At 36.8% G+C, this 67719-nt stretch overlaps 2 protein-coding genes and 1 long non-coding RNA gene across 7 annotated transcripts; 2 read left to right on the top strand and 1 right to left on the bottom strand.

Moving 5' to 3' along the window:
• Positions 1-27310: 27310 nt before the first annotated feature.
• LOC110625588 (fasciclin-like arabinogalactan protein 14) lies at positions 27311-28090 on the top strand (the record flags this gene model as incomplete). Its single annotated transcript, XM_021771224.1, has 1 exon — positions 27311-28090. A coding segment is annotated over one exon (780 nt), but the record flags the coding sequence as incomplete, so codon positions are not given.
• Positions 28091-32888: 4798 nt separating this feature from the next.
• LOC110626541 lies at positions 32889-41934 on the top strand. Of its 5 annotated transcripts, none has more exons than XM_043961771.1 (3): positions 32889-37980; positions 40378-40921; positions 41094-41934. In XM_043961771.1, the coding sequence occupies exon 1, from the start codon at positions 33708-33710 to the stop codon at positions 34767-34769; it is 1062 nt and encodes a 353-aa protein (XP_043817706.1). In that variant the 5' UTR covers positions 32889-33707; the 3' UTR covers positions 34770-37980; positions 40378-40921; positions 41094-41934. The 5 variants fall into 5 exon arrangements, with proteins under 5 accessions (XP_043817706.1, XP_043817708.1, XP_043817705.1 ...); XM_043961773.1 differs by having other exon boundaries at positions 40378-40429; positions 40562-41934; XM_043961770.1 differs by having other exon boundaries at positions 32889-36050; positions 37377-37980; positions 40378-41934.
• On the bottom strand, positions 40422-42681 carry LOC110626540. The gene is made up of 2 exons (XR_002489739.2): positions 42314-42681; positions 40422-40886 (listed from the first exon to the last, which is right to left on the bottom strand). It is a non-coding gene; the product is annotated as an uncharacterized LOC110626540 (long non-coding RNA).
• Positions 42682-67719: the final 25038 nt, after the last annotated feature.

The raw sequence follows: 67719 nt of genomic DNA on the forward strand, positions 1-67719 counted from the left end.
AGTTTTGAAGAGCTTAAGAAGAGGTTGACTTCAGCACCAGTTTTAGCTCTGCCATCTGGTGACGAAGACTTTACAGTCTTTTGTGATGCGTCCCGTGTGGGACTGGGTTGTGTACTGATGCAGAATGAGAGGGTGATTGCTTATGCTTCTAGGCAGCTGAAGAAGCATGAGTTGAATTACCCCACACATGACCTTGAGATAGCAGCAGTAATCTTTGCACTCAAGATGTGGAGGCACTACCTCTATGGGGTAAAATGTGAGATCTTTACAGATCATAAGAGCCTGCAGTACATCCTGAGTCAAAGAGATTTGAATTTGAGACAGAGGAGATGGGTAGAGCTGCTGAGTGACTATGATTGCAAGATTCAGTATCATCCGGGTAAGGCAAATGTTGTGGCAGACGCCTTAAGCCGGAAATCACTCGGCAGTTTATCCCACATATCGGCAGAGAGGAGGCCAGTGGTGAAGGAGTTCTACAAGCTTTTTGAGGAAGGTCTACAGATGGAGTTATCTGGTACAGGTGCCTTGGTGGCCCAGATGAGAGTGGCACCCGTGTTTCTGGAGCAGGTGGCTCAGAAACAGCATGAGGACCCGGAGTTAGTGAAGATTGCCAGGACTGTTCAGTTAGGCAAAGACAGCGAGTTCAGATTTGACAGTAAGGGGATCCTCCGCTATGGGAGCAGACTATGTGTACCAGATGACATTGGGCTAAAAGGAGACATTATGAGAGAAGCTCATAGTACAAGATACAGCATTCACCCCGGAGCCACCAAGATGTATCAAGATCTAAAGAAGGTTTATTGGTGGCCAGCTATGAAGAAAGAAGTGGCACAGTTCGTGTCAGCCTGCGAAGTATGTCAGAGGGTGAAGCTAGAACATCAGAAGCCGGCTGGAATGCTTAACCCGCTACCTATTCCAGAGTGGAAATGGGAGAATATAGCTATGGACTTTGTAGTGGGGTTACCGGCGACGTCCAACAGACTAGACTCCATATGGGTGATCGTGGACAGACTCACCAAATCTGCTCACTTCATTCCTGTCAGGAGTGGCTACTCTGTGGACAAATTGGCGCAAGTATATGTGGATGAGATCGTCAGGCTGCATGGGGTCCCTGTTTCGATAGTGTCAGATAGAGGGCCCCAGTTCACCTCCAGGTTTTGGCGGAGTCTGCAGAATGCCATGGGTACTAGGTTGGATTTCAGTACTGCCTTCCACCCCCAGACTGATGGACAGTCAGAAAGGACCATCCAGACTATCGAAGATATGCTCAGAATGTGTGTGCTGGACTTTGGCGGTTCTTGGAGGCAGCATCTACCTTTGGTGGAGTTTGCCTACAATAACAGCCATCATGCTAGCATCGGGATGGCTCCATATGAAGCTTTGTACGGAAGGAAGTGCAGATCACCTGTTTGCTGGGAGGAAGTTGGAGAAAAGGCCTTAGCAGGGCCTGAGCTAGTAGAGATCACCAGCAGGGTGGTACCCATAATCAGAGAAAGGATCAAAACTGCTGCTAGCAGGCAGAAGAGTTATGCAGACGTCCGCAGGAGACAGTTAGAGTTTCAGGAGGGGGATCTGGTATTGCTCAAGGTGTCTCCAATGAAAGGAGTGGTTCGCTTTGGGAAGAAAGGTAAACTAGCCCCACGATACATCGGACCCTTTGAAATCTTGCAAAAGATTGGGAATGTGTCGTACAAGCTGGATTTACCTGCTTCAATGGAAAGAATCCATCCGGTTTTCCATGTTTCCATGTTGAGGAAGTTTGTGTCAGATCCGAGCAAGGTTCTTAGTGAGCCTGATGTGGAGGTCCAAGAGGATCTCACCTACGTTGAACAGCCAGTACGGATCGTAGACACCCAGATCAGAAAGTTAAGAAACAAGGAAATCCCGATGGTGAAAGTCCTGTGGAACCACCACAACTTGGAAGAATGCACTTGGGAGACACGGGAGTCTATGCTCCAGCAGTACCCTCATCTCTTTTAAGGTTAGATCCCTATGTGTTTATGTGCTATGTATGTAAGTTATGTTTTATGCCATGCTATGTGTGCTAGTTGAGGTACATTCGGGGACGAATGTTCTTAAGGGGGGGAGAATGTAATACCCGGCTAGACTCTGGCATCGGAATTCCTACCGTCCGGTGGAATCTCGGATGTCGGAAGCCTCTAGTAGGGTAGAATCATGTTTTCATAAAATGTTTTAAGGTATTTCATGGTTTTGAGTATGAAGTTTTAATGAGTTTTTGCATGAAAAGTCTTTGGAGGAAAACCCAGGTTCGGCCGCCGAAAGTCAAGTTCGGCCGCCGAACATGCATGCGTTTTGGAGGCACGTTAGGCCCCCGAAAGCATGAGTGAGGGAAGTTCAGGTTCGGCCGCCGAAGCTCAAGTTCGGCCGCCGAACATGGCATGCATGCGGAGGCACATTCGGCCCCCGAACGTGGCCTGGCCAGCCACCTATAAAAGGGTCCCTTAGGTCCGCACGGGCGAACTTTTCTCCCCCGTTGCCGGCCAAGGTGAGTCTCCGCCACCCCTCCCTCGATCTTGAGTGTTTTCCTTAGATCTTCCATGATTTTCACGGGTTTTAACTTCTGTTTTGAAGATTTGTGAGTAAAGAGCAAGTTTTGGGTACTTGAAGGTTCAAAGAGCTCAATCTCTCCATCTCCAAGCTAGGATCGCCTTTCCTCTCATTTCTTCAAGAGGTAAGCTCGGATCCACCCTTGTTATGTGTTTTAAACAAGCATTTAAGTTGTTTTATGGGTAGAGATGCATGTTTAGGCTTGTTGATGAGTTTATGGGTTTTGATGATGATTTGAACAATGTATGTTGTTTGTGTGTGTTTGAAGTGTTGTAGTTATTTCATGATGTTTTAGGGGGTTTTTGGGGAGTATATTAGAGTTATGTTTATGTATGTTTGGTCCCTCATTGGGGTCCACCTGTGTAGGTTCGGACCCGAGGAACCGAGGACCCCAGCAGTGAGCCAGCTGCTACAGAGTTTGTCAGAGCTAGCCAGAGGTGAGTGGAATAAACCTTAAGTTTTAAAATAACGAAATATGAATTTTGAGCATGATCCATGCATCATGAATGCCATGAGATATAGTAGGTTGCTTGCATTAGTATTCACGAATATGTTGCATTGCATTTATGATGTTGATGTGGATTGGTCATTGGATGATCCTTTAGTCATCATTTGATATGATGATGTTATGGCATGATATGGTATGGAAGTCCAGGTTGTACCCATTCTACGTCCCTGGCACGATTTAAGAGGAAGTCCAGGTTGTACCCATTCTACGTCCCTGGCACAGTTGGACTGTATGATATGTTATGTTAAGGGAAAGACCGGTTGTACCCATTCTACGTCCCGGCACAGTTGGACTATGTAGAGGACTATTGGTGACAATACCATCCGAGATGTGATTTGTTGTGATGTGTTGCATTACATAATGGCATGAGATTTTTAAATATATGTTTTCACTATTCTGCTCACTGGGCTTTGTAGCTCACCCCTCTCCCCTAACCCCAGATGTGCAGGTACAGGGTAGACCAGGAGGTTAGCCAGAGTTTTGAAGTATGTGTACGTAATAGTTAGATGGGGGACATGACAATTGTAATATGATGTAATGTAAGAGATTACAGTATGTATGTAATGAGGTATATTGAGGTTATAGATGTGCTTGACCCTATGAGTTTTGTAATCCCTTCTTGATCATGTATGGGATTATACAGGTTTACAGGTTATATGTTAGGCTTGCTACGGGTCTCGGCGGCCTTAAGTCGACCCGGATCCTAGCGCCGGTAGCGGTCCGATTTTCGGGTCGTTACAAGGGATATGGGTTGTAACTAGAGAAATCTGATGTGCCTCCCATCGGATACCTCGGTCCCTATGGGGAGGGTTGGTACTGTGGTGGGTAAGCAAAACCCGAGGACTGAGCACCTCCTTGTGATTCTCCCATACCCTCTTCTGACATACTAACACTCAAACTTCCATCTCTCCTCTAATCATCTTTCACTGATTCCCTCACATCCGCAGACATTCTACCCGGATCTGTTCTCCTCCTGTTTACATCAAAAGAACTTTTACGGTCCCTTAATGTTTCTCCTCTACTAGTTCTACTCGACCGTGCTCTTGGCAGAGCAGGGGGTAGGGCATCCATGCCCTCATTCTCAGGTGAAACTCCAGTTAATCGTGGAGATCAACGAGTGCCTCGCATTCTGATTTCTGAAAAATGAGCATTCTGATTTCTGAAAAATGACATACATCACATAAACATTAGCATCACATGGTTCATGTAGACACACATGAACCCACATCACATTCATATATATCATTAATGCACATGCATAATATCATGGCATTTCACATCATCATTAAGACAAGACTCTACATCCTATCCTAGTGGACATGATTTTTCCTAATGTGTTTGCCCTTCTATAACATCTATGAGCCCGACACGCTAGGTCCGACCATATGAACCTAAGGCTCTGATACCACTCTATAACGACCCGAAAATCGGACCGCTACTGGCGCTAGGATTCAGATCGACTTAAGGTCGCCGGAACCTGTAGCAAGCCTACTATACATCCTGTGTACCTGATAAAAATCCCATACATGATCATATATTTTCATAAAAATTTAAACTTTTCATATACCAAGCTCGACCTGTGCATGCATCATAAACTGTACACATAAAACCCACACTAGAGCCCTCATCAAATGCTCTAGTATGTTAAACATCACTGATCAAACATAATTTAGCCACATTTTTATTATCTTTATTACTGCTTAATTACATATTTTCCAGCTTAATTTATGGTTTTTGTCATGTTTTTACAGAAAAGGAAGAAAATGAAAAGTTGGAGAAAAAAGTGCAGAAAAAGCTGAAAAAGTGATTGGGTCAAAGCAATTTGGCCAAATCACTTGCCCAAATCAAGTAAAGGAAGCAGAGACAGGAAGCTGAGGCAGAAACCTGGAAGTGAATTCACAGAAGCGATTTAGGCAAGCGATTTGCCCAAATCACCCACCCAAATCACATTGGCACAGAGGCGGACAGCAGAGCGGGAAAGAGGCAAAAATTCAAATTTCAAAAGCATTGAAGTCCTATTCTACTTCAAACACTTCAAGATCAACCCTAGGATATCTCCAAGAGTCACTCCAAGAAAGACTTTCTCAAGAAGAAGAATTCATCCATAATTAAATACAAAATTAAAGAAGGAGTAAAAGACCACAAAAAGACCAATTCAAATTAGGATTCCAAGTCCTAATTGGATTAGGACTCTTCACCTATAAAAGGAGGCAGCCTCAAACCAGCAAAGAATGATCTCTCCACCATTGGCTACACTGAAGAATTCCAGCAGCCTCTCTTCTTCTACTTTTCTCCTTTCTTTTTGTGTATTTTGACCGCCATGAGTGGCTAAACACTTTTCTTTTCTAGTTGAAGTTGAAAAAATTCAGTTGGTGATGAATTGGGAGATCTAAATCTCCATTATTAAACTCTTGTTTACTTTCAATATTTATGCAACTTGATCTTTCTATAATTATTGCTTTGCTTTTAGAATCAATTAAGGCATGTTGCTTTTAATTGCTTAAGTAATATATTGTTTGAATGATTTAGGTCCGTAATTGCTTAGGTTGTTTAAACTCAAGTATAATCGGTTGCATAATCTAAACTTGACCACGCGGTTGGCAAGGATAGAATTAGGTTTCTCTAAGTCTTAAGGCAGTTAACAGTTGAAAAGTAAAAATCTCCAAGGACATTCCTTGGCAACTTGTTAACTAGTGTTTGATTAGCGAACGTTTCCTAATCAAACTAGAACTAAGGAGGAATTTGGATTGGGAGAAGCGTCTTCCACATCCTAAACTAATTTATTGAAATAAATAGGAGTATTAAAGAATCAATGATCAATTCTAAACAAACTGAAATAGATCCATACTTCAACTAGAATTCTTCTCCCATTGAAATTCTCATCTTTTTAAATTGTTGCTTTCTCTTGCTATTTTAGTATTAATTCATCAAATCAAAACCCCCTCTTTATTTATTTGTTATTTACTTGTCCAAGTCATTACTAGGAAAGTCCGTAGTGTCAAGTCCCTGTGGTTCGACCCTATTGCCACTATCTACAAGTTATTTGTTGATTAATTAATAGGTTTATTTTTGACGGCTTCGACAACCGCTATCAATCACATGCCTCAAGCTTGGTTCAACATAACTTATCATAAAAACTTTTACATAAAGAATCATGTTTACAGGGATTTACAAAACATAAACTAGGGCAGATCACAAAACTAAACCATTACATAGTACATGTCCACTACTAATCTATTACATAAACTTATACCAGCCTCTAGCCGACTCCCTGAGCTATTCTTGACCCTGCAAACCTAGAGTTAGGGGAAAGGGATAAGCTACAAAAGCCTAGTGAGCAGAACATAAAAATAGTTTAATAAACATATGCTCTCATAAAATGCATCACAACACAAACAATACACATCAAGGATGGACTTGTCACCAGTAACCCCCTACATATTCTAAATCAATGCCCGGCCCTCGACGGAGCTCCTCAGGACTTCCTCTTAAACATAACATAACATATCCAACTATGCCAGGGGTGTAGAATGGGCAGCTCTGGTCTTTCCCTTACATAGTGCTAGGGCGCGTAGAATGGGCAGCCCTAGTCTTCCGTATCCGTATCATATCATAACCTGCTCGAGGGCTAGTGGGTCATCCAACATCCATCCACAACAACAGTAAATATGCAATGCATCATATTCGTGAATTCTAATACAAACATCCTATAACATGGCATTCGTGATGCATGAACATACTCAAAAGTTTGATTACTTAAAAACAATAGATTAGTTTAGTTCTACTCACCTCTGGCTGACGCCTGATGAAAACTGAAGCAGCAGACTCACTGCTGGCCTCTACGGTCTCCCAGGTCCGATCCTACACAGATGGACTCCCATGAGGGACCAAACATAGCTAAAACTTGACTCTATACAACTCTCTAAAAATCCCCTAAAACATCACAAAACATCCATGTAAAACAAGCAAATGAAGACTGGGCAGAGGACTTTCGGCGGCACCTTCGGCGGCCGAAGGTCCTTTACAGATCCGAAAGTCAGGGTACTTCGGGGGCAGGTTCGGCGGCCGAAGGTCCTCCATAGATCTGAAAGTCAGGGACTTTCGAGGGCGGGTTCGGCGGCCGAAACTCCCTTACAGATCCAAAAGTGCATGCTTTCGAGGGTAGGTTAGGCGGCCAAAGGCTGCCTCCACAGGCAGGTTCGGCGGCCGAACCTTGCTTTGGCGGCCGAACCTGGGTTCTCTAGAATGGCAGAACCCGATTCTGCCCTATGCATTTCAGCCCCAAAACTCTCAAATCCTCACACCCAACTTTCCACAACATGCATACACACTCCAACATGCATAAGGGGTATAAAAACTAGCCTAAACCCCAACAAACAACAACAAAACACAAAAGGGAGCATACATTCACCAAAACCCAACTCAAAGCTTATAACCTTAGATCTAGCTATTTCATGCATTTTTTAACCCTTAACCCTTTCTAAAACTTACTTAAAACATATAAAAAGGCTAGGATCTACACTTACCTCTTGAAGATCTAAGGTAGATGCGACCCAAGCTTGGAGTTGAGGAGAAACGGTCTCCCAAACTTTAAAACTTTGGATTCAAGCTTAAAACTTCAAAAAACAAGAGGAAATTCGTGAAAATCTGAAAGATTTGAAGGAAAAATATAAAATCATCAAAGGGAGGGCAATAACTCACCTTTGCCTGAAAATGGAGAGAGAAACTCCCCCATTTTCGGACTGGAGGCCTCTTATAGGTGGCTGGCCAGACCACCTTCGGGGGGCCGAAAGGAGAGCTCCCGCGGCAGCACCATGTTTGGCAGCCGAACCTGGGCTTGTCCCTCAAAAATATTTTTCTTTCATTTTAAAACTTTAACTCAAAATCAAATAATAAAATCATGAAAAACATTTTGTAAAAACATATTTTACCCTTCTAAGAGGTTCCGGTATCCGAGATTCCGGATTTCAACGTGAATTCCATCGGAAAGTTGGAATCACGATACCGGAGTCTAGCCGGGTATTACAAAAGAGATGAACAAGTGCTCATAAATAATAAATAAATAAATAAGTCTTTAATACTTTATTTTTAGACTTAAGAACCAGCTTTGAACATCAATAGAATTGGCTAAAGTAAGATCTAGTGACTACTCCATGAATGTTACTTGACTATTTGTGTGATTGCGTGTGTGAATAGCTTGAGCTCTCCTATTTGTGTCAAAGATTTTATTGGGATTATTGTTTGCAATGTGACTGTAACATCCTCTGTGTAATACCCGGCTAGATTCCGGCATCGGAATCCCTACCTTCCGGCGGAATCTCCGTTGGAATATGGAATGTTGATGATGCCAGAGTCTTCTAGAGGGGTAAAATGTGTTTTCTAAAATGATTTTTACTGATTTCATGGTTTTAAATGAAAAAGATTTGAGTTTTGAAAAGAAAAGACTAAGGAGGTTTTTGCCAGGTTCGGCCGCCGAAAGTGAAGTTCGGCCGCCGAACATGAAGTTCGGCCGCCGAACATGAGTTGGTTTCGGGAGCGCCTTTGGCCTCCGAAAGTCTTGATTGAACAAACCAGGTTCGGCCGCCGAACCTCAAGTTCGGCCGCCGAACATGGGGGTGTTTTGCATGCACGTTAGGCCGCCGAAGGAGGTTTGGCTGGCCACCTATAAAAGCCCCTCAGACCGAAAATGGGCGAGATTTCTCCCCATTCTCGAGCTCAGGTGTGTTCATGTCCTCCTCTAGTCGTTTTCTTGCTTTTTCTTCAAATCCTTCACGTTTTATAAGCTATATGGTTGTTTTGAAGAGTTTTAAAGCTTGGATCAAGGTTTGGAGAGCTTGGAGACTTTAAGAGTTTGGGTTCTCCACATCTCAAGCTTTGGGTCGCACCAACCCTCGATCTTCAAGAGGTAAGTGTGGATCTATGTTTTTCTTTACGTTTCATGAAGTTTTAAGATGGTTTTGATGGGTAGATATGCATGTTAGGGTTTATGTGGGTTTTATGCCCAATGTATGATAATGTATGTTCATGTGATGTTTGTGTTGGGGTTTAAGTTAGTTTTCAAGCCCTTGAGCATATGGGAGAGAGTATGCATGATTGGGAGAGAGTATGTGAGGTTTGGGTTGTTTTGATGGTTTTGGCCTATGTGGGTCATAAACTATCTATGTATGCTTTAGATGTTGTTTTTGGGAGTTTAAGCTTGTTTGAGCTCCCTTGTGCATTGTTGAGGATGTATGCATGTGTTTGAGAAGTCGGATGCTTGTTTTGGGGTGTATGGAAGGTTTGGGAGGCTTGAAATGCACAAAGGCTGAGTTCTGGATGAACTCAGGTTCGGCCGCCGAAGGTGGTTTCGGCCGCCGAACCTGCCTGAGGATGCATGGTTTGGCCGCCTAACCTTGCCCCCGAAAGTTGAGTTTTGGCTTGAAAGCAGACTTTCGGCCGCCGAAGGTAATGTTCGGCCGCCGAAAGTGCCTGACTTTCGTCTCTGGAGAGAAGGTTCGGCCGCCGAAGGTGCCCCCGAACCTGCCTGTCTTTCGGATCTGTCTGGGACTTTCGGCCGCCGAAGGTGCCGCCGAAAGTGCCTGACTTTCGGGTCTGTCTGGACTTTCGGCCGCCGAAGGTGCCGCCGAAAGTGCCCTGTCCAGACTTTTCTTGCATGTTTTCATGTAATGTTTTCAGGATGTTGTAGGGGGTTTTTGGGTAGTCTTTTATGAGTTGTTTAGAGTATGTTTGGCACCTCACTGGAGTCCACCTGTGTAGGATCGGACCCGAGGAACCGAGGTGTTTAGTAGTGTCAGCCGTTGCAGAGTCGGCCCTGAGCTAGTCACAGGTGAGTGGAACACAACTCTCTTATTTTAAAGTAAATAAATCAAATGTTAAGCATGTTCATGCATCATAAAATGCCATGATATGTAGTAGGTTGTATTGCATTAGTATTCACGAATATGATGCATTGCATATTATGTTGTTGATGTGGATGGATATTGGATGATCCTTAGCCCTCAGTATGAGATGAGATAATATGATATGATATGCCATGGTATGATATGAGATAGAAAGACCAGGTCGCCCCTGGTACTATGTTTATGCAAGCGAACACTAGGTGAGGCCTAATCGCCCCTGGTGTAGTCGGACATGTTATGATATGAATTATGCAAGCGAACACTAGGTGAGGCCTAATCGCCCCTGGTGTAGTCGGACATGTTATGATATGAATTATGCAAGCGAACACTAGGTGAGGCCTAATCGCCCCTGGTGTAGTTGGACATGTTATGATATGCAGAGGGCTAGCGGTGACAAATTCATCCTTTGTGTGATTAGTTGTGATGTGTTGCATTTCATGATAGCATGAATGAGAAAAAGTTAAATGATTTGATAAATAAAATGAATAATAATATACCTAAAAAGTGTGGAATTAAAGCAAACATTTTTAGTTTCTGCTCACTGGGCTTTTTAGCTCACCCCTCTCCCCTATCCCCAGGTTTGCAGGGTCAGAGATAGTCAGGAGATCAGCTGGATACGTCCATGGTCATGCTTATGTAATAGAATAGTTGTGGACATGATGTAATCTAAGTTTATGTATTGATGTAAAAAGAGTTGTATTGTAATATGACCTTATGTTATGTTCAGAGTTATAGTATTGTGCTTGGCCCGAGTTGGATAATCCCCTTGTACATGAGTTTTATTTTATGTTGTTTCATGTGATGGACCGAGTTTGACATAGGGTATGCTGACCTTAGAGGTTCTATGAGATTCAGTCATAGTGCATACACAGGTCAAACGGGTTAAAGAAAAAGTTTACAGTTTTATGTTTTAAAGTTTATGCTTATGTTGGATCATGTTTGGGATTATACCAGCTGTACAGGATGCATAGTAGGCTTGCTACGGGTCCCGGCGGCCTTATGCCGATCTGGATCCTAGCGCCGGTAGCGGTCCGGATTTCCGGGTCGTTACAGAATGGTATCAGAGCCCTAGGTTCACATGGTCGGACCTATAGTGTGTCGGGCTCATAGAGGTTATAGTAGGGCAAGCACAATAGGAGAGATCATGTCCACTAGGATAGGATATGGAGTCCTGTCTTGTATGATGATGTGAAATGCCATGACGATGAGCATGTGCATTAATGCTATGATATGTATGTTATGTATGTGATGCAGGTTCATGTGTTTCCACATGAACCATAAGATGCTAATGTTTATGTGCTATGTTATGCTCTCAGAAGTCAAGATGAGAGGAACTCGTCGATCTGCGAGATTGACTGGAGCTCCGCCAGAGAATGAGGGCATGGATGCCCATTCCCCTGCTCTGCAGAGAGCAAGATCTTGTAGGACGATCAGGGAAAGTACATCAAGGGACCCTAGAAGGTCTTTTGATGCAGGTCGGAGGAGATCAGTTCATGAAAGTATGTCAGCGGATGTGATGGAAACAGAGGAGGATAACCAGAGAAGAGATAGTAGTTTGGGCATGAGTATGTCAGTAGAGGATATGGGAGAGTCCCAAGGAGGCACTCAGGCCTCGGGTTTTATTCCACCACAGTATCCACCCTACCCGCAAGGGGCAGGGAATCCGATGGGAGGTACGTCGGATTTCTTCAGCTATAACCCATATCCCACCTTTATGCCCTATCCTCCCTTTCACCCACCGTACCCACAGTACCCCATGTTTCCATCCTCACCCTTTTTCTCAGGTCCAGCTAACCCTAACCCAGGGAATGCTGCACCTCCTCCTCCACCAGCAGAACCAATAGTCCCTGATGTCCGGATACCCAAACCTGGTTCATCAGTTGGGGGTAAAGTAAAGATGACAGATTACCTCAAGTTGGATGCCCCCAAGTTCGAAGCAGGCGATGACCCTTTTGAGTACCTCAGAACGGTAAAGATGATAACAGATGAGCTAGGAGCAAGTGACAGTAGAGCAATTCAGATGGCAGGGTTCACATTGAAATGCAAGAAGGCAAGGGAATGGTTCAAAAACTATGTGGACCCAAAGTTGGAGAGCTTATCCTGGGAACAGTTTGCCAATGAGTTTGCAGGATGGGCTTTTCCGGATAGTTCCAGAGAACTGAAGATGCTTGAGTTTGAGCAGCTAAGGCAGACGGAAGAGATGAGCGTAGAGGAGTTTACGGACAGATTCCTAGAGCTGTTGCCGTTTGCAGAACAAGGTCTTGACACAGACCTGAAGAAGTCTAGGAGATATGTTATGAAGCTTCACTCCAGGTATTCCTCGTTGGTTCAATCAGCAGAAAGGGAGAGCTTCCATGCTATAGTGGATATGGCGCGGAGAATGGAGGCTAGTGCCATTGTCCAGGGGACAGTTAAACAGTACGTGGCACAGTCTTCGGGTTCCAAAATCCCGGGGACAAGTGATGTTGATCTCTCCCCTCTAAGCGAGGCTGTCACAAAGAGTAAGAAGGGAGGCAGAGGCCTCAGAAGATCGAAGAAGAGCAAGTTCTGGGATCAGATAAAGTCTAGTATGAGTTTAGGTGATGGTTCGAGCTCTGGTTCAGGTAACTCCAGATGTACACGGTGCGGTAGGCAGCACAAGGGAGTCTGTTTGATTGGGACCACAGCATGCTTCAGGTGCGGACAGGAGGGGCACATGGCACGTGAGTGTCCCACCGCGACCTTGGTGGCACGGTCCCAGCAGACAGTTTCGGGCAGTGTAGCTCACCCAGTAGCTCCATCCATGTTTCAGGACAGTGGTAGAGGCGGAGACAGGGGGACAGCCCCTTCTTCAGCAGGTTCCCGTGGGGAAGGTCCATCAGCTCCAGCGCGGATCTTCGCCATGACTCAGCAGGAGGCTAACACATCGAACCCGATGGGATCAGGTAATCTCACTCTGGTATGTTCTGGTGTGTCTGTTTCATGAACCCTGATGTTTCTCTTTTCTTTGTTTGTTTGTGAGCCCTTGTGAGGATGGGTTGATAGCTTATGGGTTAGAGTATCCCCTTGGGGTCAGTACACCCAAGTGTGATCCATCTGTGGCAGAGTCAGTCTGCCGGTATAGTCAGAGTATGTGTTGTGAGTAGATGCCTTCCAGCTGACCTAGCGGTTCTAGATTTGACTGTTTGACGTCATTCTAGGGTTGGATTGGTCCTTCTACTAGTGGTACTACCTAGTCTGCAGAGACAAGGTAGTCAGGTTCAGAGGTCAGGATGGATCAGAGGTAGTCCTTAGAGGGGACAGAATAGGGATACCTAGAGGTTCAGTATCAACCCTATAGGCTCTTAGGTTGTTCAGGAAAAGTTGTCAGGGGTTCTAGCTCTTGAGAAAGAGTATAGCAGTCAGGTCAGGGAGCCCGCCTCAGTGCCCGTTGTTAGAGAGTTTAGATGTTTCCCCAGACGAGTTCCCAGGACTACCACCTGTCAGGGAGGTAGATTTTTAAATAGAAGTAATGCATGAAATTGGAACAATCTCTATCCCTCCCCACAGGATGGTATCAACAGAGTTAAAGGAGTTATAAGGATCAGTTGTAAGAGATGGTAGACAAGGGTTCCCATCTGACTGAGCACTCCGCCTTGGGGTGTTCCAGCGTTGTTATGAGGATGAAGGATGGATCCCTAGGACTTTGTGTCGACTACTAGTCGTTGAACAAAGTCACTACTCAGAATAAGTATTTGTTACCTTGGATCGACGATCTATTTTAAGCCAGCTAGCAGGAGCTGGTTGCCTTTCCAAGATAGATCTGAAGTCTAGGTACCATCAGTTAAGATCAAGGAAGAAGGTGTACAGAGAGCAGTGTTTAAAACCAGATATGGGCACCATGAGTTTCTAGGAGTGTCGTTCGGGTCAATGAACGCCCCTACGGCATTCATGGATCTCATAAGCAGAGTTTTAGTCGGTTTCTGGATCACTCCATTATTGTCTTCATTGACGGTATCTCGGCGAGTTCCAGAAATGCAGAAAAGTATGCCCATCATCTGAAATCAGGATTGCAGACCCTGAGAGAACATGGCTTGGATGCCTAGTTCTCCAATGTGAGTTCTGGTCGAGGAGCATATCCCTCTTGGGTCATGTGTGACGGAGAAGGGAAAATGAAGTAGACCTGAGAAAGTTGAAGTTGTAGCCGACTAGCCCAGGCCCATGGTAACGACAAAGATTAAGAACTTTTGGGTTAGGCAGGTTACCTAATGGAGGTTCATCTAGAACTTTTCTAGAGTTGCCGCTCCTATGGCCAGATGGATCAAGAAGAACCAGAAGGTGTGTGGTCTACTCAGAGTGATGAGGGCTTTGAAAAGCCAAAGGAAATGTTGATGTCAGCACCAGTGGTAGCTCTGTCCGCCAGTGATGGAGATTTCACAGTGTTCTGTGATGCGTCCCGTGTGGGACTAGGTTGTGTGTTATGTAAAGTGGATGTAAAGTGGTAGAAAGATTGCTTATGCTTCTAGGTAGCTGAAGAAGCATGAGTTGAATCATCTTACACACAATCCAGAGATGGCAATGGTAATACTTGCACTCAAGATGTGGAGGCGATACCTGTATAAAGTATGTGGACAGATCCTTATAGATCGAAAGAGCTTGCAATACATCTTGAGTCAAGAGGGGAAAATCGGAGACAGAGAAAAGGAGTAAGAGCTGTATAGTCAGAGGATGTGAAGAATCAGAACTGCTGTGAGTCAGCAGGAGAGTTATGAAGTTGTCCGCAAGAGGCATGTAGAGTTTCAGAAGGGAAGAAGAGTTTTGTCAGAGTGCGCAACGGAAGCGTGTTGAGGTTCTCGAGGAAATCGAGGTTTGCTGGAGGTGTCTCCTAAAGAGAGGGTGATTCGCTATGGGCGAAAAGGTAAATTAGCTCTCAGATACATTGGACTCTTTGGAATCCTGCAAAGGATTTGGGAATGCATCCCACGAGTTAGATTTACCTACTTCAATGGAAGAGATCCATTCGTTTTTCCATGTTTCCACGATATATGAGTTCGTGTCGGATCCGAGTGAGGTTCTGGAAAGAACCAGAGGTGGAGATCAGAAAGGATCTCACCTATGTTGAGCAGTTAGTACGGACCGCAGACACACAAGTTAGAAAGTGTGGAAACAGGGAAATCCCGATGGTGAAAGTCCCTTAGAATCACCTTAAGATGAAAAGTTCACCGGGGAGACCGAGAGTTTATACTCCAGCAATGACCGTGTCTCTCTTTTAGAAGAGAGGTTTTTAGGTTTTGCTTGCTTGTTGCTTGCTTGTTGATGTATGCTTGATACATGTTTGATGTTTGAACATTCGAGGACGAATGTTCTTAAAGGGGGGAAGAATGTAATACCCGGCTAGATTCCGGCATCGGAATCCCTACCTTCCGGCGGAATCTCCGTTGGAATATGGAATGTTGATGATGCCAGAGTCTTCTAGAGGGGTAAAATGTGTTTTCTAAAATGATTTTTACTGATTTCATGGTTTTAAATGAAAAAGATTTGAGTTTTGAAAAGAAAAGACTAAGGAGGTTTTTGCCAGGTTCGGCCGCCGAAAGTGAAGTTCGGCCGCCGAACATGAGTTGGTTTCGGGAGCGCCTTTGGCCTCCGAAAGTCTTGATTGAACAAACCAGGTTCGGCCGCCGAACCTCAAGTTCGGCCGCCGAACATGGGGGTGTTTTGCATGCACGTTAGGCCGCCGAAGGAGGTTTGGCTGGCCACCTATAAAAGCCCCTCAGACCGAAAATGGGCGAGATTTCTCCCCATTCTCGAGCTCAGGTGTGTTCATGTCCTCCTCTAGTCGTTTTCTTGCTTTTTCTTCAAATCCTTCACGTTTTATAAGCTATATGGTTGTTTTGAAGAGTTTTAAAGCTTGGATCAAGGTTTGGAGAGCTTGGAGACTTTAAGAGTTTGGGTTCTCCACATCTCAAGCTTTGGGTCGCACCAACCCTCGATCTTCAAGAGGTAAGTGTGGATCTATGTTTTTCTTTACGTTTCATGAAGTTTTAAGATGGTTTTGATGGGTAGATATGCATGTTAGGGTTTATGTGGGTTTTATGCCCAATGTATGATAATGTATGTTCATGTGATGTTTGTGTTGGGGTTTAAGTTAGTTTTCAAGCCCTTGAGCATATGGGAGAGAGTATGCATGATTGGGAGAGAGTATGTGAGGTTTGGGTTGTTTTGATGGTTTTGGCCTATGTGGGTCATAAACTATCTATGTATGCTTTAGATGTTGTTTTTGGGAGTTTAAGCTTGTTTGAGCTCCCTTGTGCATGGTTGAGGATGTATGCATGTGTTTGAGAAGTCGGATGCTTGTTTTGGGGTGTATGGAAGGTTTGGGAGGCTTGAAATGCACAAAGGCTGAGTTCTGGATGAACTCAGGTTCGGCCGCCGAAGGTGGTTTCGGCCGCCGAACCTGCCTGAGGATGCATGGTTTGGCCGCCTAACCTTGCCCCCGAAAGTTGAGTTTTGGCTTGAAAGCAGACTTTCGGCCGCCGAAGGTAATGTTCGGCCGCCGAAAGTGCCTGACTTTCGTCTCTGGAGAGAAGGTTCGGCCGCCGAAGGTGCCCCCGAACCTGCCTGTCTTTCGGATCTGTCTGGGACTTTCGGCCGCCGAAGGTGCCGCCGAAAGTGCCTGACTTTCGGGTCTGTCTGGACTTTCGGCCGCCGAAGGTGCCGCCGAAAGTGCCCTGTCCAGACTTTTCTTGCATGTTTTCATGTAATGTTTTCAGGATGTTGTAGGGGGTTTTTGGGTAGTCTTTTATGAGTTGTTTAGAGTATGTTTGGCACCTCACTGGAGTCCACCTGTGTAGGATCGGACCCGAGGAACCGAGGTGTTTAGTAGTGTCAGTCGTTGCAGAGTCGGCCCTGAGCTAGTCACAGGTGAGTGGAACACAACTCTCTTATTTTAAAGTAAATAAATCAAATGTTAAGCATGTTCATGCATCATAAAATGCCATGATATGTAGTAGGTTGTATTGCATTAGTATTCACGAATATGATGCATTGCATATTATGTTGTTGATGTGGATGGATATTGGATGATCCTTAGCCCTCAGTATGAGATGAGATAATATGATATGATATGCCATGGTATGATATGAGATAGAAAGACCAGGTCGCCCCTGGTACTATGTTTATGCAAGCGAACACTAGGTGAGGCCTAATCGCCCCTGGTGTAGTCGGACATGTTATGATATGAATTATGCAAGCGAACACTAGGTGAGGCCTAATCGCCCCTGGTGTAGTCGGACATGTTATGATATGAATTATGCAAGCGAACACTAGGTGAGGCCTAATCGCCCCTGGTGTAGTTGGACATGTTATGATATGCAGAGGGCTAGCGGTGACAAATTCATCCTTTGTGTGATTAGTTGTGATGTGTTGCATTTCATGATAGCATGAATGAGAAAAAGTTAAATGATTTGATAAATAAAATGAATAATAATATACCTAAAAAGTGTGGAATTAAAGCAAACATTTTTAGTTTCTGCTCACTGGGCTTTTTAGCTCACCCCTCTCCCCTATCCCCAGGTTTGCAGGGTCAGAGATAGTCAGGAGATCAGCTGGATACGTCCATGGTCATGCTTATGTAATAGAATAGTTGTGGACATGATGTAATCTAAGTTTATGTATTGATGTAAAAAGAGTTGTATTGTAATATGACCTTATGTTATGTTCAGAGTTATAGTATTGTGCTTGGCCCGAGTTGGATAATCCCCTTGTACATGAGTTTTATTTTATGTTGTTTCATGTGATGGACCGAGTTTGACATAGGGTATGCTGACCTTAGAGGTTCTATGAGATTCAGTCATAGTGCATACACAGGTCAAACGGGTTAAAGAAAAAGTTTACAGTTTTATGTTTTAAAGTTTATGCTTATGTTGGATCATGTTTGGGATTATACCAGCTGTACAGGATGCATAGTAGGCTTGCTACGGGTCCCGGCGGCCTTATGCCGATCTGGATCCTAGCGCCGGTAGCGGTCCGGATTTCCGGGTCGTTACACTCTGGGCCCACACCAGTGAATATTGTCCGCTTTGGGTTCACGCCCAGCGTCCTTCCCCTCACGGGTTTGTTTCTGGGTCAAGGGATTTACTACCCTGTCTTCCCAAAACGCGTCCACCAGAGTAGCACAGCGGACCTGCCTACACCCAGTGGATATTGTCCGCTTTGGGTTCACGCCCAGGGTTCACGCCTAGCGTCCTTCCCCCGCGTCCTTCCCCTCACGGTTTTGTTCCCTATGATGCGTCCACTGGGGTCTCTTGGGGCTTGCCCTTATAAGGCTTCCCCCCTCCTTACCTCTTTCCGATGTGGGATACTTTTAATCCACCTCATGGGGTTCCTTCCCCCCATAAGGCCTGAGCGTCCTCGCTCAGCACACCGTACTCATGAGGCCCAGGCTCTGATACCAATTGTAACAGCCCATAGGCCCACACCAGTGAATATTGTTCGCTTTGGGTTCACGCCCAGCGTCCTTCCCCTCACGGGTTTGTTTCTGGGTCAAGGGATTTACTACCCTGTCTTCCCAAAACGCGTCCACCAGAGTAGCACAGCGGACCTGCCTACACCCAGTGGATATTGTCCGCTTTGGGTTCACGCCCAGTGATACGGATCCAATAGGACAAATTTCTAACAATGGTGTGGAGCAAACTTATATCATTCCAATGGATCCAGAAGTAGTTCAAAATCATATTCATATAATCCATATATATTTGGGGCGTGCTTTAACTCATATGGGACAGATTTGGTGCAACACTTGCAATCATAGGCTGAGGGAGTCTAATCAAACCTATGGGCTAAAACTACATAAAGGAAAGCCTAAAGTGAAGATCAAGCAAGGCTTTTGTGAAGATTCAACTTTGTTATGATGGGCTTGCTAGTTTTATTATTTAAACACTTGTTTTATTTTAGTTTTGTTTGGCCTTGTATTCTGACCATATTTTATCTTTTAAGTTTTAGAGTGTTGGGCCATGTTGTGGGCTTATATTTTAATACTTATGTGTTATTTTAGTGTGTGATTGGGCTTGGGTCTTATGTGTTTAAGTCAGGCCCAAGAAGAGTGTCTTAGGGTTTTATTTGTTTTTCTCCTTACTATATAAGGATAAGAAACAATTGTAAGAGGGAGCTTTTAATCAAACTTTTCAGAATTTCTTTCATGCCTTTGGCGTGTATTGCTTTGAGTGAGAGTGAGGATTTGCTTTCATCAATTGCACCAGGAATCTTGGCTAACTTATCAACTATTCGTTGTGGCGTTTGTCGGATTCTCATCTAAAATCCTTCGATCATTGGTGTTTCAGCTTCTCTAAGTTTGGGGTGCCATAGGAGGTGGGTTTATCAGATCTTTGGATTCCATATCTACTTGTGACGCGGAACCCTATGGCACAAGCCTCAAACTCACACGCACAAGTAGATACGGAATCCAAAGATCTGATAAACTCACCTCCTATGGCACCCCAAACTTAGAGAAGCTGAAACACCAATGATCGAAGGATTTTAGATGAGAATCCGACAAACGCCACAACGAATAGTTGATAAGTTAGCCAAGATTCCTGGTGCAATTGATGAAAGCAAATCCTCACTCTCACTCAAAGCAATACACGCCAAAGGCATGAAAGAAATTCTGAAAAGTTTGATTAAAAGCTCCCTCTTACAATTGTTTCTTATCCTTATATAGTAAGGAGAAAAACAAATAAAACCCTAAGACACTCTTCTTGGGCCAGACTTAAACACATAAGACCCAAGCCCAATCACACACTAAAATAACACATAAGTATTAAAATATAAGCCCACAACATGGCCCAACACTCTAAAACTTAAAAGATAAAATATGGCCAGAATACAAGGCCAAACAAAACTAAAATAAAACAAGTGTTTAAATAATAAAACTAGCAAGCCCATCATAACAAAGTTGAATCTTCACAAAAGCCTTGCTTGATCTTCACTTTAGGCTTTCCTTTATGTAGTTTTAGCCCATAGGTTTGATTAGACTCCCTCAGCCTATGATTGCAAGTGTTGCACCAAATCTGTCCCATATGAGTTAAAGCACGCCCCAAATATATATGGATTATATGAATATGATTTTGAACTACTTCTGGATCCATTGGAATGATATAAGTTTGCTCCACACCATTGTTAGAAATTTGTCCTATTGGATCCGTATCACCCAGGGTTCACGCCTAGCGTCCTTCCCCCGCGTCCTTCCCCTCACGGTTTTGTTCCCTATGACGCATCCACCAGAGTAGCACAGCGGACCTGCCTACACCCAGTGGATATTGTCCGCTTTGGGTTCACGCCCAAGGTTCACGCCTAGCGTCCTTCCCCCGCGTCATTTCCCTCACGGTTTTGTTCCCTATGACGCGTCCACTGGGGTCTCTTGGGGCTTGCCCTTATAAGGCTTCCCCCCTCCTTACCTCTTTCCGATGTGGGATACTTTTACGAACCCCATGAGGTGGATTAAAAGTATCCCACATCGGAAAGAGGTAAAGAGGGTGGAAGCCTTATAAGGGCAAGCCCCAAGAGACCCCAGTGGACGCGTCATAGGGAACAAAACCGTGAAGGGAAGGACGCGGGGGAAGGATGCTAGGCGTGAACCCTGGGCGTGAACCCAAAGCGGACAATATCCACTGGGTGTAGGCAGGTCCGCTGTGCTACTCTGGTGGACGCGTCATAGGGAACAAAACCGTGAGGGGAAGGACGCGGGGGAAGGACGCTAGGCGTGAACCCTGGGTGTGAACCCAAAGCGGACAATATCCACTGGGTGTAGGCAGGTCCGCTGTGCTACTCTGGTGGACGCGTTTTGGGAAGAAAGGGTAGTAAATCCCTTGACCCAGAAACAAACCCGTGAGGGGAAGGACGTTGGGCGTGAACCCAAAGCGGACAATATTCACTGGTGTGGGCCCATGGACTGTTACAATTGGTATCAGAGCCTGGGCCTCATGAGTACGGTGTGCTGAGCGAGGACGCTCAGGCCTTATAGGGGGAAGGAACCCCATGAGGTGGATTAAAAAGTATCCCACATCGGAAAGAGGTAAGGAGGGGGGAAGCCTTATAAGGGCAAGCCCCAAGAGACCCCAGTGGACGCGTTTTGGGAAGACAGGGTAGTAAATCCCTTGATCCAGAAACAAACCCGTGAGGGGAAGGACGCTGGGCATGAACCCAAAGCGGACAATATTCACTGGTGTGGGCCCATGGGCTGTTACAATTGGTATCAGAGCCTGGGCCTCATGAGTACGGTGTGCTGAGCGAGGACGCTCAGGCCTTATGGGAGGAAGGAACCCCATGAGGTGGATTAAAAGTATCCCACATCGGAAAGAGGTAAGGAGGGGGGAAGCCTTATAAGGGCAAGCCCCAAGAGACCCCAGTGGACGCGTTTTGGGAAGACAGGGTAGTAAATCCCTTGACCCAGAAACAAACCCGTGAGGGGAAGGACGCTGGGCGTGAACCCAAAGCGGACAATATTCACTGGTGTGGGCCCAGAGGATGTTACAATTAGTATCAGAGCCTGGGCCTCATGAGTACGGTGTGCTGAGCGAGGACGCTCAGGCCTTATGGGGGGAAGGAACCCCATGAGGTGGATTAAAAGTATCCCACATCGGAAAGAGGTAAGGAGGGGGGAAGCCTTATAAGGGCAAGCCCCAAGAGACCCCAGTGGACGCATTTTGGGAAGACAGGGTAGTAAATCTCTTGACCCAGAAACAAACCATTGAGGGGAAGGACGCTGGGCGTGAACCCAAAGCGGACAATATTCACTGGTGTGGGCCCATGGGCTGTTACAATTGGTATCAGAGCCTGGGCCTCATGAGTACGGTGTGCTGAGCGAGGACGCTCAGGCCTTATGGGGGGAAGAAACCCCATGAGGTGGATTAAAAGTATCCCACATTGGAAAGAGGTAAGGAGGGGGGAAGCCTTATAAGGGCAAGCCCCAAGAGACCCCAGTGGACGCGTCATAGGGAACAAAACCGTTAGGGGAAGGACGCGGGGGAAGGACGCTAGGCGTGAACCTTGGGCATGAACCCAAAGCGGACAATATCCACTGGGTGTAGGCAGGTCCGTTGTGCTACTCTGGTGGACGCGTTTTGGGAAGACAGGGTAGTAAATCCCTTGACCCAGAAATAAACCCGTGAGGGGAAGGACGCTGGGCGTGAACCCAAAGCGGACAATATTCACTAATGTGGGCTCAGAGGATGTTACAATTGGTATCAGAGCCTGGGCCTCATGAGTACGGTGTGCTGAGCGAGGACACTCAGGCCTTATGGGGGGAAGGAACCCCATGAGGTGGATTAAAAGTATCCCACATCGGAAAGAGGTAAGGAGGGGGGAAGCCTTATAAGGGCAAGCCCCAAGAGACCCCAGTGGACGCGTCATAGGGAACAGAACCGTGAGGGGAAGGACGCGGGGGAAGGACGCTAGGCGTGAACCTTGGGCATGAACCCAAAGCGGACAATATCCACTGGGTGTAGGCAGGTCCGCTGTGCTACTCTGGTGGACGCGTTTTGGGAAGACAGGGTAGTAAATCCCTTGACCCAGAAACAAACCCGTGAGGGGAAGGACGCTGGGCATGAACCCAAAGCGGACAATATTCACTGGTGTAGGCCCAGAGGATGTTACAATTCGTATCAGAGCTTGGGCCTCATGAGTACGGTGTGCTGAGCGAGGACGCTCAGGCCTTATGGGGGGAAGGAACCCCATGAGGTGGATTAAAAGTATCCCACATCGGAAAGAGGTAAGGAGGGGGGAAGCCTTATAAGGGCAAGCCCCAAGAGACCCCAGTGGACGCATCATAGGGAACAAAACCATGAGGGGAAGGACGCGGGGGAAGGACGCTAGGCGTGAACCCTGGGCGTGAACCCAAAGCGGACAATATCCACTGGGTGTAGGCAGGTTCGCTGTGCTACTCTGGTGGACGTGTTTTGGGAAGACAGGGTAGTAAATCCCTTGATCCAGAAACAAACCCGTGAGGGGAAGGACGCTGGGCGTGAATCCAAAGCGGACAATATTCACTAGTGTAGGCCCAGAGGATGTTACAGTGACTCTTGAGACTATTAGTTATGTGCATGCTGGTATACTATTATACTTCAATTCAAAAGTCTAGATGAAAGAGTGGAGCTGATGATCTAAATTATTTGAATGTTTGAGGATAAGCATGGTTTAATTGTGGGGTATTTGATCGAACATAATTTCAATACATTTTTCGTACTATTCTTAGCACTTAATTAAGTATTTTTCTAGCTAAATTTGTATTTTTGACCATATTTCGCAGAAAAATAAAAAGAGAGAAGATTTGATGAAAAGTGGTTTAAAAATATTGAAACTGACTGACCAGTCGATTTGGGCAAACCTTCCACATAATTGTATTGCACAGAAGCCAGGAACTGCCCAAATCTGCAGGCTAAGTAAAACATTTTCATACAGTGGATTTGCCTAAGTAATTTACCCAAACTAACTAGCAAATCAACAGATTACACAAAATCAAATAGTGAGCGGAAAAAATCCAGATTTGAAAATAAAAAGACTTAGTCTTCTCATTAAAAGCTGTAGAGTCTGCGCAAATTCTTCTCCATCAATGCGGCATCAAGTCTTCCTCAAATTAAGGAGTTATATTCTTGAAGAAACACATTACAGGAAGGATTCCTAATTCAAATCAAAGAGTAATTCATATTCCCAAAAGGACTTTGCTAGAGTTAAGCACCTATATAAAGCCAAATCATTGAAGATATCAGCAGATTAGATCTCTCCTCACCAGCACCAATCCTTCATCTTCTCTTTTCTCTTTTGTATTTTCTTTTAAAATTCATGAGTGGCTAAACTCTTTATTTCTAGTTGAAGTTAGGGTGAAATTTCAGTTAATACATGAATTGGAAGATCTAAACTCAATTGTTCATCTTTTATCCTTCAATATTTATGCAAATTATGTTCTTCATATTATTATTGGTTTATTATTTAGCGCTCCTTGTTCTTAATTTCAAAGTAATATATTGTTAGTTTGAATGCTTGAAGTCTGTAATTGCTTAGATTATTCAAACACAAGTAAATTAGTGTAACAACTAAGAAGTTGCATAATATGATCTAGAATTTTAATAAATAAGCCATATAAATCTTAGACATTTTTAATTAAGTCCCTACTTAATTAATTAGATCAAAATCGTAATTCTTTTAAATTACAATTTTATCCCAATGTCAATTTATATGCAATCAAATCCTACTTAATTTAACTTCTCGTTTTATTTTCTCATACAATTCTTTATGCGTGTGACTGATTAGATTCTAAATATATTGGCAAAAAATATAATTAACTAATTAATTAATTTTAAGATCAATAACATTGTCTAGCAATATGTCAAGACAACTCAAATATTCGAAATGTCAAAAATAGTTTGACTTAACATTTCAGTACATGGTTTATCAATGTAATTAATATCTCTTCATTACAAATGCTCTGATTTAACATTTGATGCATGGAACATGTCTGCAATATTAAATCATATTAGTTCTCATTTATTAGTTATTGACCTATTGAATCAAATTTCAAATCTTATTTGTTAATTTCATTCCACCTTGCGCAATGATTTTATGATCAATGCTAGTAGAGAACAAATGAGACATTTTCTAATTTAACTTAGAGTGATGAATCCTATCTCAATCACATAAATGCCTCCATACAGTTCCTAATATATCAAATTTATCCCGATTTGTTACTCATGAACCAATCAATGTGTAAGATGAATCAAAACATAAAAGTCTCTATGTAAGATTATTTATTGATTTCAAGTTAAAGAATCACTTACACAACCATCACTTGAGTAATTTATAGACATAGATTATTTTCCACATGGATTTCTCAGGCGGGTCAATTCAGTGTACTTATTCATAAAATAAGCAGCTACATATTAGTTATAGATATCTCACATATCTCAATCTATGAGATCAATTATTTTCTCTAAAAGAAAAGAACATAATATGTAACAGTTTCAACAGCTCTAATCATTGTCCAATCATGATAAGAACATCGACCAAGAACATTTGGAGACGTTACTTAAATGCAATATAAATCTCACAATTATAGTCACATTATAATTTTCTTTACACAGTAATATAGTCTCATGTACTTTATCTTTACTCGAAATTCAATTAAATTAACACTAAAGATAAATAATTGTCTTTATAATATTGTATTTAAATATTTAAAATACATTAATAATAACATCCAACTACAACCAACAGATTGACTGTAGGGCATATTACTAACAATATAAGTATTTATTATTCATCTAAGTGGCCTGCTCAACATCATCAATATAGTAAGTAGGGAGATAATTAATTGTGGTCTTTGTATTATAGTGTTATTGCTTGTCTTATCTACATGTTAATGATTACTAGATTTTGTAAAACATTTTCAACCAATACAAATAGTTATGTTCTACCTAATCAAGTGAGGGCCTTTTACTTAATTCATATGCATAAAGAAGTTTCAAGATTCTCATGTTTAATTTCACTTATTTTTGCAATTTTTTTATTGATCAAATGGACTGCTGAGTTTTTTTTACCCACTTACAAAATTTATGGTCCTAAACTCATGCAAAGTTCTTTATATTAGTTTTACTATTGTGTTGATTCAAAGAGAAATATGGTTGAGTTCACTGAAATATGTAATTGATCTGATTAGGCTCAAAATTATAGAGCCTGAGGAAGATCCCTATTCTAGTAAATATTATGTTCTTTAATTTATAAATTTTTACATCTTTTATGATATTTGCAGAAAATTTTTCAATCTTCACAGTTTTTCCCTTTTATTTATTTTAGGTTTTTTTATATTTTCTCTGAGTTGTAAGCTTATTAATTATATGTTCTTAATTCTCATGGATTAGGATTATAAAGAATATGGCCTATACTAGGATGAATAAAATTGCTTTAGGGTGCCCTTGAAACATGAGGTATAAATAATAGAAAAAACTGAATAAGAGTGAGAGTAAATCAATAAAGCTACTAGAAGAAATGTAAAAAGAAGTGCAAAAGGAGATTAATATTATATTGTTTATATATTATTTTTAAATATTATAAACTATGAAATTTTGAAGAATTTTTAATTTTAAACATGTTAAGTATTTTATCACGTGTATATTGAATTTTAGTAGAAATCAATAAATATGAGAGACAATGTTTCATTTATTATGAATATGATTGAGTTGTTAATTATTCAGATTACTGAGTTATGAATATTAAAAATGATGAATATTATTGAAAATATGAATAATTTTTTGATGAATTTTGAAAAAATAATCTTAACATTTCGACGGATATTTTTCATCACTAATTATTTTCAATAAATTAGCGACAAATTGATTTTGCTTTTCGATGAATTTAGTGACAAAAAAACTTATAGCTAACATTTTCAATGGAAAAAAGTAGCGACAAGACTTTAAATGACGGAAATTAAGTAGTCAGAAATCATCCTTAATATTCCTTCGGTGATAGTTTTGTTTTTGTAGTGTTTGTAAAAAAATAACTAAAATCGTTAATTTTAATGTTTAAAAAATTAGAAATATTTTACATTAAACTTTTAAATTAATTAAGTTTTATTTAAAAAATTAAAAATAAAATATCAAAAAGAGCCATGGATACCTACACAGATATTTCTAACTAACATGGACGGTTAGTGTCAAAATATAAGGATAAGCTAATTGAGGTGTCTTTAATGAAAATTTTCTAATTTGCACCTAATTGTACACCTATTTAATGCAAAATTATTATTTTAATTTTAGTTATTAAAATTTATTATTATTTTAATTAAAATATTACTTTTTATTAACCGGATAGAGTATTGAGTAAAGAATGGAAACAATGAGGGCACATGTAGCACTGAAACTCATTGACAATCTCCAACCTTTTACACATCAGACATATCACGACAATTTAATTATCTCTGTGGATCAAGCATTGATAAGTTTTTCAATGATTAGGCACGTGTAAGAAATTTCCTTCAAAAAACACATGTAACATCCAAGTTCCAGGGCAAAACTTGTCAACTCCATTGTAAAGCTGGCATCTGGCAACCATCTCCTCCCTCTTACTTCCGACCATAACCAAGCTCCATTATCCCCTCAAACTCGGCGTATCAATCTAATAGATCAGGATTTTGTCGCTCCATGTAAGAAAAATTACATGGATCAACGTGTTACTCTAAAATTTTTCGTAGACCAGCTCCTCGACAAATATAGACCTGTCTTCTTGTCCACTCGATTTGCATATAAAACCACCTTTTCACCTCACTTTCTAATGTACTCCATCACTCATCTTCTTCGTCGATTCCTTCTCTAGTGCGCCTGCAAGTGAAGAGTAATTAACAATGTCTCCCATCAGCTCTGCTTCTCATTTTGCTCTCTTCTTCTCTTTCTTCCTTCTCTTCTCCACTGCTTCTGCTTTTAACATCACCAGAATCCTAAGCAACTACTCGGATTTCGGCAGCTTCAATGACATGTTATCACGAAACCATCTAGCAGAAGACATTAATAACCGCCGAACCATCACCATCCTCGCTGTTGATAACGTATCCCCTCTCGATAGCCTATCATCGGCTGCGCAGAAAAGGGTCTTGAGCCTGCATGTGGTATTGGATTATTATGATATTGCCAAGCTCAAAAAGTTGTCAAAGAAATCTGCAGTTCTCACTACCCTTTACCAGTCCAGTGGCCAAGCCAGAGGCAGACAAGGGTTCTTGAATGTGACATCTAAGGGTGGTGATCAGATTGTCTTTGGTTCTGCAATTGCCGGATCCAGTCTTAATTCCAATCTTGTCAAGTCGGTCGCCGCCCAACCATATAATATTTCTGTGTTGCAGGTAAGCTCTCTTATAATGCCTGATTCTGTAGTCCGCAGTAAAAGCACCCAGAGACCAGCCAAGGCACCTGCACCAGCGTCTCCGGCACCTGCTCCTTCACCAGAAGATGCTGATTCTCCTAGCCCAACTGCAGATGCTTCAGCCTCATCTCCCATCGCAGATGGTCCAGTGGCAGATTCTCCTGAAGCGGATTCTCATGGGGTTGCATCTGCGAGTGGCGGAAGCCTTGCGATGGTCGGGATGGTTTTGTTCTTCGTCTGGGGTCTACCAAAGATGATCTGATTTAGGAACTAGGAGCAATAAGGGAGTAGAAAGATTAGTTCTTTTGCACTCACCAACTAAGGCTGCGTTGGTTGCAGTGCCTCTTTTGATTCATCCTGTTTCCTTTTGCCGTTGAGTGATTGAATCATTTGAATTCCATCAATTGTTTGCCTTCAAAACTGTTTAATTTTTCTATGCATTCAATTCTCGTTACAGTGCAGTTTTAACACGATGAAAATTTTGAAAAAAAATATTTTTCTATCATTCCTTTCTTCACGAACTTAGTGTTATTTTAGGATATAATTTAAAATTTAAAAAAAATTATTATAGTGGAACTAGTTCCCATAAAACAACTAATTTTAAATTTTACAGTAAATTTGGACCGAATCTAATTTTTACTGTCGACATCTAATAGAGATTCAATATAACTTTTTAGAAATAGAATTTCGAAATGCACCACTTTTAAAAATGTGACGAAAACCATAAATCTGTCACAAAATTCGATATGAAAATTTTATCATTTAGAGAGTTAATTTTTACATTTTAATTATTTTTTTAAATATTTTTATAATTTTTCATATTAAATTTTTTTATTATTATTATAAATACCTATTTACTATTTGAAACAGATTTTTCAATCTTTTGAAAATTTTCAATAAGATTATTCATTTTTTGCTTATCTTTTCTTTTATATTGTTTTAACTAAACAATATTAATTAAAATTTCTGACAGAATCTATTAGTCTTTTATCACTCATACATAATTTTTTTTCCAATCAAACTATATAAATTAATTTGTATATTTATACATTCAGTTGCATGAAAAAATTTTCATATAAAAATTTAAAACTGAGACCCAAATGGAAGCTTTCTTTCATCTATTTAAATTAATGAATTTATTTGAGGATATCTAACTCTTTTGACTAGACTTAACATGCATTAAAAAAATAATAATAAGTTTAAAATTAAAAATTAGTATTTATAAACATTTACAATGAGGAAAAAGTATAGAACTTTTTCTAATAATTTAATTCTATTTTAAATTGGAAATACGTGAAAGAAAGTGATGACCGCTGGATTTCTCCACCCCGATTAAGGGCCAAGCTCTCGGTCGCGGCCCATCGCTCAGAAGCCCACACACCGTCTGCGCTGACAGGTTAGGTCCATTCGAGCTTTAATACCGGACCCCTCTGAATTTCTCAATCAGGCCGGCATCGCGTTCACTGCACCTTGAGCCGATCTCCTTTGGGTGCAGCTTTGATTTTATCTTCTGGCCCAGCCCAGAACCAGAAGTAAGACCCATCTGTCTGCCTCGTGGACCCCTTCACACGCGCCCGGAGAGAATCAGAGGCCGTTACGCATGGGGCAGAGATCTGATTCCCTCGGACGTCCATATCAACGTAACAGAGACAGGTGGTCCAATGATATGCGTCCTGTTAGTACGTCACTAGCGGACAAAAGAAAACATATAAAAGGAGAAATACCTTCCTCTATTTTTAAACTTTTTCTAGTTTTACAGAACCTATTGTAAAAACTCCATTTATCTGAATCTCAGATCATCAGAAAGAAATTTTTTTGTGTTTAAATTTTTATAAGCCTATTGTAATATCGTTAAAACTTTACTTTGAATTGAATTATCGTTATATAGTATATATACTATGAAATTTAATTAAATTTTTTATTTATTTATGGCTTATAACAATTATAAAATTTTTAATCCCATAATTGGTGGAAGAAATAATAGGAAGATATTTTCCATTTTGTTTTAAAAATATAATAATATAAAAGTGTTAGTATTTTTTCTATTATTTTTATCTATTGTCGCTTGTCTTGCATTTTCTTCCTCCTTCTCTTAATTTCTTCCTCCTCTTAATTTCTTCCTTTTTTCTATAATTTTTCTTTTGATTTCTTTCTCCATCATTTTTTTCTTTCCTCTCATTTTCTTTATAATTTTCTTTCATATTAATTTCTCTCATTTTATTTTTCCTTATCATTTTCTTTTTATTTATAATTTTTCTATTATTTTTTCTCTAATTATTTATTCTCATTTCTCTATTTTTTTTTCTTTCGTTCTTTCTTTTTTATTATTACATTTCTAATAAATATTGAACACAAATTAAAAATTTATTAATTATAATAATAATAATATAATTTTAAAATTTACTGAATTAAATAAAAAAATAGTATTAATAATAAAAGTTATTATTAAGTTAAAATAATAATAACTTTTTAAATTTATTTAAATTATCAATTAATTTATTAAAAAATTTCATAACTATTAATAAATTATTTTCTTCTTAATAATAATAACGGAAACTGCATGGATCAATTTCTTAATAATACTAATAAATTTAAAATTTGTTGATAAAAATTTTAACAATCAATTTTTTAACAATAAATCATATATAATTTCTTAATAATTTATTTTTCAATAATTTTTATTGAATTATGAACGAAAGTCTGTTTGCAATGGAAAATTTCTTACGGTGGCATAACTCTAAAAATCAATATTTTTTAATTTATTAGAATAAAATATGTGTATTGTGTTATGATATCTAGGCTGATCATTCGGTCGGTTCGGTTTAAAATCGAACCAAACTGATTTTGATTGGAAACCGAATCGAATCGAATCGGTCTGATTCGGTTCGATTCGATTTGATCAGTTTCAATTTTTAATATTTTTTTTTATTTTTTACATTTTATTTTTAATATTTTAAAATTTAATTAAAATATTTTAATTTTAATATGATTTAATTTCTCTATATTATTAAAAAAATATATTATTATCACTAATCGATTCGGTTCGGTTTTTTCGGATCAAAACCGAACTAAACCGAAATAACCGAAATTTTTGAAATTAAAAATCAAATCGAACCGAAATGTATAAAAAACCAAACTAAATTTTCAAATCGATTCGATTCGATCAATTTTTTCGATTTGAACCGAATACTGCTCACCCTAATGATATCTAGATTTTTCTATTATAAACTTTAAATACATATATACTAAAATAACTATCCACTTTATAAAATTATTTATCTTTTGAAAAATATATTTTTATAGTTGAAATTTAAGAATTTCATAAATAATAAATAATTAATATATACTACGAGTACAAATAACATCCGAGTCACATTAAAGAATTTATTAATTTAAATTAAAAGTCAAATTAATTAATTAAATTAAAAATTTTTAAATAATTAGAAAATCTTATATTATCTTTTACCAGTCTATAAATTAAGCAATTTTATTATACTCACTCACATTCTTCATACTTATATATATAATATTAGTTTTTCGTGTGTATTATTTTTATTAGAAAATTAAATTGAATATATTAATTTTTTCAATCAATTAAATTGTTAAAAATTTAAATTAAGTTTCAAAAGTAAAAAATTAGTTGATATTTTTATTTTTATTTTTTTTTGACATAAGAACAATTTTATTTTATAACTAAATTGGAAGAAGTAAAAAAAAAAAAAAAATTAAGAAGCAAGAGATTATGACATAGTGGGAGGGAGACTTAAAATTTTATGAAATCATTTTGATTTGAAAATTTGAATTAAAATTAATATTTTTTAAAAATAATTTAAAGATAAATTTTATATAAATTTGAAAGGTTCTGTTCACAATACGGGTTAAAAAATTAAACTTGTTCTTAAATTATTAAGAAGATCACAAATATCAAATTTTATTATTATTTATTTAAATTTATTTTTAACATCAGCCAAATAAAATCAACATTTATTAAAATATAAAATTTGAGCTACTTTTTAGTTTAATTTTATTTATATATATTTAATTTTTTGATAATAGTTTAAAAGTACTTTTACATTAAAAATAAAACTTAATATTTTTAATTTATATATTTAATTTATTATATACGTCAGAGTTAAATATAAATAAATATTAATTAAAAGTAATAATTTATTTAATATATTATGAGATTATTCAATGTTTTCAATAATTAAAAAAAATGAACCGCTTATTTGGATTAAAATTAAACGATAATTTATATTACAGCCCTTAAATTTTAGTAAAATTTATAATTTAATCTTTATTTATTTAATAATAAATAATTTAATTTAAAAATTTTTATTTTATACCTATTTATTAATTTTATTATTAATTAAAAAAATCATTTAAATTAAAGTATTAAATTATTATAAATATTAAATCATAAAAATTAAAAAAATATATATTATTTAATTTCTAAATATTAACATTATTAACAAAAGGTAATTTCTATATTTTTAGAAATTTATTAAAATATTTTTTTTTATGAAATAACTTTTTTATATTTTTTTCTGGTAAAATAAATAAAAGACGATAAATAAATTTTTTAAAATTTTATTTTATTTTTAAATAAAATTTTTTATTTAATTTTTAAATATTATTATTATTATTAAATTAATCTTTATATTTTTTTTAAATTTATTAAAACATTGTTATATTTTTTTATATTTATTATATTTTCTCTTAAAAAAATAAAAAAAGAGATAATTTAATTTTTTATTATAGTTGTAATGGTATAAATAAATAGAAAAATTATTTTATTTTAATAGATTTTTAAAAATATAAAATTTGTTAAATCTAAAAATTAAATAATAAATTTTTTAAAATTAAATTAAAATAAATTTTAAAAAATTAAATTATTATAATTTAATAATAAATATTATGAGAAATTATTTTGTTAATAAAAACAAACCTTAAGACTACATTATTTATTATTAAAATAATAAAATTAAATTATAAATTTTACTAAACCACTTTGTTATAAATTACCAAAATTAAAATATAAAAGTAGGCCTGCTGTCTATATAGAAGAAAACGAGAGAAGGAGAAAAGAAATAGCGAGGGAGAGATCGATCAAAGTTTGAAAATTGAAAAGAAAAAATGTCAAAACCCAAAAACCCAGAGGAAGGAATTTAGAGAGAACAGCAAAATGAATTGAAATTGCAGAAAAAGGGAATTCTGTATCGAGAGAGAGGAGAGGGAGAGAATAATAATAATAAAGCTTGGTTGAATGCATAAGAGAAAGAGGAAGAGGAAGCTTCGACGCATCAATTTTCCCTCTGAATCTCGAAATTTTCTTCCAATTTATCTACTTCAGAACAGGTTCTCTCCTTCTCTCTATCTCTTCCTTGATTCTCTTTATTGTTTCTCTCTCGCATCAATTTGTAGTTCAATTTGAGCTCTAAAGGGTTGTGGGCTGATCTCTAACAATCGAAGGATAATAAACTCTGCTGCTTCTTTCTAATTGGTATAAAAGGAGTTTGGTGCAGTTACATTGAGGTTATTTTTACAAATTTAGCAAGTTGTAATTGAAGGAATAAAGGGTTTTGTAAAGTTACAAACTCAAATTTCGAAGATGGCTGCGGTTTTGATTTGTATGCTCAAATTGAATTTTTCGGAGGGAGAGTTGTAGTTTCTACCTTTTTATTGAACCCTCAGCCATGCCAAAGATACGTGTTCGGTATTGGCATTGATGGTTTTTCTCGAAGTTATGGTTATGTACTTTTCGGGTGGTGGCAAATGGGATTTCGGAAACAAAGTGAAATAACCCTGATTTAGTTAGGGCTTTGAGTTTACAGCAGCCAATTTTTTTAATTTTACTGTTGTTGACTATGTTGTGAGAAATGCAACGGTGGAATCAGCATTCGCGGGTAAATCTCGCTGAGTTGAAAACTCAGATAGTCAAGAAAATTGGGGTGGAGAGGACAAAATTGTACTTCTATTATTTGAATAAATTCTTGAATTTGAAGGTGAGTAAGATCGAGTTCAATAAGCTATGTTTTCGGGTTCTTGGAAGAGAGAATATTCCCCTACATAATCATTTTATATGTTCAATCTTGAAAAATGCTTGTAATGCCAAAATCTCACCGCAATTGAATCATGATAAGGAGGTTCCAATATCAACAAGAGATGGGTCCCACACTTTCCTGAATGGGAAGACAGATTTTGCTTCTTATCCATCAATCATTACGGGGAATAACATAGCTTCAGAAGATGGCATACTGAAGCCGGTGCAGCATCATCAAGTACTCTTGGAAAAAGCAGACAGAGAAGGGGAGGTTTTATTTCACCACCAGAACAAATTACTTCCTGCAAAACGGTCAACAGATGGTTCACTTTCTATACAGAGTCGAGAACAGAGTGAAGTATCTGTGGTTGAAGACAGAAAAGAGACATCTACTTTAAGTTCACTTGTGGCTCCACTTGGAATTCCCTTTTGCAGCGCAAGTGTAGCAAGCAATGCTAGATGCACAAGTTCACATGACATTGGTGGATTGCTGGACTCACGGTCACTACGGGAAAAAATGCAACAAATTGCTGTAGCACAGGGCCTTGGTGAGGTGTCAATGGACTCTGCCAATTTGCTGAACATTGGCTTGGATGCCTACTTGAAAGGGTTGATAAAGTCTTGCATTGAACTTGTGGGTACCAGGTGTGGATGCAATTTGGTGACAAAAAGTAGCCACAAGCACAATTCTCATATGAAGCTTGTTAATGGGTGCTTTCCAGACCATCGTATGCAGATGCAAAGTAGCAGTAGACTCTTAGATGGAGTACAAGAGCAGAGATCCCACTTCTCCATATCTTTGCTGGATTTCAAAGTTGCCATGGAGCTTAACCCACAGCAGCTTGGAGAAGATTGCCCATTGCTGCTGGAGAAAATTATGCATGTAATTGAAGAATAAAACTTCCTATGGGAGGTTTTCTTTCTGATGCTACTAATTTGGTTTTTCTGGTTCTAAAGGGTCCAAGAAGATAGTTGTTTATTATGCATGCATGCAGATGATCTAATGAACATTCAACCATTTCTTAGCGTTTGTGAATCAGTTTCCTGCTCTCAGATTAAATTCCACCCCTTACTAGATGAGGTGTGAATGAGAGCAGGAGGTTCTGCTTTTTAGGATGTTGTTGATTTGGTGTACCACATTTTACAGCAACCAGTCAAAAGGTACACAGAAAACTATGTCCATTTTGGTTGCTCCCTGTTGTATTTTTAGGATAGTCAGCATTTTCTGCAATTTTTTAGTTGATGAGAAGAAATTTTTAGAAACAGTTTTGCAGGAATAATTTGTCTAGCTTGTTAGGAAGGTTAAAAGCTGGACGTTGTAAAAGTTCCTGTATATTTATTTTCTACAGTCAAATTGCTGGGGTCTTGGTATTAACAAGTTATCCAGGCTGATTGTTTCTGCTGATTTTTATTCCATCTATGAAGTTGATTTATTGGTTTAAACTCCTCTTACAAGTAATGTAATTTCTTTCCTCATTTTGGTAGTTTGTGCTGGATTTTGCTCTCATGGCTCTTCAAATACATGTGCAATGAGAGACCAATACAATCTCCAACTTGCCAGTCTGTTTATTTACAATGTTCTTGAAGTTTATTGTTGTCTGCAGCATTCCTATTTATCTAAACAGTAACGTTTAAGATATCTATGAGAATGATCCATCTGGTTTCAAACATTGTTAAAATTAGATTTTTAGAATTAGCTTTCAGAAATGCAAGTTCATGAAGTTGAGTGTTGAAACAAGCAAATGGAAATGCTGAAGCATTAGTATTCATACAATGACAACTTAACAACCCTGCTTTACCAGAACGACACCAGAAAATACCCAGCATTATTTGGTATGAAGAAGCCCGATAATATTCTAAGAGCCTGGTGATGAGTTATGCAGAATAAAAGGGGGAAGTTTGTCTATCATTCTTAAGGCAGTGGGTTCGGAGGTTTTTGGATGTCATACAGAGAGCTCATTCACACTATATAGGGAAAGATGAATTCTTCAAGGTTAAATATAGCTAGTATGCCTCACTCTTTATTATTTAATTATCTGTTGAGAATGCTGCCACACTATACGCTAACATCCAGGGATGCATAGTTTTGGTTTATTGTATAGCAGATATTGCGGTCTGGTTTAAGTGGATAATGCTGTCCAAACCTTCTGAAGCATTGTTCATGTTGTGCTTGGTTCAGGTATGTCTTCTTGTTCAAGTTCTATAGATGCAGGTGTTTATCACCTAGACAGCTGTTTCTTGAACCATTGTTTGATTTGTGTTTCTTTAGTCTTCCTTTTTCTTTTTAATTTTTATAAGTAGCCCTAGTGTTTATCATCTGACAAACAGCTGTAAACCATTCAATTTTGTTGCTGCTTGCTGGGATGATTTCACTGTAAGCCCTGTTATTATAAACACATTTTTGCCATTGCATGATAGAATTTCTTAAGCAAGATGAAAATGCAGTTTCTCTGTTATTCAAAGTAAATCTTAAGAAATTTGGTTCCTAAGTCCCTTTTAAATTGATATCGTCCCACTAACATTCTGCTTTGTCTTTTCATTAATAATGTTTTAATTTTTCCTGTGACCTTGGCTTGCATCTCGAAGGGGTAGAACTCTTTATTTAGAATTTAGTAATTGCTTTGGGTATTTTTCTGTGTGTATATGTTCTGGGCAACTATTTAGATATTGGCAATTCTTCCTGTGATGATGACCCGCATCTGAGGTATATAGATACTGAGTTTATTTCAAATGGTGATTCATGTCCTAGGAGCTTGCACAAACTAATTAACAGTTTATTTCAAATGGTGATTCATGTCCTAGGAGCTTGCACAAACTAATTAACAGATGTGGTGACTTGAGAAAATTAATTCCTTGCAAGTGGCATGGTGTTGTGGTTGTTTTATTTTTGTAGAAAAAGGAATGAGGACAGAGATGAAAATGAGTTGAGCAAGGGGGATGTCCAGTGTAAATTGGCACGCACAGTGTGCAGAAGGTTGAGTAATGAGTATATAGAAATCATAGGAGAGAAGAAAATAAGTAGGTAGAACCAAAATAACCTAGGGTGATTTGAGAAAATTAAAATCCTTGGCAAGTGGCATGGTGTTGTGGTTGTTTTTATTTATGTAGAAAGAGAAAGGAGATGAAAATGAGTTGAGCAAGGGGGATGTCCAGTGTAAATCAGTACACACAGTGTGCAGAAGGTTGAGTAATGAGTATATAGAAACCATAGGGAAGAAAACAAGTAGGTAGAACCAAAATAACTTAGGGTGAAGCACTTTAAAGGCCATGAGAGTTTATCAGCTCCAAGTCTAAGGTTGTATGAAGACCCAAACAAATAGATGAAACTGGTTAACTAGCACAGCTGCAGGTTAAAGAAATGTTTCTGTTCAAGGCCAGTTTTGAATCCTGATATATTAAAGAAGATCAATTTTACATGATAATTTTAGTAATATTGAATAAATTGATTTCCATGTAACTGTGCCAATTTCTGTTTCACTATATATAAGCTTGTATGACATGTCAGGACTCAGAACCTTAAGGTCCTTTGAGAACTTTTCTCTATGTCATGAGCCTCCAAACTGCTAAAACGCGAGCATCAATCAATCAACACCTCCGACTGTCAAGTTCCTTGCGTGTTCTCTCTCTCTCAGGCTCTCAGCCTCCATCTTTCCATCCCTTAAGGCTGCATGCTTGTTGTTTGGGCCATTGTGGAGCGTGAACACTGGGCTCAAGCTCTTGAAGTGTTTTCTAACCAATATCCTTTTGCCTTTAGTTTTGGATATTAATTGATGATATAAGATTCACTAAGCATGTTTTTGGAGTAATGCTACAGTAGAGTTTGTTGCAGTTTCACAATAATGATATACTGTTCTTTACAAAGAGCTCTTTTCAGTTACACTCCTCTTATTTCTTATGTACTCCTGACCATCTAATTTGCTTGAAGCAGGCCAGACTGTCAGATATTGCGGTCATGGAAATCCCACTTTGCTTTCAGTTTGGAGTCTGGTATCTCCTGGCCGCAGCAAATCAGAAGGATATGACCCCGGCTTGGTGTTTTGGTGGGATCAATGTGTCATCAAGAAAATATCTGACTTAAAATAGCTTCTGAATTAGGAAAATCATCCAAGGTACTCTCATGCTTTTTTCCTGCTATGTTTCTCTCTCTAATAATGTGTATACATAAGTTTCTTTTTTCAAACATAAAGGTACTTAACAAGTGTTGTTCAGAACTTCAGATGTTATCAACCAGCATTACACTTTGTATCTGGTATATTAAAATTATCATTGCTAGCAGATGGAGACAACTTGAAGTAGTCAGGCAAATTGCATCCTTCATCCCTCGACATATTTCTAAATTTCACAGGCACCTCTTAACGTTGATTTGTATGAGAAAAAAGAATCCCTAAACTTCTATTTAGTAACACCAAAATCCCTGTTATCTTATCGGTTTACAAGTTAACTTATGGCTAATTTTACTTGCCATTCCTCACCTTAGATTGTGTGCCATGGCCATGGCCATTCATCAAGTTCAATTATATCATAAAAGTTCCTGTACTTCGATTTAATATATATTTTCTTTGATTTTTTTTATACAAGTATTCGTGATTAAAGCTTTCGTAGTAATCATAAATTATGATCATGTATTTTTTATTTAAAACTTTTATAGTTAGTTTAAGAATTCAAATCCTTGTTCACTCTCGCTTATCCAAAATAAAATTCATACTGTTAGAGATAGTTTAATATTTTTATAAATATTTACAATTTAATAATTATTTATTTTAGGCCAATTTTAATTTAAATCTTTTAATTTTGATTTAATTGGTCAACTTTTGTATTTTTTATAAATGTTAAGCCTTTTTCAGTAATTTAATAATAATAATAATAATAATAATAATAATAATAATAATAAACAACGGGACGTGTCAGCTAAATTATCAAATTGTTACATAAACTATCAAATTTAAAATTTACAGATTGATTAAAATTATACTAAAATGCAAAGGTTGGGTCAATTAAATCAAAATTAAAAGATTTAAATTAAAATATAAATACGTATAAATATTAGGTTTTTTTGAATTAATTGGCCTTTATTTTATATTATTAAACATCATGTAATTTTTATTGTTTCCTAAAGAAATTTAATAACAAAATTTACTTCTATTATTTAGGTTGTTGCCTGAAGAATTCACAATCCATTTAACTAATAGTAATTATTGTTACAATTAATATCTATAATATTCAAACACTAATAAGTAGGGATAATCTTCTTTTTTCTTCTTTTTTCTTTTTAGATTCATATTGTATATACTTTTTGCCTTTTTTACCATTAACACAATAACGTATCCAATATTAAATTATTATTTAGCATATTTTATATTAAAAAACTATTTATATATTAAATGGAAGTTTAGAGATTTTTGTGATACAAATTGAAATTCTATAATACAATCACTTAAATTGAAGGTAGCAGGTGAAATATAATTGCAAGTTCACTTACAAATTGTCGACAGCAGGCACATAGATTTTAGTGATACTTTTATTAAACTTTAGGGATCTGTGTAAATCCAAATGGACAAATTCAAGTTGAACCACTCAAATTGAGGGACTGTGACTCACCACTCTAGAAAACACCGTAACTGGTGAAAGTAACATTCACAATTCGCAGATGAGAAGCTAGATATTATGTTTCCTCGCTAAATTCATTGTAAGGGTCGGTCTGCTTTGTTTTCATGGTTTGGAGATGCTTAATTTGTCAGCAACATGTGACTATGACAACCCACACTTTTGGCATTGATATCTACCCATATTCCATAATCCTTGTCTCTTAGTGCTTCCATAGCTTTTATGGCTTTAATTTTATCAGAGTTAACTTTTGTCAGGGTTAGCTTTTATACCTCTTTTAGAGACTATATACTTTAAAATTTTAGAACTCTTACCCAGGAATGTAGTTTTTGATGCAATGCACCAAAATAGCCTTGGAGATGGCTACTACTTGACATGCCAATGGGACCAATTACAAGGGCAGTTTGCAGTGCCCTATTTCTGTAGCCATTAGCTTAGTGTGGATGCTTTCTTAAATTCCTCATGATTGCTCATTGATATCAGAAACATATGACTATGATAATCGTGCACTGAATCTTGTTTTTGGAAGTCTTATATGGCATTGAACTGAAATATAGCATACAAAGCTTCACTTGTCTTCTTGTTTCATAGGTTGTTCTCGTTCAATGGTTAGCCATTCAAAAGTTTCAGGAATTTTAAGGCTACGCTTTTATTTCTCATGTATTTTCATGCTCTGTTTTTCTCTCATAAACACCAGAGAAAGTAAACCATTAAAACGACTTAACATCTTCCTTAATCATCTCATTCTCAATAACCTTCCTCATCCCTTTATATTATTAATTCTTGTGGAAATGCTTAATGTGGATTGAACTCATGAACATGGTAAAGAAAAATTGTAGTGAGTACAGTTGCCTGCATTCAACATTTGCTTGTTGCATTTTTGTGTAACAATTTTGCTTCAGCTGTTGCGAGGTATACTGATGCTAACCAAGCACACGGGGGAAGCTATTCCAAGTAAGATATCATTTATGGGTTATGACAAAACATTATGTATTTACAAATGACTTGTCATTTGACAGGAACTTGTTTTCTCACATAAAGGTAAAACTTTTGACACATATTTGCACCGATTTCTGATAAACTCAGCAACAGCTCTGTACCATGCTACTGCAATAACGGCCGTTGGATGGTAAAACCTATGATGGATGCCCATGAAGTTGCAGGACACGAGCAGCTCATCATTATTAGCACGCAGTATGCTGTGTCTTCTTGTATTAGGCATGGTTTGCAGAGAAGGAAGATGTTCCACTATTGTTAGACCATACAAAAACTTTCCAGAAAGGTCGTTGCTTGCGCTTGGGTTGGTTAGTTATCTGTTCTGTTTCTGATCTTCTCAACATCTCCCACATAACTTGGACATCCTCATATCCACAGGTCTGTATATCATTGTGAAGCTTCAGAAGACCAGCACCTTCTCAAAAACACAACACCAGGGGACAAAAACATGTAAGATCTTTCTGATTCTTTAATGGAATAAAAAAAAAAAAAAAGAAGCTGACCCAGTTATTGACCCTATAATCCAATAGCCTAAATGACATTAATCATGTGATACTCCCAAGTGGTTGGGAAACAAAAACAAAGGTTGTTTTGTTGTATTAAAGCATTAATCAATACCCAGATGGAGCTGGAGGAATCTGTGATGGGGGCAAAGGAAGCAGTGATTAGACAAATAATTCTTGTTCAGTTATCAAAAGTGACGGCTATAGCCATAAAGCTACACTGAAATAGAAGGTGATCTTAAAGTGAAGCCTCTTGTGCTTTAACTTTCGGCGCAGGGTGTTTCTGAAAAGGCGACGATTGTATCCATAAAGATTTTTCTATTAGGCATCTGACCTTGTATAAGAGCTTTATTTTATTTCTGAGTGGTTTTAGCCTAGTGGATGTGGTTGGTCATACATAGAATCTACAAATTGGGGTGATCTTACAGAAATTATTCCTTAACGAGAAAAACGATTATCTACTTTTTCTTATTTTTAGAATTCATGAATGGGATCGCTTGTATAAATTTTTGTAAATTACTTATTTAGAAATATCTAATCATTTTCCTATAACTGAAAAAAGAAAGGAAACCGAATCCAACATTGCTTTAATTACCTCCCTCGGAATTAAAGAATTAAGAGAAAATAAACCTCTCAAACACTATTATTATTACTACCGGTGAGGGTCATTATTGTTGAATTATGAAAGATTAGATAACTGATTTGACAAATCAATTCTTATGAAATTTCGATTTGTCTTTTAGTCGATTCACTGACAATTATTGGATTCTTCCACCAATTTTTTTTTTTTTGGAAAAAAAAAAACATCATAACAATAATAATCAAAAGCCGGAAAAGAAAGGTTCACAAGTTTTTGAAAAGAAAAAAAAAATGGAAAACTCATATAAATAACGAAATAAAAGAAAAACTTGTATAAATTAGTTTCTTCTGATTTAATTATATTAAAATTGATGAACTTTTTTTTTTTTAAAAAAAAATACGTGTTCGCCATGATTAATTATAATTTGTGAACACTAATCTCTAAACATTAATTACACACAGTCGATCCTTGTATTGGAATAAAATTTCAGCTATCGTGCATGGAATTAAATTTTGATATATCCATATGAATTCTTTTTTAAGAAAATAAAATTGTCAAAGAAAAATAGAACAACTCAACACGGAAACAAAATTGTCTCCTTTTGTTTTTTTTTTAACTGAGAAAAGAAAAGAAAAGGAAAGGAAAGATTTGAAGTTGATAATCTGCAGTGAGTGGAAGGCTGATCCAAAAAATAAAAAAGAGAATAAAAGAGAAGAGAAGAGAAGAGAAGAGAAGAGAAGAGGAGAAAAAAAGGAGTACCATTATCCCGAGGCTTGAAACGAGCAGAGATAGAAATCCAAACTCTTCTTACAGGAAAAATCATCTTATGCCACCAATCCATCAATTTATTAGCTTTTCTCTTAGCTCTGATCTTTCTCCTACACCCCACCACCAGTCTCACTGCTCCGCTTTTTATCCCGGCCGCCAGACCTTTCCCTTAATTTCTTCCTCTTCCTCTTTCTCTGATACAAACACAGAGAGAGAGAGAGAGAGAGAGATTCAGAATTCAGAGGAGTTAGAGCTTAGTTTCTTCTCTACAATCAAAGCTCTGCGCTTTGTTATAATAATCCCATTGTGAATCCACCGACACGTCACTCCCTCTTTTTTTAACTTCGCCTAGTGTAATGTGGCACATTCTCTCTTTTTAATTAAAAAAATAATATTAATTTGTTGTTTGGTGAATGGTCCTCTTGTAATTTCCTTTAATGATGTCTTTCTTTGTATTTTCTATTTTTTTCCAATTTATTTACCAAATTATATTAGAATTTATTTATATATTTTTATACGAATATATAAAAAAAATTATCAATAAAAAAATTATAAAATTATGTGAATAGTAATAATCCAACTAGGATAGGATTAAAATTCAATTGTTGCAGTATCAATTTTTATTTTATTTTTTTTTTAAAAAAGAAAAAATTCATGGAAATAAATATGGTTCATGATGTAGAAATGTACAAATGAGAAAGCAAATGATTTATTATTTATTAAGTAAAAGATAATTCTTAATAAAATACTTAATGCAAAAGAAGCCCACGTGGTTCAATTTATATGGACCTTCCTTTTCAGTTTTGTATTTTTTGAGGTTAAGGTGCGAGAGAGAATCCGAGGTGGGCCGTATTCGGTTCAAATCGAAAAAATCGATCGAATCAAATTAAATTGAAAATTTGATTTGATTTTTTATATATTTTGATTCGGTTCGGTTTGATTCAATTTTTAATTTCAGAAATTTTAGTTATTTCGATTCAGTTCTGTTTTGATAAAAAAAAATCAAAAAAATCGAACCAAACCGATCAGTGATAATAATATATTTTTTCAATAATATAGAAAAATTAAATTATATTAAAATTAAAATATTTTAATTAAATTTTAAAAAATTAAAAATAAAGTGTAAAAAATAAAAAAAATTATTAAAAATGGAAACCGATCAAACCGAACCGAATCGAACCGAATCAGACCGATTCAGTTCGGTTCGGTTTCTGACCAAATTGATTCGATTCGATTTTTATAAATACTAAAATTTCGATTTTTAATTTATTCGGTTTGATTCAATTTTAAACCGAACCGACCGAATGCCGTAGAGAATCCATTAAATTAAATATTTATATATAAATTAAATGTATTATTTATATATTTTAGTTAATTATGCTTTAAAAAATTAATTATATATAAAATTTGATATAATTATTTAATTTAATATTTATTAAATTTATTTTTATAGGAAATCCAAGCTTATGTCACACTAAATTTTTTAAAATTGTTTGACTTAATTTCTTGGTTTAAACAATTGATTAAAAGGACATCCCACTTGTTTTATTTGGAATTTTAGAGTCTGGCGCATATAATTATGAAACGTATTTTCTCGTTATTTATTTTTTAAAAAAAATTATTTATCTTTCAAAAATTAACAAAATAATTAATTTTTTAATATAATTAATTTTAATTAAAAGTTTAAATTCGAAAATTTTTTAATTCTAAAAATGATTTCAACATCAACGAATTAAAATCGATGATGAACACCCGAAGTTATGATTACGTATAGTTTAGAATAATACAATAATACATAAATTAATTAAAGGAATCCGATTTTTTAAATAAATAAAAAAAAGTAAAATGTATATGGCCTACAAAAGGAGCAGTGTCGGCAACGTTCGAGTCCACGTGGCTAATCAAAGGGATGGATACGGGGTGAAAAAGACTGTTCACCTCATTATTCAATGGAAAATTATTTTCTTAGCCAATCAAACAAAGACACGTAATTAATGTCATAGGATGCCTTTAAAAAAATGATCACAATTTCTTTTTCCAGAAATCTAAACTACAAGTCGGAATTTGGATGGACTCTTCATTATTTTCTTTTAAGAAAGAGACCGTTTTGCTTTTTAAAATTTATAATTTGTTAAAATTTCAATTTCAATATGAAAATGCCCTAGACGCACTATATATATATGACTAATATATTTAATTTAAAATTTTGTGTCAATTAAATATTCATATTTTTATTAAAAATTAAATAAGTCCTAACTTAATATAATATTATTTTTTAATAATAAAATTAATATTTTAATTATTATAAAATTTTTTAAAAATATATAGATATAATAAATAATTTTTAAACTTATAAAAATGAAGTTTTATTATATAAAAATATTTTTATTATTACGTGCTTTCTCTTACATATTCTTATTTTTCTTATAATATTTTTTGTTTTTATATATTACACATTTTTATTTCATATATTAATAATTGTTTATGCAAAATTAACTGTAGAAATCTATATTTAATATATTATAAAAAGTGAAATATTTCACTAATTAAAAAACTTTTTTTATATACAATATAAAATCTCGTTAATATTGAGATAATGCAATTTTATATTATACAAATATTAATATTTGTTTTATTGTGTAAATATATTAATTTTACTTATTGTGTAAATAGCAATAATAAAAACGTGTCATAAATACGTCATTAGTTTTAATTTAAACTTGTCAATCTCTTATTGGTTACTAAATTAGCAACTAATCTTGACTATTATTAATTACACGTGTTAAAAATGTAAAAGAAAAGTGTATGTGATTTGAATTAGTTTAAATAAATTTTTGCTGTTTTAATTAATAAATAAAAACTCTCTATAATAAGAATATATATTTAAAAAAACTTGTGATGCTGTGAATAAATTAAAAATTAAAATTTTGATATTTATAAAAGTTAAATTAAATTGGTTTTATTAGAAATCGAATTGAATTGGTTTAAATCAGTTTGATTCGATTCGATTTAAATTTTTAATAAATTTTTTATTTTTTATCCTTTATTTTTTAGTATTTTAAAATTTAATTAAAATATTTTAATTCTAATATAATCTAATTTATTTATATTATTGAATATAATATACTGTTATCACTAATCAATTCGATTTAATTTTTTTTAATTTTTTTCTAATTAAAATTAAATCAAATCGAAATAACTAAAATTTTTAAAATTAAAAACTGAAACATGTAACTGTGAATATGATAAATAAAATAGTATAACGTCAACCGTAATTTAATAGTATCAAAAGCTTTATATATTTTTTATTAACAAATTTAATTACACGATATTGATTAATTTGTTAAAATTCAAATTATAAAATTTTATTTTAAAATGTTAAAATTATAAAATTATTTTAATAATTGAAGTTTTTTCTTTTTTTCCTTCCAATGTTCTTAATTATTAAAGTTTAGAGCAAACTAACTTGACGTTAGCAAGTGTGGATTCTAAAGTCATCACTCATAATTAATCAATAATTCATAAAAAAGTGGCTTCCCCATTGCCATTACTCCATGGTATGAGTAGCACGTGCAAGGAAGCATACCGTTATACTAAATTTAAATAATATATATATATATATAAATGAAAGAGTTTCATTCAAATTGATATAAATAATTGAATAAAATTATTAAATTCTGTTAAGATTGAACTCTCGAATATTATGGTTCGCTAGTATTTCGGACGAATTTCATCTCGTTTTATACGGATAGTTTTTTTCTCACGATATCACTAGTTTTATACAATTTTTCTATTTAGACTAATTCTGATATCAATTGAAACAAACTGGTTCAAACTGATCCAAATAATTTTTAGATTTATTTTTCACTTTATCTAAAATAATTAATCTAAATTATTTAATAGTTTTAAATAAACTATTACATATAATTTTAATTTTTCATAATATGTTGATATGAGATGAAAAACAAGTGAATATCTGAATATATATATAGTATTTTGCTAATATATATATATAAATTAAAATAAATAAATTTAAAAGTTTGGTTTTACTAAGTGAATAATCTAATGTGATCCCATAAACAAATGATGAATGTGTAAAAATATACCTTATAAAATTCAAAATGGTAATGAATTTTTAGGGAAAAAAAAGATTTTCTTAAAAAAAATAAATGATTGTATGATGTAAAATTGAGTCAAAACAACATCATCATTATTGGGTTTTCCATATTGGATTTATTCATGGATGGAATAATTGTAAACAAAATGGAAGTTTAGGTTTGGAACATATAATTGAGCACAATGAGAAAAGGAGAAAAAAAGAAAAGAAAATCCTCACAGAAGAAATTCAAAGAAAAAGCATCAAATTAATTAGATGAGTGCTCACGACAAGAGATGCCATTTCAACCAACCATTATGTTTTTGTGTTTGAATAAATAAACATAATATCAACCTGAGCCACATCATGTGGGTCATATTTATTTACAAATTCAAATTCAAGTTCAACCTCACTTCTTTCAAGACGACTCTTCTTCAACGCTCATTCTTAAGAAAAAAATTTATCATTTAGTATCTTTCTGTTATGAAAAAATTTATTATTTTATTTTAAAAAATATATTAAAATATTTTTAACATTTTAAAAAATCTATTAATCAATCTCTCTATTAATTTTAATTATCAGATATTGTAAAAAAATTTAAAATACTTATGATAAGAGAAACTTATTAGTAAATTTTTTAAAAATTTGAGAGACTAACTAATAACTTTTTTTAAAATTATAGAAATAAAATCGTAAAATATTTAACGTTAAAATTAATAAAAAGACTAATTAGTAATTTTTTTAAAATGTTAGAGATATTTTAATATATTTTTTAAAATCGAGAAATTAATTTTTTTTATACTGATTTTTCATTTTTTTTATCACTCAACTTTGTAATTTTCCAATAGCAACATATACCCATATTCAAAAACAAGAAATCTGCTAAAAATTCAATTTGATTACTTTTTTTTTTATTAATTTTTATATTGAACAACCTTTTCCTTCCAATTTCAAAGACAAAAATAGTGGATAAGAAATTTACATAGCATTGAAAATTCTTTCTCTTTTCTTTTAAGCTATTATATTCCAATCCAAGACACTAACCATCAAATACTTTAATACTAGAAAAGAGGCTCATTGAAAGCTATTGCTGCAAACTTTTAAAAGCTCAAAGTGATGCAATAGTTTGAGTGGGAGGAGAGAGAGAGAAAGAGAATTCATGGGTCTTCCAACTTAAGCATTGGATTCTATGATTAGTGGATAATCTAGATTTTTCTTATCACTAAACAGAATATCATGTAGCACACACTTATCCTTTAAGATTTTTCCAATTTGACTAGTTGAAGTGACCTAATGAATAGGTTGACAATACATCATGGTTGACACAAGCATGGAACTTTCTTTCAACATACACTTATGAAGGATTTATAAAAAGAAAAATCAAATTACAACATATGGGTAATGTATTTTTGGTATTTTGTTAAGAATTTTAATAATTTTATTGTGAATGGTTTATCTTTAATTAAATATAAAGAAAAACTGATAAAAAGAATGATTTAGATATTTGATTCTTTCTAATTATTTACTGTTTCTTTTTGTGTTTTTATTACAATTCTACTATGTTATGGGGTAATGAATTGGATACAGTTGTAAAATCAAAATTGAACTCTAATTTGTTAGTGCATGCTCTACTTTATAGATTCATATAATTCAGGTGATTCCAATATTAATTATAATAGTCTGATTAAAACTTATTTAAATAATATATAAAAATTTTCACTTAATTTATGATGTTGTGAGATTTAGAAAAAAATAAAATTTATAAGTGTATATATAAACTTGATCCGGAGAGTCACGTTTTCTTTTAATTCTATTTTTTTTTCTCGTCTTCTTTTAATTCCCCTCCAATGCGTGTGGTGGTAGGGCCGCGACATAGCTGGACTGCTCTCTTATTCCCCGTCACGTCATGTGAGATAAACTATTTTCTAGCAGATTCAGGCTTTCGGGCAGCGCGGCCTGCTTTAGGCGCGGTTCAAGCGTGATGTCGATGAATTAGCCTGCTCAATGGGCTCTAGTGGACTTTGGACCTGCTTTTATTTTTTTTAGAACTCAACCTCAGAGCGAAGTAGTCATCAATTTAAAATAATTAATCTAAATTATTTAATAATTTTAAATTAGCTATTATTAATATTTTACTAATCTTTATCCCAGCGATGTGAGATGTGTATCACATCTTCTGCCTTTAAAAAGGGATTTTTAAAGAGATAAATGGTGCTTTTTGAGAAGCAAAGTTGGTAGCTTTTTGTAAGGTCAATTGGATATGCGAGTTAAGGGGAACGTGGATAGGATAGGAAGGAATATGATGAGACTTTGTAATGTTCATCTTCAATTTGCTATGTTCGTTGATTATGGAACATAAAAGCATTAAAGTTCCTTAATGATCAAAATTAGGTAAATTCTTGATGCTTTTCCATCTTTATCCAAAATAAATTTGGTCAGTAGCACAAAGAATATGAAGATTAATTAATAGTATTATGTTTGTGGTATTATTCTAGATTTTTGCAATATTGATTAGTGCAATTACATTTATCAATCTCCCAGGGTTGATTGGTGGATCAAAAAGTTTCTAAAACCTTACGTTAAAAGTGTTTATCTAAGTTTATAATATGGTCAAAACTAGCTTATAAATTCTAAAAGTTTAAATGATCTGTTTGTTTATAATATTTTTTAATTTTTTAAGTGCAGTTTATAAGATGAAAAAAAAAAGGAGTGGCAAATTTTTATTTTGATATTTATAAGCACTAAGCTTATAAACTAGTTTAACCAAATAAGTTACCATAATATATTCATTTAATTTTAATACTTTAATATATATATCTTATTTAATATTATTTTTAATATTTTTAATAATAAATGTATTTATAAGTTAATTATTGTTTATTAGCCACTTATAAGTAATTTAATCAAACATATAATTACTTAAAATAAAGCTTCTGGATTAGGAAGATATAAACATGGAATTTCTTTTATTAGGATTTTTATGTGTCTTATAATATTTGTATGTTCTTCGGTCCATGGTTTTGCATTTTTCTTTAGCCTATCATGGAGAGGTTTTATCATCCTGTTTAGGTTTGGGTAGAAGTCTATAACATAATTTAAACATCATAAGAATCTTTGTAGCTGAGTTTTATTAGTTATTTCATCTGGAAATTTACAAAAAGAAATTAGAATGGTAAAAGCGGAAGTAAAAGATTTGAAGCATCAGCTTCAAAAAGATTCAAAAAGAATAAAATTCCTAGAAGAGCAATTAATTTCTGGGGATCAAACACACAATTGATTCAGAGTTATTAATACTTTCAATAGTACGTGACTTTGTTACCCAAGTTTCTTCTACGGCACATCAATTTGCCGGATCGAAGAGGTTTGGTTTTCCAGTTGATATACCAGGAAAGTATAACTTTACTAAATAATTTAAAACATGCAAACAATTTTCTGATGTGGAAGATCAGCCTAAGCCGCAACCACAGAGCATACTTATAGTGTTTTAGTTTTATTATAGAGGTCAGAGTTCCTGCAACCTTAACCTGGGATCCCCAGAGTTAAGTCAGAGTAAGGAGGGAGAAAAGAAGAGTGCCGTCAACACGGGCTTATATGAGTAACATATAAGATATAAAATAAAACCTACTTATTTAACAAAACTTGAAATCTTTTACAGAATATGAAGAAACAAATGGAAGATAAATGGTTTACAGAGAAAGTATGAATATAGAGAAATAGAGTGAGAGAAGGGTTTTTTCAGATATGCCTTCACAACGGGAGATGCTCCCTTTTATAGAGAAATTTCTTCCTTTACTGTTGAGTCACAAGAATTTTACTGTTGATTCACGTGGCTAGCACTGTTCATGAATAGTAATTTGTCTGCTCCTTTTTACTGTAGATGAATAGTTTGTCTGCCACGTCTTTTACTGTTTTTGTCAATTTGTCCGCCATTTAAACTTTACTGTGTATGTCTTTAGTCTGAATCTGATGATGAGGACGGTGAGGTGTCCTGTTTCTTTTTGCCTTTTCCTTTTTTCTTTAATTTTTTCTTTTCTTCTTTTTTCCTTCTTTCTTTCTTTTCTGCTTTATACTTTGTTTTACTTTTGATTTTAATGGCCGGCAAAATACCATAGCAATCATCTTCATTGCTATTTCCTGATACAGTAGATGACGTTTTTGATGCTGTCGACTTTGAATCTGAGCTTGAGTATTTCTTTTTACTCTTAGCTTTCTTCTTGGAAATTTTTGCAGATGATTTCCCTGAAGATTTTATACTTGAACTGGAACTTTTGCTGGTAGCCAATTCCTGCTTTACTGGTTTTATTGATCCTTCCGAATCAAGCTGTTTACACATGCTTTCACAAATGAGCTTATATTCTTCGGGAGTTTTAGCTGCTGCGAGCAAAGCTTGGTATTGGGCTTTTTGGGCCCCAAAACTGGGCTGCTCTTGTAATGTCAGTTTACTACTATAAGATATAGCAGGAAACTGGGCTTTCTTTAGGATAAGATTTTTAATATGGGCTTCCGTGGTGGAATTTTTAAATGATCCCCACCATTTTATTTTATGCTTTCTGGATATAATGGGAATATTAAGTTTAGTGATATAAGTAAAATCAAAGAACCATTTATACACCCAAGGAATAAAGAAATTTGTACAAAAATACATTAGAGGGGGTATATATTTTTCATTCTGGGATGGATTAAAATTTTGTTTAAAATACTTATATAATTGAGATACATCTGGGGATAAAATATTCTCAGTTATACCCCTAAAAGTCCACCACTTGAAAAACCAATTGGGAAACTTTGTGGTGGTTTTAATGTTGCTATTGTCAAAATAGATTAACCATGAGTGAGTACAAGTTGAGTTTTGAATATTTAAAACGTTTTTCCATGCATCAATATAATCAAAATAATTATAAGATGGGTAAAATCGATTTAAACTTTTTAATTGAACTGATGTACTCAAGCTTTTCTCTGGCCAATCCAAAGGATAGATAATTCTTCTTATTTTTAAAGATGAGTATAAAATCACATTTTTATTATTTCTGTCAAAATTATGTTTTACTTGTACTAACTTAGATTGTTCTAAAATATTCTGATAATATTCTTGAGTTTTTAAAATATCCACTGGCCAGAAATACCAGTTTTCAGGGTAATTTTTATGAATGACCTCCCATGGGTTTACATTTTCAAAACCATGTACTAATTCAATTTCAAATTCTGAACTCGTTTTGAAAAACCATTTATGAACACCTCCATGGAAGGATGATTGGATTTTTGGCAAATCCACAGCCTTTAACGGATTTGATGAGTTTTTACTGTGTTTCGTTTGAGACAGACTAATCGTACCATGAACAGGTACAATCGCTTTAGGGTTTAGATCCATACCTGTGGCTCCTGAGAAGGAGGCCATACCTTGCAGGGCTTTAATGACTTCAGGAGATTGAGTTAATTCCTCAATCCACCTTTTTATATCCATTGGACTTTGGGCTTTATTGGTTTTACTGATCTCATTTGTGTGATCAGACAAGGCTTTAGGAGTTAGACTTGGGCTTCTCTTTTTGTCTTTATTCTTACTCTTTTTCCTTCCCATTGTTTTGTAAAAATTCTCTAGTTAGAAAATCTGGAACATTATTTTTTCTTCCTTTAATAAACTCAATATCAAAATAAAAAATACTTAAAATTACTTGCCACCGAGCAAAAATTTATTTAGAAGCAAGATTTCTAACATCTTTCTTTAAAACATCTTTTGCTGATTTACAATCAATTCGGACTAAAAATTTCTGGTTTAACAAATCAGACTGAAATTTATTTATGCAAATTACAATACTTAGAATTTCTTTTTTAATAGTAGAATAATTTATCTGGGTCGAATTCCAGTGTCCTGAGGTAAACTGAATTATTCTTTCTTTACTATTTATTCTTTGTTTTAGAATTCCTCCATATCCTATGTCTGAAGCATTAGTTTCTACAATTTTAAAAGCTTCTAGATTAGGAAGATATGAACATGAAATTTCTTTTACTAGGGTTTTTATGTGTCTTATAATATTTGTATGTTCTTCAGTCCATGATTTTGCATTTTTCTTTAGCCTATCATGGAGAGGTTTTATCATCCTGTTTAGGTTTGGGTAAAAGTCTATAACATAATTTAAACATCCTAAGAATCTTTGTAGCTGGGTTTTATTAGTTATTTCATCTGGAAATTTATCTCCAAAGATCATGGTTCTTTCAATAGGTTGAATTATACCTTATTCTATATAATGGCCTAAAAATCTAATTTTAGTCTGAAATAGATTTATTTTAGTTTTACTTAGAGCTAACCCACTCTTTCTTATTACCATACAAAACATCTTTAAATGTTTAAAATGTTCTTCAATATTTTGACTAAAAATTAATACAGAATTTTGAATAATGATTGAAAATAACATTCATTATTCTTTGAAATTCTGATGGTGCATTTTTTAGACCAAAAGGCATTACATTCCATTCATATTGTCCGAAAGGAACTGTAAATGCTGTTTTATATCTATCATTAGGGTGAATTTGAATTTGCCAATATCCTGACTTCATATCAAATTTACTGAATATATTTGCATTATATAATCTATTTAAAAGATCTTTTTTTATTAGGTATAGGATATGTAATCCATTTTAATGTTGTATTTAAAGGTTTATAATTTATAACTAACATTGGTGTGCCTCTTTCTATTTCTGCACTTTTGTTTATATAAAAAGCTGCACATGACCAATGACTTCTTGATTTACTAATTAATTTTTTATCTTCTAACTCTTTAATTTCTTTTCTACAATGCTCTAATAATTCAGGTGCCATTTGAATTAGTCTGGCTTTAGTTGAGATAGATTGTTCATTAAATCCTTTTCATATGGCAAATCTACTGGTCCAAAAAGTATTAGGATGATCTGCACATAATTCTTCTTCTATAAATTTTTTTTAATTTTTCTATCCTAGTCTTCACAATCTCACTATCTAATTGGTTTTTTATCCTAGTTAAATGTACATTATTTTTTAAATCTTTTAAGTCTTCTGTTTTAGATTTTATTATTGAATTTATTTCCATTGTCCTAATAGAATGTGCCTTTATTAAATTTAAATTTTTTCTTTTAGGTTTTTTTGTAAAATCCATTCTAATCTTCTTATTTTTTGTTTTAATTTCTATACAGTCATCTTTTACTAAATAAGGTATTATTAGGTTTATAAAGGGGTTCCTAAAATTACCATATGATTTATTTGTTGAGATAATAAAAATACAGTTTTTATCTCCAAATCCTGATTTACTATTAATGCTTCTATCTTTCCTAAAATATTTAGGTTAGTCCTATTTGCTGTTTTTAATTTTTCTTTAGTCTCTTGCCAAAATCTTCTAGGTACTAAACTTGATTTTATACAATTTAAATCTGCTCCTGTGTCAAATAATGCTATTGTATCTATCTTAAAATCTTCTGATAATTTAATTGTTAATTTTACTAAATATTTTCTAGAAGTTATTTCTTGTAATAACAAAATAAAATTATTATCTATTTCTTCATTATCTAATTGACTAATTTTATTATGTTCATTTCCTTCCTCTTCTACTTCTTCAGATGAGGAGGATGATTCATAAATTAATTGTTCTTCTAGGAATTTTATTCTTTTTGAATCTTTTTGAAGCTGATGCTTCAAATCTTTTACTTCAGCTTTTACCATTCTAATTTCTTTTTGTAATTCTTCTATAGTTATTGTCTCTTTAGGTTTCTTAGTTTTGCTTAATATTCTGGTTAAATCATAAGTTTGTTTTTCTATTTTAGGGACGGTATTTTTAACTTCTTTTATTTCATTAAAACTTTTTATTAATTTTTTAAGAAATTTTTCTTTGGTATTACTATCTTCTATATTATTTATTAATTCTAATAATGAACTTTGTTCTTTTGTCAAAACATTTATTGATCTATCTGAAGAGCTGCTTTCTAATTCATCTATTTGGTTCTCACTTTCTGATATTTCTGATTCTGAATCTACTTATAACTCCTGAATCTTATTTATTATCTCTTCATCTAATTCTAATTCATTTAATCTCTTATTAAACCTATAAAATTTAGATGTATGACCCTTCTGTCCACAATTATAACATATTTAATCTTTAAATAATTTTTTATTCTGGATTTTATTTTCTGGAGTTTTCTTACTATATTTTTTATAAGGTTTATAATTCTTCTTTTTATAATATTCTTTCTTACTTGGTTTTGTTATATATTTCTTTTTGTAATATCGAACTTTTTTATAATATTTTCGTGACTTAGATTTAGAACACTGCCCATCACAATTTTTATCCTGTATTATTCCATAATCAAACTGTTTACAAAAAGATCATAATTCTTATTTAGTTCTATGCATTTCATACTTTAGAGTTCTTTGCAATTTTAAATCCTGACAAATTTGTAATCCTTCTTTTTGAATTATACTTACTAGTTGGCCATATGTTAATATTTTATATGGTATTGGATTATCAAATTGTTGTTTTATATTATTCCTAACCTTTTCTCCTAGGAAATAAGGGAGTCCTGCTAAGAATTTTTCTTTCCAAAAATCCTGATTTGAATCTTCCCTTAACATTACCCTAGTTAGAAATGTAGTTTTATAGGACTGAAAATCACTTAACTTTTTACATTTTAAATTGCTCAATAATTCTGCATTTTTGTCTTTTAAAAGAGAAGGATCTCCTATAAAATGTAATGAAATTGTTAGGATTAAGGTTGATACTGCATCTTGAATAGTTTCTCCTAATTCATTATATATGGGTTCACCATCACTATTTATTTGAACTGAATTTAAGTGTAACGACCCGAAAATCGGACCGCTATCGGTGCTAGGATCCAGATCGACATAAGGTCGCCGGGACCCGTAGCAAGCCTGCTATACTCTCTGTGTACATGTAAAATCCCATACATGATCATACATTTTCTGTATAAACATAAAAGTTTGCTCTGTACCAAGGCTCAACCTGTGCATGCACTATCTCTGTACTACAGAACCCCTTACTAGAGCTCTCATCATTGCTCTAGACGGGTTAAAACTCTTAATATGTTAAGCCTGATTTTCATACTCACCAAGAAAACATTTACAAAAACAAACCTTGTATACAAAAAGGGATTTACAAAACATATGGGTCACGCACACTACTATACTCTATACAATACTAAAACATCTCTTTACAATATTACATGTCCACACTATGCTATTACACAACTCTTTGCTCTTCATGAACCCTGCTGAACTCCCCCTGTACTCTGATCCTGCAAGACTGGGATTAAGGGAGAGGGGTGAGCTATACTAGCCCAGTGAGTAGAATAATAAAAACATGTTAATAAACATGTTCACATGAAATGCATCACAACACAAGTAATCACATACCGAACGGACTGAATCAAAAATCTCTCAGTGCCCGGCCCGTGAAGGAGCTCCTTAGGACTTTATTATACAATCAATAGTACCGAAGTACTCTGTGCCCGGCCCTCTCGGGGCTCCTCAGGACTTTACTGTGCCCGGCCCTCAATGGGGCTCCTCAGGACTTTACTGGGAGGGCTAATGACACAAACTCTATGTCCGTCCGCAAATTCAAGAAATAATGCAATGCACATAATAGTGAATTCTAATGCAATCAACCTATTGCATAATCATGATGCATGAAACATGCTAAAAGCATTTGATTTCTCAATTAAAAGGATTAAGTTTAGTTCCACTCACCTCTGGCTAACTCTGTACTGACTCTGAAACAGTGCTCACTGCTGATCTCTTCGGTTCCTCTGGTCCGTTCCTACATAGGTGGACTCAAATGAGGGACCAAACTAACTCAAGAACATCTCTATAAATCTCTCCAAAAACCCCCTAAAACATCCTAAAACAATCAAGAAAAATATGCAAAAGAAGGCTGGACAGGACACTTTCGGCGGCAGGTTCGGCGGCCGAAAGTCCCTCCAAAGCCGAAACTCAGGCATTTTCTGCGGCACCTTCGGCTGCCGAAAATCCTGTCCAGAGAGGAAAGTCCCCAACCTTTGGCGGCACATTCGGCGGCTGAAACTCCCTCCAGAGCTGAAAGTCCAAACTTTCGGGGCAAGCTTAGGCAGCCAAAACCACCTCCTTAGCAGGTTCGGCGGCCGAACCTTCCTTCGGCGGCCGAACCTGGGTTCTCCAGTAAGGCAGAACCCTGCTCTGCCTCATGCAACCAACCTCCCAACTTCCTTATACATGCAACCAACAACTCAACAACAAACATATACTCAAGTATATGCATAAAGGGGTCCAAAACTACCTTAAAACCCCAACAAACATCACAACTCAACACATTAACATGCTTTCACCAACAATGAACCAAAAACCCTACTTAACCTAATCATGCATCTCTACCCATAAAATTCCATAAAACCTTCATAAACATGAAAAGAAGTTAAGGATCTACACTTACCTCCTGAAGATCTAGAGGATAGGTGATCCTAACGTGGAGATATGGAGCAACTCTCTCTCAAAGTCTCCAAGCTTCAAAACTTTGGTTTTTAGCTCAAAAGCTTCAAAACAACATGAAAACTTATCAAAACTTTAAAAGATTTGGAGAAAACATGAAGATCTCCCAAGGAAGATCATGGTCTCACCTCTCCTCTGTCCGTGGAAATGGAAAGAAAAATCTTATCCATTCACCGACCTATGGCCTTTTATAGGTGGCTGGCCAGACCACCTTCGGCGGTCAAACGTGATTCCAAAGTCATGCATGTTCGGCGGCCGAACATCACTTTCGGCGGCCGAACCTGACATTTCTTCCTTGGTTCAAAAACTACACTTAAAACATTAAAACTTATGAAAAAGATTTAGAAAAACATAATTCTTACCCTTCTAGAGGATTCCGACATCCTAGATTCCACCGGACAGTAGAATTCCGATGCCAGACTTTAGCCGGGTATTACATTAAGATTTATAATTGTTGCATTTCTGTTAGGTGGTAATCCCACCATCCTTTTAACTGTCCTGTAAACCCTGCTATAATTATTTCAGCTATTGCTCTATCTGAAGCAAAAGACTGGATTTTATATGCATTGGCTGCCATAGTCATTTGTTGGAGTAAACTTAAAATGTTATACTCAGACAGTCCGTCTATGTTCCATTCATATACTGTCGAAGCATTATATTTAAATTGAGATGTGATATTTGGCTTTTCCATTAATCTTAAATCTGGTGCTCTACTTACTATTTATCTATGTGATATAGGATTTATTTCAAATTGCTTTATATCTTCTGAATCTGGCTGACTTTGCTCAGTTTCAGATTCTGACTCTTCTTCTAATGCATTTATATTTCTAGATTGAGGAGTTTCTGGGATTATATTTTTACTAGATTCTGAAGTTTCTATTTTACTTAGCTGGTCTTTTAGACTTTGCAAAAATTCATTTTTATTAGTTTTTAATTCTTTTTTACTCGAGCTAGATATCTGATATGGTTTAAATATATGTGGTTTTATTTCTTTTCTTTCTTCTATTTCTATTTCTTTTTCTTTTAATATTTTCTCTATTTTCTTTAGCTGAGTTTCTATACATATTAGGCTGGCATTACTAAAATTATTTTGTTCTATGACCTTTTTATCTGTATCATTTTCTTTGGTTATTTTATATGGTGCACAAGTTATTTTATTTTCTCCATATTTTATTTTACTAATTGTTTTAGGTGGAAAATCACTCTGGATTACTTTATCATTTACGATCCATTCTGGTCTTTTATCTTTTATTGTTATGGGATTTATACCTTTTGTCTTCCTTAACTCAAACCATTCAAAAAATTTTATTTTTCCTGATTTATTAACATATTCAAAATATTCTTCTTTTAATTTTTCAAAATTATTTTGTTTTACAATTTTATTTAATTTTCTTAAATTTTTTGTCTTAGTTATTTCTTTTAGAAATTTCTTTTCAATCTTTTCTTTACTAAGGACATTTAATTCCCTCTTTATATTATTTATATTTTTTGTTATAGCAGATGATGATGATTCTAGTGATGAATGTGTTATTTCAGCCTGCTGATTTAAATAATTTTCCACCGGTATACACTGCTTGAGGGACTGAGGAACTATAATCTACTCCTTTCATTTTAAGGTGCCTATCTGGAATATCTGATGTAGAGAATCTAGGTTTTACTATAGTCTGTATTATAGGTTTAGGTTCATCTCCTTTATATGTAGCATATATTACTGAAGGTAAGTTTGAAGTTTTACCTATATCCTCTGTTATTACTGAAGATGACGACTCTGTATACCTGCTGCTTATACTTCTATTAAATTTTAATGATACCTTACCATCTTCAAATTGCTCTATTCTACTTAGACTTGTATTTGGTTTTACCTTTTCTTGTTTTGGAGGGGGTACTATGCCTTCTAATATCCATTCGTCTGGCAGGGTTATATCATTCCTACATAGGGGGTACTATGCCTTAGGTTGTAATTTATATAATCCCAGGGTTATATCATCTGGCAGGGTTATATCATTCCTACATTAGTAGTAAATCTTGTTTCTCCCCTTTTAGGTTGTAATTTATATTTTGTTCCAAAGGCTGAATTCATAACTTTATAATGAATTTTATATATTAATGCTATCGGAGTAGATCCTTGTTTCATTTTATAATTATAGGTTTTTATTTCTAAAACTATACTATCTAAAATATTTAAATCATTTAAGGAGATTGTCATATCTGGGTAGACTTCAAAAGATATTGGTCCTTCACTTAGACTGGTTTCTATGGATCCTAATAAAGAATCCTGGAAATTTAAAAATCTTGCATCTCTTACTACTGCTAAAATACTAGTGTTTAATCCTTCTCTAGTTAAAGGTTTTATTCCTACCTGTATTAATCCTATATGAATATACTTATATTTTTTACTTCTATGATGACTTAATGACTTTGATGATAAAAGTGTTATTTTCTCAAAAGGTTTACTTAACTGAAAATCTCTTTCTTCTGTTTTTATTACATAATTTGTTTTAAAAACATTAAATTTTGGGATTTTATAAATTTATTCTTTATCTACTTTAGGAATTTCCCATTCATCTACTTCCAATATTAACTCATTTTTATTTATTACTCTTTTAATTTCTGAGGACTCTGAATCATTTGATTTTACTGTACTTGTCGATTTACATAGAAAATGATCCATTCTTAAAATATGTCGTGGCCACTGTCTGTTATACCTTAGGACGCCTAAATAATTTTGGCTAAGATGAATCCATTCAAATCGCACTAGCACGTGAAGCAATGCCATATATCCATTTTCTTTTCTTTTGTTTATAAAAAAAATACTTATTTAGAATTGGGAAGGCACAGTTTAAATAGAAAATATTTTACATTTAATTAATAATTAAATTAATTAATAATTAAAAATATGTCTTGGTGTGGAGCCGATAAACGACAATGATCCCATGTGTTCTAAAACTAGGAGTACACAAATTGGGCTCCTTTTTAAACTTTGGAATGATATAAAAGTCTTGGTATTGATTTACTACTAATTGTTTTCAAACGTATCCATTTAACTATGTAAAACATCACAATATAATAAAAGCAAATAGTCAATTTTAAAAGAATTTATTGTCAACCTCTTTAGGTCTTTTTTTTTTCTCCGTAACCAATCCTTTCACTTATTATCAATATTTTTGTGAGTCCTTCTTGAACGAATTTTTTTCTACAGAAAAATAGAACATTTTGTGGAAGTCTTTGCTAATAATTTTCAGGCCATCTTGTGGTTGTTCAAGGATCCTTTCATATATTATGTTAGATATCAAGAAAAATCAATTCCGGTTTCAAAAGATCGGCCTTTTCTGATAAAAAATGGCCGCTTGGGATCATGTCTTCTTGGAACTATTTTGGATATACAATACCATTTCAGTAGTAATATTCCATTCCAGTTGTTTTTTTTTTAAATTTTTTCATCTGTGATTTTTTAAGGAACTCACCTCATTTATTAATTTTATATGATCTAATATTTCTATCAAGTATAAGTTCTGTGATATTTGAGAATCGTTATCAATATCTAGGTGTAGGTAAGTCCGATATAATTCTTTAAATGTATCGCCGTGCTATTAAGTATTTTGATTTAAATTCTTTTCTTTCTAAGAGGTGGAATAGGGTAACCCGAGTTACAGCCTACAATCCATACTGAGAACGGATTTTTAGAGTTAGCTTGTAATATCCGGCTAGACTCCGGTATCGGAATTCCTACCGTCCGGTGGAATCTCGGATGTCGGAAGCCTCTAGTAGGGTAAAACCATGTTTTTATAAAATGTATTAATGTGTTTTATGTTTTAAGCATGAAAGAAAATGAGTTTTTGCATGAAAATAGCATAGGAGGAAAACCCAGGTTCGGCAGCCGAACCCCAGGTTCGGCAGCTGAACATGCATGCGTTGCGGGTGTGCTTTAGGCCCCCGAAAGCATAAGTGAGGGAAGTCCAGGTTCGGCCGCTGAACCTCAAGTTCGGCCGCCGAACATGGCATGCATGCGGAGGCACATTCGGCCCCCGAACGTGGTCTGGCCAGCCACTATAAAAGGGTCCCTTAGCCGAAAACGGGCGAGCTTTTTCCCCATTTTCGGCCAAGGTGAGCTCTCCGCCGTCCCTCACCAATCTTTGATGTTCTTCCTCTAAATCTTTCAAGATTTTCAGTTGTTTTAACTTTGTTTTGAAGATTTGAGCTTTTGAGCAAAGTTTTGGAGCTTGGAGGTTCAAGAACCCAATCTCTCCCAACTTCGAGTTTAGGTCGTCTCTCTCTCGATCTTCAAGAGGTAAGAGCCGATCTTAAGCTCATTGTATGTTTTAAGTAAGTTTTAAGTAGATCTATGGGTTAGAATGCATGTTTAGGTTATGGTTATGTTTTTGGGTATATATGTATGTTCATGAACAATGTGAATGCTTGATGTGTTGTAGATGGGGTTTATGATGGTTTGAGGCCCCTAGGAACATGTATGCTTGTGTTTGTGTGTTGTAGAATAGGTTTGATGCATGTTGAAAACGTTTGGAGGTGAAATGTGCAAAGGGAGCCAAGTTTCTGCCCTTTGGCAGAAACCAGGTTCGGCAGCCGAAGGATTTTCGGCCGCCGAACATGGCTGGGGAGGCAGCCTTTCGGCTGCCGAAGCTTGCCCCCGAAAGGAGACTTTCGTCTCTATCTGGCAGTTTCGGCCGCCGAAAGTGCCGCCGAACATGCATGAGTTTCGTCTCTGTCTGGGAGTTTCGGCCGCCGAAGGTGCCGCCGAACCTGCCTGACTTTCGGCTTTGGAGGGACTTTCGGCCGCCGAACCTGCCGCCGAAAGTGCCCTGTCCAGGCCTCATTTGCATGTTTTTCTATGGTTGTTCCATGATGTTTTAGGGGGGTTTTTGGGGAGTAGTTTATAGTTATGTTCAGGTATGTTTGGTCCCTCATTTGAGTCCACCTGTGTAGGTTCGGACCCGAGGAACCGAGGACCCCAGCAGTGAGTCCAGCTGCTTCGGTGTTGTCAGAGTCAACCAGAGGTGAGTGGAACTAAACTAAATCTTTTAAATTAAGAAACTAAATGTTTTATCATGTTTCATGCATCATGATTATGCAATAGGATGATTGCATTAGTTTTCACAAATATGCCGCATTGCATCGATTGTTGTTGATGTGGGTGAATGTTGGATGACCCAATTAGTCCATGACAGGAAGACCAGGACCCCATTCTACGGCCCGGCACGGTAATGGGACTCGAAGACCGGGAGCCCAGAGGAGGCCCTGGGATAATGGTAAGTAATGTATGTATGACAGGAAGACTAGGACCCCATGCTACAGCCTGGCACAGAGTTAGCTTGGACTAATTGGTGACAAGTTCACCCAACCCTTATGTGAATTGTCTGTGTTATGATGCATCTCATTGGAGCATAGTGTTATTATGTTTTATAGTTCAACTCACTAGGCTTTTAGCTCACCCCTCGCCCTTTTACCCCCAGGCTTACAGGTACAGGATAGAAGAGGAGGTCGGTTAGAGTAAAGCTTGTTTATGTAATAGATAGAATGTGGACATGACAAATCGTAGTACGGTGTAATGTAAAAGTACAGTATAGTTATGTAATGATGTTTATGGATATTAGAGGTGTGCTTGACCATAGAATGTTGTTATCCCTTTTAATACATGATCTTGGATATTTTATGTCATCTATGCAAACCAACTCAACATATATTATGTCACCCATTTGGGGGCACTGATGAGATCCCACTGAGGGATCAAGGTTTATGATTTATGTATATACAGTGCATGCACAGGTTGAGTATGGTTGATGTATATGGAAAGAAAAGTTTTAATTTTTATGTATGTTGTTGATCATGTATGAAATTATACAGGTTTACAGGTTAGATGTCAGGCTTGCTACGGGTCCCGGCGGCCTTAAGCCGATCTGGATCCTAGCGCCGGTAGCGGTCCGATTTTCGGGTCATTACAGAATGGTATCAGAGCCCTAGGTTCATATGGTCGGACCTAGAGTGTCGGGCTCATAGATGTTATAGAAGGTCAAGCACAATAGGAAAGATCATGTTCACTAGGATAGGATGTGGAGTCCTGTCTTGCATGATGATGTGAAATGCCATGATAATATGCATGTGCATTAATGATATGCTATGATATATGATGTATGTGATGCGGGTTCATGTGTGCCCACATGAACCATATGATGCTAATGTTTGTGCTATGTGTACTGTTTTTCAGAAAACAGGATGAGGGGAACTCGTCGATCAGCAAGATTGACTGGAGTGCCACCTGAGGATGAGGGCACGAGCGCTCGTCCTCCAGCATTGCCTAGGGCAATGTCTAGTAGGTCTAGCAGAGACAGAGCAGTAAGAGACCCTAGAAGGTCTTTGGATCTGGGTAGGAGCAGATCAGTTAGAGGAACAGTTCAGGGAGGAGCGTCAGAGGACATGGGGGATGATATGGATGTAGAGCAGAGGAGGGATGGCAGTATGGGAGTTAGCATGTCAGAAGAAGGAATGGGGGAATCCCAAGGAGGCACTCAGGCCTCGGGATTTGTTCAGCCACCTTACTACCCACACTTCTCGCAAAACCCTGGGTATTCGATGGGAGGCACATCGGATTACCCTAGCTTCACCCCTTATCCCACACAGATGCCATACCCACCATACTACCCACCATATTCACAATACCCAATGTATCCACCTCCACCTTACTATCCAAATCCAGAAAACCCTACCTCAAAAAATGTTGTACCACCTCCACCACCTACAGAACCAGCAGCCCCAGTTGCTCAGCTCAGCCAGTGGGAGCAAGGTTAAGATGACTGACTACATGAAATTGGGTGCTCCTCAGTATGAAAAGGGGATGACCCATTCGTATATCTTGAAAGGGTTAAAGTAATCACAGATGAGATTGGGGCCGATGACAGTAGAGCCATTCAAATGGCCGGGTTCACGCTTAAGTGCAAGAAGGCACGGGAGTGGTTCAAGAATTATGTGAACCCGAGAGTGGACAACATGTCTTGGGAGGAATTTGCAAACGAGTTTGCAGGATGGGCTTTTCCCGATAGTTCAAGGGAGCTGAAGATGATAGAGTTTGAACAGTTGAGGCAGACGGATGAAATGAGTGTAGAGGAGTACACCGACAGATTTTTGGAGCTGTTGCCTTTTGCTGGGCAGAGTCTGGATACAGATTCGAAGAGGTCAAGGAGGTATGTCATGAAACTCCATTCCAGGTATTCCTCCTTGATTCAGTCCGTGGACAGGGAGAGCTTCCATGCCATAGTAGATATGGCCAGAAAAATGGAGGCCAGTGCCATCGTTCAGGGGACAGTTAAGCAGACAGTGGCACAGTCTTCTGGTTCTAAAACTCCAGGTGGGGGAAGGTTAGATCCCTCTACCCTTAGTGCAGCAGCTTCAGGCAGCAAGAGATGGGGTAAGCCCAAGGGTAAGAAGAACAAGTTCTGGAACAAGGTTAAGTCTAGTCTGGGATTTGGAAGTGGCTCAAGCTCTGGTGCGGATAATGCAGTTTGTGCGAGGTGTGGTAGGCCACACAAGGGAGTATGTCGGTTTGGGACGAACGCCTGTTTCAGATGTGGTCAAGAGGGGCATATGGCTCGAGATTGTCCAAGAGCAGTCCCGATGGCTCAGTCCCAGCAGACAGCTTCAGGCAGTGTAGCGCAGCCAGCAGCTCCAGCCATGACTCAGGCTAGTGCCAGAGGTAGAGGGAGAGGGGCAGCCTCTTCTTCAGCGGGTTTCAGAGGTGAAGGTCCATCAGCTCCAGCACGGATCTTCACAATGACACAGCAGGAGGCAGATGCATCTAACACCGTGGTGGCAGGTAACTTAATCATTGGTTGTTCAGATGTGTATGCCTTGATGGACCCTGGTGCATCTCATTCTTTTATTGCTCCGAGAGCCGTGGGGAGGTTGGGTCTGATGACTTCTGGGTTAGAGTGTCCTCTCTGGGTCAGTGGACCCAAGTGTGATCCATCAGTGGCAGAGTCAGTCTGCCAGTGTAGTCCTGTGTTTGTTGAGGGAAGATGCTTGTTCGCCGACCTAGTGGTTCTAGATTTGATAGATTTTGACGTCATTCTAGGGATGGACTGGTTATCTACCCATGGTGCTACCTTGGACTGCAGGGACAAGGTAGTCAGGTTCAGAGGTCAGGATGGGTCTGAGGTTGTCTTCAGAGGAGACAGTAGGGGTACACCTAGAGGTCTGATATCAGCTCTTCAGGCTCGTAGGTTGCTCAGGAGGGGATGTCAGGGGTATTTGGCTCATGTGAGAGAGCTTAGCAGTCAGGTTAGAGAGCCCGCCTCGGTGCCAGTGGTTAGAGAGTTTTAGATGTGTTCCCAGACGAGCTGCCAGGTTTACCACCTGCTAGGGAGATAGAGTTCGAGATAGAACTGATGCCTGGAACCCGACCGATCTCTATCCCTCCCTACAGGATGGCGCCAGCAGAATTGAAAGAGTTGAAGGAGCAGTTACAGGAAGCTGGTAGACAAGGGCTTCATCCGACCGAGTACCTCACCCTGGGGTGCTCCAGTCTTGTTTGTGAGAAAGAAGGATGGATCCCTTAGACTTTGTATCGACTACAGGCAGTTGAACAAAGTCACTACCAAGAACAAGTACCCATTGCCAAGGATCGACGATCTATTCGACCAGCTAGCAGGAGCGGGTTGTTTCTCCAAAATAGATCTGAGATCCGGATACCATCAGCTGAGGATCAGAGAAGAGGACGTGCCAAAGACAGCTTTCAGGACCAGATATGGGCATTTTGAGTTCCTTGTGATGCCGTTCGGGTTAACCAACGCCCCTGCAGCATTCATGGACCTCATGAACAGAGTGTTTAGCCAGTACCTGGATCACTTCGTTATTGTCTTCATAGATGATATCTTAGTGTATTCCAGGAATGCAGAGGAGCATGCCCATCATCTGAGGTTGGTTCTGCAGACCTTGAGGGAACATGGCTTGTATGCCAAGTTCTCCAAGTGTGAGTTCTGGCTGAGGAGCATTTCATTCTTGGGGCATGTGGTGTCAGAAAATGGTATAGAGGTAGACCCCAAGAAGTAGAAGCTGTGGCTAACTGGCCTAGACCCACTTCAGTGACAGAGATTAGAAGTTTCTTGGGTTTGGCAGGTTACTACAGGAGGTTCGTTCAGGACTTCTCAAAATTGCAGCTCCTCTGACCAGGTTAACCAGGAAGAATCAGAAGTTTGTGTGGACCGACCAGTGCGAAGAGAGTTTTGAAGAGCTTAAGAAGAGGTTGACTTCAGCACCAGTGTTAGCTCTGCCATCTAGTGATGAGGACTTTACAGTCTTTTGTGATGCGTCCCGTGTGGGACTGGGTTGTGTACTAATGCAGAATGAGAGGGTGATTGCTTATGCTTCTAGACAGCTAAAGAAGCATGAGTTGAATTACCCCACACATGACCTTGAGATGGCAGCAGTAATCTTTGCACTCAAGATGTGGAGGCACTACCTCTATGGGGTAAAATGTGAGATCTTCACAGATCATAAAGAGCCTGCAGTACATCCTGAGTCAAAGAGATTTGAATTTGAGACAGAGGAGATGGGTAGAGCTGCTGAGTGACTATGATTGCAAGATTCAGTATCATCCGGGTAAGGCGAATGTCGTGGCAGACGCCCTAAGCCGGAAGTCACTAGGCAGTCTATCCCACATCACGGCAGAGAGGAGACCAGTGGTGAAGGAGTTTTACAAGCTCATTGATGAAGGTCTACAGTTGGAGTTGTCTGGTACAGGTGCCTTTGGTTGCTCAGATGAAGTGACACCCGTGTTTCTGGAGCAGGTGGCTCAGAAACAGCATGAGGACCCAGAGTTAGTGAAGATTGCCAGGACTGTTCAGTCAGGCAAAGACAGTGAGTTCAGATTCGACAATAAGGGGATCCTCCGCTATGGGAGTCGATTGTGTGTACCAGATGACATAGGGCTAAAAGGAGACATTATGAGAGAGGCTCATAATGCAAGATACAGCGTTCACCCCGGAGCCACCAAGATGTATCAGATCTGAAGAAGGTTTATTGGTGGCCAGCTATGAAGAAGAAGTGGCACAGTTTGTGTCAGCCTGCGAAGTGTGTCAGAGGGTGAAGCTGGAACATCAGAAGCCGGCTGGAATGCTTAACCCGCTACCTATTCCAGAGTGGAAATGGGAGAATATAGCTATGGACTTCGTAGTGGGGTTACCGGCGACGTCCAACAGATTGGACTCCATATGGGTGATTGTGGACAGACTCACCAAATCTGCTCACTTCATCCCTGTCAGGAGTGGCTATTCTGTGGACAAGTTGGCGCAGGTGTATGTTGATGAGATCGTCAGGACTGCATGGGGTTCCTGTTTCATAGTGTCAGATAGAGGGCCCCAGTTCACCTCCAGGTTTTGGCGGAGTCTGCAGAATGCCATGGGTACTAGGTTGGATTTCAGCACTGCCTTCCATCCACAGACGGACGGACAGTCAGAAAGGACCATCCAGACCATAGAGGATATGCTCAGAATGTGTGTGCTGGACTTTGGCGGTTCTTGGAGGCAGCATCTACCTTTGGTGGAGTTTGCCTACAATAACAGCCATCATGCTAGCATCGGGATGGCTCCATATGAAGCTTTATATGGAAGGAAGTGCAAGTCACCTGTTTGCTGGGAAGAAGTTGGAGAAAAGGCCTTGGCAGGGCCTGAGCTAGTAGAGATTACCAGCAGGGTGGTTACCATAATCAGAGAAAGGATCAAGACTGCTGCAAGCAGACAGAAGAGTTATGCAGACATCTGCAGAAGACAGTAGAGTTTCAGGAGGGGGATCTGGTAT

This window comes from Manihot esculenta, chromosome 11, assembly GCF_001659605.2.
Source record: "Manihot esculenta cultivar AM560-2 chromosome 11, M.esculenta_v8, whole genome shotgun sequence".
NCBI classification, from domain to species: domain Eukaryota; kingdom Viridiplantae; phylum Streptophyta; class Magnoliopsida; order Malpighiales; family Euphorbiaceae; genus Manihot; species Manihot esculenta.

Coding starts and splice junctions, on each gene's coding strand:
- LOC110626541 (XM_043961769.1), top strand. CDS start 33,708: ATGCAACGGTGGAATCAGCATTCGCGGGTAAATCTCGCTGAGTTGAAA.